Source organism: Leopardus geoffroyi, chromosome C1, assembly GCF_018350155.1.
Source record: "Leopardus geoffroyi isolate Oge1 chromosome C1, O.geoffroyi_Oge1_pat1.0, whole genome shotgun sequence".
Taxonomy (NCBI): Eukaryota; Metazoa; Chordata; class Mammalia; order Carnivora; family Felidae; genus Leopardus; species Leopardus geoffroyi.
The window spans coordinates 25,123,663-25,194,294 of record NC_059328.1 but is presented as its reverse complement, the minus strand read 5'-3'; the positions used below and the strand labels follow the sequence as shown (position 1 = coordinate 25,194,294).

The 70,632-nt window shown below is 50.1% G+C and overlaps 1 protein-coding gene across 3 annotated transcripts; it reads left to right on the top strand.

Annotated features, from left to right (window-relative positions):
• Positions 1 to 36,875: 36,875 nt before the first annotated feature.
• TRIM62 (tripartite motif containing 62) lies at positions 36,876 to 68,413 on the top strand. Of its 3 annotated transcripts, XM_045476580.1 has the most exons (6): positions 36,876 to 36,990; positions 37,526 to 37,959; positions 49,955 to 50,050; positions 54,901 to 55,157; positions 55,985 to 56,100; positions 66,111 to 68,413. In XM_045476580.1, the coding sequence occupies exons 2-6, from the start codon at positions 37,552 to 37,554 to the stop codon at positions 66,659 to 66,661; spliced, it is 1,428 nt and encodes a 475-aa protein (XP_045332536.1). In that variant the 5' UTR covers positions 36,876 to 36,990; positions 37,526 to 37,551; the 3' UTR covers positions 66,662 to 68,413. The 3 variants fall into 3 exon arrangements, with proteins under 3 accessions (XP_045332536.1, XP_045332535.1, XP_045332537.1); XM_045476579.1 differs by having other exon boundaries at positions 36,905 to 37,959; XM_045476581.1 differs by lacking the exons at positions 36,876 to 36,990; positions 37,526 to 37,959 and adding an exon at positions 42,627 to 42,695.
• Positions 68,414 to 70,632: the final 2,219 nt, after the last annotated feature.

Below are 70,632 nucleotides of genomic sequence, written 5' to 3'. Positions count from 1 at the left end.
ACAGCTAGCGTCTGAACCCAGGTGTCTCTGATTCAGGAGCCTCAACAGCATTTCACTTCAGGCCACATCGGTGCCCAAGGGGTTGCGTTCTGGATAAGCTGAGTTCCACCTCTGTACTAGGGTTCTCCAGAAGAACAGAAGCAATGATAGATGGATAGATGGATAGATAGATAGATAAACAGATAGATAGATAATGGGTAGGCAATGTATTATAAGGAATTGGCTCACTATGAAATTCTGGAGACTGAGAAGTCCCATGATTAGCTGGATGTAAGCTGACGGTGTAGTTAAAGTCTAAGCCCAAAGGCCCAAGATCCAGGAGAACTGATGGTATCAGTCCCAGGCTGAGTGCAAGAGACCAAATTTCCAGTTCAAGCATTCAGGCAGACTGTTCATTTTCCCTTCCTCCACCTTCTTGTTCTATTCAGATCCACAGATTCCACCCACACTGGGGAGGGCAAGCCGCTTTCCTCAGTCTACCAATTCACATGCTAACCTCTTCCAGAAACACCCTCACAGACACCCAGGAATAACGTCGAACTAGATATCTGGGCGTCCTGGGGCCCAGTCACATTAATGCAAAATTAACCACCACAACCGTTCCATCCATTTGTTCTACCACCACTGGCTAACCGTCTGGTAGGCGCTAAGTGCTTTGGGTACAGAGATAATGAAACGAGACAGGATCTCTTCACCCTCGCCGTGTGCCAGGCAGCGTTCTACGTATCTTACACGAAAGATCTCATCGAATCCTCGCAACAATCATGCGAACTAGAGCCTAGCGAATATCCGTATCTTACGGGGAGACACATTGAGACACAGATACCTGAAACCATGCACTGTGGTCCCACAGCTAGGAAGTCATGCAGCTGGCAGTCAAGCCCCCGGAGTCCATGCTGCTGACCATTGCACCACACTGCCGTGTTGCACCTCCTGAAACTCAGTCCCCTGGGAAGACAGACGTGACTCCAGGCAATTATAATAAAGTGTGAGAGGGGATGGGTGAGGGAAGTACGGGGCATTGAGGGCGTGCAGAGGAAGGGCACACACCAAAGCCAGCTTCGGTGATCAAGAAAGCCTTCTGAGAGAATGTGACAGTGAACCCAAGGCTTAATGAGTAACTCAGGGGCGGGGCACCTGGGTGGCTCAGTCGGTTAAGCGGCCGACTTCAGCTCAGGTCATGATCTCACAGTTTGTGGGTTTGAGCCTCACATCAGGCTCTGTGCTGACAGCTCAGAATCTGGAGCCTGCTTCAGATTCTGTGTCTCCCTCTCTCTCTCTGCCCCTCCCACACTCCTGCTCTCTCTCTCTCTCTCTCTCTCTCTCAAAATTATGTAAACATTAAAAAAAAAAAAAAAGACTAAGTCAGGGGTGCCTGAGTGGCTCAGTCAGTTGAGCATCCAACTGAAATTTTTTTTTTTAATTTTTTTTTCAACGTTTTTATTTATTTTTGGGACAGAGAGAGACAGAGCATGAACGGGGGAGGGGCAGAGAGAGAGGGAGACACAGAATCGGAAACAGGCTCCAGGCTCTGAGCCATCAGCCCAGAGCCCAATGCGGGGCTCGAACTCGCGGACCGCGAGATCGTGACCTGGCTGAAGTCGGACGCTTAACCGACTGCGCCACCCAGGCGCCCCATCATCCAACTGAATTTTGACTCAGGTCATGATCTCATGGTTCGTGAGTTTAAGCCCCGCTTCAGACTCTGCTGTCAGGACAGAGCCCGCTTCAGATCCTCTGTCTCCCTCTCTCTCTGCCCCTCCCTTGTTCTCTCTCTCCCTCTCCCCCTCTCAAAATAAATAAATAAACATTAAAACAATTTGTTTTTTTAAGAGTGAAAAGTTAGGCCGAAAGGAAATGGGTCCCAGGCAGAGGGAGAAACATGGTGAAGGGCACAGCATGAAAATTGAAGGAAGGGCAATCTGACTAGAGCTTGGAGCCTGGAGGGGAATGTGGAATGGTGAGGTTTGAAGCTGAAAAGGGTAGGAGGGACCAAGGATCCTGAAGGGCACTGAGTGCCATAGTAAGAAGTTTGGGTTTATCCAATAAGCAATGGGGAGCTGAACTGTATGGCCCTGGACAAGTCACTTTACCTGACTGCACTTCCGTTTCCTTATCCATAAATTGGGAGTAAAAAGACTGTACTTTATATGCCCATTGAGTGGAAGAGATGAGACAATGCATTTGTAGTAGGAACCTCCCAAAAGTTAGTTTCCAGGCTCCACCACCCCACAAATTAGGAAACAAAATGTGCAGATACAGCTGAACAAGTAAAATGCCACAGGAGCCGGGGGCTCCCTGTGTGCCAATAAGGAAACTTTGAGCAGCAAGGAACAGAAACTCCAACTAGATACGATTTAATCCATAAGAAGTTCGTTTTCTTACATAACAAAGGAGAGAAGTTCTAGAGTTTGGAAATCCAGTGGCTCAATGATGTCTTCAAAGAGGTGTCAGCCTCCTTCCCATGTTGGCCATGTCTTGCCTCATCATCACAAGATGGCTGCAGCAGTGCCTGCCATCATACATAAACATGACAATGTTTGGTGAAGAAGGCATTTCTTCCTATCATCTTTAAAGGTAGACAACTTTTTTTGAAAGCTTCCCTATCAGACTTCCCTTCAGGTCCCATTGGCCAGGATTGGATAGCATACTTTTCACTAAGCCAATACTGCCAAAGGGAATGTAATCATCATGATTGGCCTAACTAAGCCAGGGCTGAGAAGGGGCTTGTTCCCTGAGTGCTTGTCCTCAATGCGGCAGGACCCAAATAAAACGAGTCTTTCCAGCAAGGAAGAAGGAGGACTTGATTTGGCCAGACGATTAGCATTATTTGGGTCCAATCTCTGGATGATAAGATTAACTCCATTTCCCTACCTGCTTAGATTCAGGTGCCAAGACCAATCTATGACCCCTGAGATCAGGATAGACAGAGCCCAATGCCCTGAGCCTTAGAAACTGCCTCAGTAGGGCTGGGGGAACTGAGCTATGTACCCTGCATCTCTTGGTTGCAGCTCAGTGCCTCTGGCAGAAGCACTTAACAATCCACAAATATTCATTGAGCACCTGTTTTGTAATGGGGACAAACAATGAGCAAAACTCACTGAGGGACCCTGTGAGGGCAAGCTCTTTGAGGGCACGGTCCCTTACAGAGCTTGTCCCCTAGCTGAGGAGACCATGAAAAAAACCACACAGGTGTGTGTGAAGTGATGGCCAGAATCGGTCATGGACTGACAGTCACTAATGCTGTAAGAGGAAACAGCAGGGAGACTTGACCCAGGCAAGGTGGGTTGAGGACTTTGGATTTGGTAGGTGTCGTTTTGGACCCAGGCTGGGCCACTTACTGGCTGTGTGACTCTTCAAAGACAGTTTGCTTGACATCTCTGTGCCTTACTCTCATTGGGAAACAGCAAAAATCATGGTAACCACCCCCGGGGATTGGTAGGATAACTAAATGAAACAACGTGGCCTCTCGGACCATCCATCATACAGTAACTAAGAAACCTCACGCCATCAACAATCCAGTACAGCGGAGGGGCCGAAATTTCCGGCTCAAGCCAGAGTGCCTGTGTTGGGAGCCCGGCTCTGCCCTCTTCTAGCTGCGTGACCTTGAACAATCGCATCATCTCTTTGTGTCTTGGTTTCCCCATCTGCAAAATGGAGCCAGCAACAAACAGAGGTGTTGTAAAAATTACACAGACGACATATAAAGAGCTCTCAGCACAGGCCTGACGTAGGGTAAGCTCGAGAAATGTAAGCGAGGGCTATTACTATTGTTGTGTTGTTGTTTTGAACTTCATCACGAAAGCACATGTGAAAACGTGGTCGGGTTAGCGATCTTCAGTCTAGCAACGGCAAAGTCATTTTTCTTGCTGATATTTTAATAACAAATAACGGCGCTACCCGCACAGCTACGAACGTTAAGCATCCCTGGGCTTGATTACATCTAGATTTTCCTCCGGAGTACCGGCCGTTCCATTTCGAGCAGCAACACACCTTGAGCAGCAACCATTGTTAGGATAAACAAAGCAAGAGCCAGCCAGCTGCCGCAGGCTTCCAGACTGCTTCCAGCTTGCAGTTTGTGTCTAACCAATCGCGAGCTGCCGGATGCAAATTGTGTTTCCTAATTGATCCATCAAGCTCTGCGCAGTTCTGGTTATGAAAACTGGGCGCTGTGGGAGAAATGCCTGCGCGTGCAAACACTTAGCACCGGGCCCAGTGGACGGTGAGTGCTTGGGGAACACCAGCTATTGTTTTTAATATTACGTATCCCCGAGATGGTGCGAGCCTTGGACTCCCGTAAGCTGGAGGGAGCCTTCGCCAGCTCTGCTTTCTCTTCCCTTTGTAAGACCACTGAAGCTTCTGTAGCTTACCGTGGTAAACTATAACCACACCTACGTCAGGGGGAGGCGGTGAGGACTACAGGAGTTAGCGCAGCCTGTGATGCGTCTTGTCTTCTTTGGAACGGCGCCCGGTACAGCGTGAGCACTCAGCACCAGATAGAGGAATAGCCAACACTTACCGAGCATTTAGCAGGTTCACTTCCCAGATTTAATCCTCACACCCTACCAGTGAGGCAGGTAGGCATTAATATCATTCCCATTTTACAGGTGAGGAAACTGAGGCACAGGAAGGTTAAATGGCCTGATGTATGTTACACAGTAAATTGGCACATTAGCTGCTATGTTTGTAGGATTTTTTCTTTTTTTTTTTTTAATTTTTTTTTCAACGTTTATTTATTTTTTGGGGGGGACAGAGAGAGACAGAGCATGAATGGGGGAGGGGCAGAGAGAGAGGGAGACACAGAATCGGAAACAGGCTCCAGGCTCTGAGCCATCAGCCCAGAGCCCGACGCGGGGCTCGAACTCACGGACCGCGAGATCGTGACCTGGCTGAAGTCGGACGCTTCACCGACTGCGCCACCCAAGCGCCCCTTGTAGGATTTTTTCAAAGTAGAGCGCTAATCTGGAGAGTCAGTAGAAGCACAGCTATACGTAAGAAAACATAATAGCTTGTGCACAGGAGAAAAGGCCAGCAGGAAAACACTTCAAAGCGTAAATCGTGTTTGTCTCTAAATGGTAGGAATATACGAGGGGGGTGAGAAGGCGAGGTGTGAACCAGGGCATCGACTTGGAGGGGGGGCAGTTGGTGAAGGAGGCAGGAGGTACAAACAAGCGTAGAAATGACTTTGTGAAGGGTCCCTGGGTGGCTCAGATGGTTAAGCATCCTACTCTTGATTTCAGTTCAGGTCACGATCTCACAGTTCGTGAGTTCGAACGCGTGTCAGTCTCTGCACTGACAGTGTGGAGCCTGCTTGGGAGTCTCTCTCTCCCTCTATCCGCCCCTCCCCACCAGCTCTCTCTCTTTCTCTCTCTCTCCCTAAGTAAATAAATAAACTTAAAAAAAAAAAAAAAGAGCGATGACTTTGTGACTAACTGAACACGTGTGCAGGATCCAATCCTTCATTCCACAGATGACGGGTCCCCGGAGCTGTTCTAGGAACCAGGATAGCACAGGGCAAGTAAATCCCTAAGCTCATAGAGCTTCCTTTCGACTGGAAAGAGACAGATAATAAACAAGTTCGCACATGAGGAGTCAGATGTTAAGCGTCCTAGAGAAAAGCAAAGCCAGATGAGGGGGTAGCGAGTGCCAGAGTGGTGTGGAGGGCACTACAGACAGCCTCCCCCCTCTTTGGAAACATTTGAGCAAAGTTGGAAGGAAATGAGAGAAGAAGCCCTGTGTGTATCTTGAGCAAAACCATTCCTTGCGCAAAGAATAGCCGTCCCAAACGCTTTGTGACAAGAGCATCTCGGGTGTCGTGGTGGCTGGAGAGGGGGAGGGAGGGAAACAGCAGTGGAGGGGATCAGGGAGGCAGGGAGGCAGGGAGGCCAAACAAAGTCGGCCATTGTCAGGACTTGGACTGTTACTCTGAGTGAGACAGGAACCCGGTGGAGGTTTCAAGCAAGTGGCCGGCTTGACGTCCATTTTAAAAGGATCACGGAGGCTGCTGTGTGGGAAATAGACAGGGGCAAAGTTGAAAGCGGGGTACCGGTTGGGAGGCCTTTGCAATAACCCAGGGGATGGATAACAGTGGTTTCGGAGAGGCAGGGTCACACTGAGCACATTCAGTGTTGGGTTCCGAATGTGCTTTGAAGGGAGGCGTCAGCAAAGGAACAGCAAGAAAGGTCGCGAGTGGGTCCAAAATCTGTGGGCTGTGCCAGTAGGAGAAAAGAGTCAACATTTTCTGAGAAGGGGAAGGCCGCCCGAGAGCCAGACGTGTGGAAGGCAACCAGGAGTCCAAGCTGGCTGTGTTAGGTTCGAGATACCTTTCGGATGCCCATGTGGATGTCAAGTAGACAGGTGGGCATGCCAGAAAGACGTTCAGAGAAGAGGTCCGGGCTGAAGACAAAACGTCGAGAGTCATCAGTGGACAGGTGGTATTTAAAGCCCAAGAACTGAATGAGAAGGCCCAGGAGTGAGTATCACAGAGGGGGACATGGTTTGGAAGGCAAAGTAAAGGATTCACTTGTGGACACAAGAGTTTGAGGTGCTGTTGGACGTCGCAGAGTGGCAGGGAGTGGCTTGGGAGGCAGTCGGGTCTAGAGACCGAGAGCCCAGAGAGAGGTGTGGGCAAGGGAGAGACAGAGGTAACTGAGGTCCCAGCAAATTTATGTAAATGAAAAGCAAATCTCTACACACCTAAGCCCTTCTCCCAATTCCCAGAGTCAGGGCAAACAGGTGTCAATGCAGGTGTTCCACGGATTAAAACAGGAATTTGAACCTGCAGGTGAAATTTTCAACCCTGTGTAATGTGAGGGAAACACCCTCAGGGGTGAGGGGAGAAAAGAAAGACTCTGCCCTTCTCAGTTCTAAGGACCATCTGTCTCTCCAGGGCACCTGGATAAAGGACTCCTACGAGACCTGGAGGAACAGACGGAACAGAGATAAGGGTTGTACAGCTGGGAGTAGGAAGGTGGCTCTGATCATCTATTGCTGCATAACAAGTCACTCCAAACTGGTAGCATGAAACAACATTTTTTTATTATGCAAATGCATTCTGGGGGTCAGGAATTCGGACAGGGCACAATGGAAATGGTTCGTTTCTGCTCTATGATGTCTGAGGCCTCAAGCGGGAGACTATGATGGCTGGAGACTGGAATCATCTGGAGGCTCCTTCACTCACATGTCTGGCTCCTGGTCTTGAATAGCTGAAGGCTCGGCTTACCTGGGAATGCCACCCAGAGTGCTTAGACGTGGTCTTTCAGTGTGACTTGGGCTTCTTAGCAGCATTGAACTCCGAGCGAGAGGGTCCCAAGAACCAGTGTCTAGAGAGAGCCAGGCAGAAGCTGCTAAAAAGCCCAGGCTCAGAAGTCACATATTGTCACTTCCATCATATTCCATTGGTCAAAGCAGCCGCAAGCCCATTCAGATTCAAGGGGAGGGGACATAGACCCAGCTTTCCATTAGCAGCACTGTTTATGCCATTTACAGCCATTTTTTTGGTAAGTTTTATGGAGATATAATTTACGTAGCACATGATAACACTCATTTTAAGTATATGATTCAATGGTTTTTAGTATTTTCACCAAGTTGTGCAATCTGTCACCGTAATCAATTTTAGAACATTTTCATTGTCCCCAAAAGATACCCTTTAGTGATCACTGTCCCCAGCCCTCTGTCCAGTCTGAAAAACTCTAATCTACTTTCTGTCTCCATAGATTTGCTTTTTCTGCATGCTTCATATAAATGTAATCATGTATGTAGTCTTTTGTGACTAGTTTCTTTTATTTAGCATAATGTTTTCCAGGTTCATCCATGTTGAAGCACGTATTAGAACTTCACTCCTTGTAAAGACCAAATACTATTTAATTGTATGGATGTGCCACATTTTGTTTATTCATTCACCAGTTGGTGGACATTTAGGTTGTTTCTACCTTTTGACTCTTTGTATACTGCTACTATGAACATTCAGGTACAAGTTTTGCAGCCAGGGATTTTTTTTTTCAAGTTTATTTATTTATTTTGAGAGAGAGAGAGTGCACACGTGTCGGTGGGGGGGGGAGGGACAGAGAGAGAGGGAGAGAGAGAATCCCAAGCAGGCTCCACGCTGTCAGCGCAGAGCCTGACATGGGGGTTGAACTCATGAACCACAAGATCATGACTGGAACTGAAATCAAGAGTCAGACACTTAACTGCCTGAGCCACCCAGGTGCCCCGGCAGCCAGTTTTTTGTTTTTTGTTTTCGTTTTTTTTAAAACCACCACGGATCCATAAGCAGGACATCCAGGGATGGTGGGTCCCAAACAGGATCTAACATGTCTTAGCTCTATGACCTTCAGCAAGTTATCCAACATCGCTGAGTTTCATCTGCAAAATAGGATGATAAAACGCCCCTGGATGGGTAAGGATTAGTGAGCTCAAGGGTGTGAAGTGACTTTCAGAATGTTAACCCAAGAGATGCCGTGTAAAAGAGCCTAAAAGAGCCCACTCAACAGCACTCATTTTCCTAGCAACAGAACCTTGATTTTGGTCACGCATTAAGAAGCCATCTGCCTCCTAGATCTGGACCCTTCCACTGCCACAGACAAATCATGATCAGTCTAAGCCAATCACAATCATCCATTGTCCTCTCCTATAAGTGGTTTTGGAATGGCCCAGTGACGCAGTCCTGGTGAATGAGACAAGAAGAGGTCTACTTGGAGTACTGCAAAAAGTGAGTTTCTTAGCCCTTAAACAAGAGGTGCAAAAAAGAAGCTATCTGCCTTTAGTAAGATATTATCATCATGTCTTCTTATGAAACCACACAGCAATCGGCCTGCGAGTGTGATACAATGTGAAAATTGAAAGCAAATTGATGTCAGCATTGAGCTATCACTGGAGATGCCCTCCCTCTGGATGACTTCTTATGTGAGACAATAAACATCCCTCAGGCCACTCGTGGTTGGGTTTCCTATAACTTGCAACTGAAAACATTCATCCTCAAACATATATCAGATTCTATCTATCTATCTAACTATCTCCCATCTACTTTCAGAGAGGATTAGACTTATTTTACAATAAAAGGAGGGAAAAATCAAAATAAGGGTAAACAAGGGAATTGATGAACCAAGGGGGACTGCTGTCTCTGACATCATGGCATATTAAATACCCTTAATAACTGTCCTGATAAAGACAGCCAGAGTTATTTTAAATACGTATTTTTAATTGAACTGGTCTCTCAAATTCATTGAAGTCAAGGAAGACCAAAATTTTGTAAAGCCCAATCATAAATAAATAAAGCATGTGATATGTCAGAAGGTAGTAACGTCTGGTGAAAAAGAACTCAGGGAAGGGAGATCAGAAGTGGATACAATTTTATTTTCTATTTTTTATTTTTTATTTTTTTTTAAGGTTCGTCTGGGTTTTTTTATTTTTATTTTTTTTTAATTTTTTTTTTCAATGTTTATTTATTTTTGAGACAGAGAGAGACAGAGCATGAACAGAGGAGGGGCAGAGACAGAGGAAGACATGGAATCTGAAACAGTCTGCAGGCTCTGAGCGGTCAGCACAGAGCCCGACGCGGGGCTCGATCTCACGGACCGCGAGATCGTGACCTGAGCCGAAGTTGGACGCTTAACCGACCAAGCCACCCAAGCGCCCCGTGGATACAATTTTAAATAGGACCTCAGTGAAAGGGTGACATTTGAGAAGATACTTGAAAGTGATGAAGGAAATAGCTATGTGAATATCTAAGAGAAAAATGAACCAAGTAGAGGAAACAGCCAGTGCAAAGAGCCAGTGGTGTGCCTACGTCTGGAATGTACAAGGAATGACAGAGAAGCCAGTACTGCTGGAACTAAAGAAGTGAAAGAAAGAGAAGATGAAGTAAAGGACATAGTGATGAATACAAAATTCTGGGATTTGAGATTATCATTCCTTCCATCGTCTGCCAGCTTCTATTACTTCTATGGCTTTTTCGGTGCTTCTATCACTGCTTCTGTGTAGAAGTTGCTGTCAGCCTTATTGTATATTCTGTGAAGATAATTTATCTTTTTTTTTCTCCCTCTGGCTTCTTTTAAAATTTTCTCTTTGTCTTTGGTTTTCAGAAGTTTTGCTATTATGTGTCTGAATTTGGTGTTCTTTGTATTAATTCTGCCTAGGGCTCATAGCGCTTCACACATCCTGTGACTTGATGTCTTTCTTTGATTTGGGAAATTCTCAAATATCATCTCTTTGAATACTGTGTCTGCTCTATTTTCTCTTTCTTTCCCTCTGAGATTCCGATTACACATTATTTGAGCGTCTTCACTGTGTTTCATTTGTCTCTTGTATTCTTTTCTGATTTTTTCATCCTTTAATCTCTCCTTACATTGGTATGGATGGTTTTCTTTTGGATTATTTCCAACCCACCAATTGTCTCCTGCGTTGCATCCAATCTGCTATCAAACCCATCTATTGGGTTCTTAACTTCAATTTTCATATTTTTAAGTTATAGAGTTTCCTTTAAATAATTTTCATAGTTTCTAGTTCTCTGCCAAAATGTTGCATCTTTTCATTTAATTTATTGATCATATTAATCACTTATCGAGAAATCTGCTAATGCCAATAGCAGGGTCTACTGTGGATCTCTTTCTGTCATATATTTGTATACGTTTTCTCTTGACTTTTTTTTTTTTTTTTTTTTTTTTTTTTTTTGGTCAATGCTTGTCTCCGTGAATATTTGGTAATTTTTGATTAAATTTTGACATTGTGGATGAGAAATGTAGAGAAAATTCGAGGCTCTGGCTCATGTTCCCTTCCTCAAGAAAGGATATACCTTTACTTTTGTGTGTGTGTGTATGTGTGTGTGTGTGTGTGTGTGTGTGTAAGAGAGAGCAAGCAGGGGAAGGGAGAGAGAGCAGGGGGGACAGAGGATCCAAAGCAGTCTCCTCGCTGACAGCAGCAAGCCTGATGTGGGCCTCGAACTCATGAACCTCAAGATCATGACCTGAGCCAAAGCTGGACACTCAACCAACTAAGCCACCCAGGTGCCCCTATACTTTTAGTTTGATGGGGAGTAGAGGCAGATCACTTTAATGCAATCAGAGACTGAGCTGGTTTCCAGTATTTAAGATGGCTGGTCTATTTCTGATTGGCTCAAAATTACAAACTGTGAAAAGTGCTGTGAAGGAGGTAACTAGAATGACAGAACAGAGAGTAATTTGGGTTGGGAGTGAGAGATGGATGCGGCTTAGCCTAGAGCGTTCAAGGAAGACCTCTGTGAGAGATAACACTTGAGGCCTGATGTGAATGACGAGAAGCAGACAGCCACGGGAAGATATGGATTCTTCCAGACAGAGTAAGCAGCAAACACAAGTGCCCTAAAGGGGAAGTGAGCTTGGCAGCTTTGTGGAATGGAGAGAAGACAGAATGACATTACAAGGTAGATAAGGGTCAGGTATTAGAAGCCCTGGCAGAGAGTGTAAATTTCATTCCAAGTGCAGCAGGACATTATTGAAGAATTTTATGCAAGAGTGACATGGTCTGGTTCACATTTTTGAAAGATTATTTGGCTGCTATGTGGAGAAATATTTAAGGTGGGGGGGGCAAGAATTGAAGCAGAGAGACCATTGATAAGACTATATGCAGAAACCCTGCTGAGAGGTGATGATGGCCTGGACTAAGGCGGCAGTGCAAAGGGAGAGAAATCGATAGTTTGAGATATATTTGGGAGGTAGGATTGATTGGGCTTTTGCTGGGTTAGATATGGGGTGAGGAGGGCTTGGACAATTGGGTGGATGGTGGAGCCATATAGCAAGATGGAGAAGTATGGAAAGGCATAAGTTTGGGAGATAAAAGTTGAGTTCACTTTGAAGCCTTTTACACGCCACGCAAGTGGCATTGACTCGATGTCTTTTGGTTGCAAGTGTCTAACTGGCTCAAGCTAAAAAGGGAGATTGTTGGCGGACTCTTTGGGGAAATACAGGCTCATGGACGGCTGGGTCCAGGTCCTCTGCCATCAAAACACACACACATGTTTCGATCTCTCTTTCCCTCCTCTTCCGCCTCCCCCTCGCCCCCTCCTCCCCTGCCTCTTCTCCTCCTCCTTTGCTGGGGTGATTTGACCTGGTGTGATTGCATCACCAGAGAAAGTGTCTACAGCAGGAGAAAAGACAGCCATCCTACAGCCAGTGCTCCTGTCACTGCTGTCTCCTGCTTCGTCTCTCATGCTGTGTGAGATTATCTACCTATCTTTCTATCCCCCTGGGAACAGCCTGGACACCCCTTACGGGTCGGATCAGACCTTCTTCCCTCCGAACCCCTAGCTTAGTGAAACGAAAAATGAATTGACTTTGGAGTCAGACACCTGCATCCTGCCAGGCTCCGACATTTAGTAGCTGTGTGGCCTTGGACAAATCACTTAACTTTTCCTCATCTATAAACCAGTGATTAGAAATGTATAACTGGGTAGCATATGAGGATTAAATAGGATCTTGAAGAGAAATGCCTGGTACGGCTCTGATTCTCTACATGTTCATAAATGAGGATATTACAAAGGTTGTTGCACCTTCCTGGGTTAGATCTTGAAGAAATGGGTGGGGAGGTGTGAAGCTGGAGAGCAGCCTGGCAGCAGGGGGGAAGCCAGCATGGGGCAGGGGGCAGGAATGCCTGACACTTGCGTGGTTTCCTCGGCCAGCCCCACCCCAAACCTGGCCTCGGCCCAAGCCTGCCTGGGGAGGACCGTCCCCAGGTTCCCCACCCACAGTCAGGAAGGACGGGCCCTGGCCTGTACCCCACTCCTCTGCCTGCGGCTGGGGTTTACCAAAGCCACACACATTCCTGAGGGATTGATAAGATTCTGGAAGCCATGCCCACCACCCACTGCCTACCTCGGGCTGGATAGGAGGGGAGCACTAGGCCCCCTGCCCTGCACACAGTCGGGGCTGACTGCCAGCAGACCCATCCCCCCCGAATATGCGCGCCCCTGTCCCTTTTGCACAGAACCACATAACGGCACAGCTTTAAGGAACCCCAAAGAGCCCCCAGCACCCTCCTTCAGCTGACCCTGGCTCTGCCAATCTGGTGGGGCCCCCACCACATTCCCCACCAAACATCATCAGGTAGCTTCATTCCTTTCCTCCCCACAAAACTCACAGATTTTACAAACATGCTCAGGGGTGCCTGAGTGGCTCAGTCGGTTAAGTGTCTGACTCTTGGTTTCGGCTCAGGTCGTGATCTCATGGTTTTGTGAGTTCGAGACCCACGTGAGGCTCTGGGCTCCGGTAGCCCTGGGCCTGCTTGGGATTCTGTGTCTCCTCTCTCTCTCTCTCTCTCTGCCCCTCCCCCACTCACACAGTCTCTGTCTCTTTCCAAATAAATAAATAAACTTAAAAAAAAATTTTTTTCAACATGCTCAGAATCCTTTGGCGTTAGGGAGACTGTGCCTATAGTGACCCATTGGTGGATGAATGTACCTGTCACCCACTGGACATCTTCACCTTGATTATGGCTCCAAGGATTCTAGGTATGTCTGGGATGCCAGGAAGGAAACCAAGGGTCTTGCTGGGTGCAGGACCTGGTCCAACCACGACTGGGGGGTGAGAGAGAACAGGGCGGGGAGCTCTTCGCCTCTGGGGGCTCTGCCCTGACTCCCTGACTCCTCAGTGTGACCTGGGGCAAGTGGTTTAACTTCTTTGAGCTTCTATGACCTCATCTGTAAAATGGAGATTGACAATAAGGTAAGTGAGGATTAAATAGGGTAATGCTTGTAAAGAGTTTAACGGGAGGCTGGTGGTAAGCAGTCTATAAAGGGAGCTGTTATTGCCATTGTCAGTAATAGACAAAGGAATACAAGTCTGTAATCCTGCCTTAGCTGTGGGGCCAGGTTGGTTACGGAAGGAAATTCAGACACCCTTCCTCCCCCTGACTCGCTTCCCCCAGGGGAGACCCGGGACCTCACTCCCTCTTAACCTGCCCACCGCACCTCCCCACTAAGCTTACAACCTGGGGACCTGGGCCCAGCCCTCACCTTCTGCTCAATGCCCAGTCTGCCTGCTGACTTGGATGATTCATCCTGCCTCCAGGCCATAGTCATGCCCATCAGAAACCCATTTTTCTGGTTTCCCCGCCTGAGCCAGGGGCCTCTTAGGCGGTGCCTTGCTCCTAGCTTAAGGGAGGGGTAGGAGCCCTGAGTGGAAAATCAATCTTCCCCTTTCCCCCTCTCCAGATCCGGAATCTAGGGGGAACTGAGTGGCAAGAGGGGAGATCAGAGAGGAAACAAGGAAGGAGACAATCTCCTTTCTTTGCCTGATTTAGGTCTAGAGCAGCTCTGGACCCAGGTTGTGCTGAGTGGGGGTGAGGGGGGCAGGGAGGAGGGGAGAGGTCAGCCTACAGCCGTGATTTCCCACTGCTGGGAGGGTCCTGGAAGTCCCCCTAGCACCTCAAACTGAGCCCAGTGTTAGCAGAACTTTCCTCCTGTCCCTGCCCTGGCCGTCCACGAAGTCCCTCAGGTAGAAAACTCAGCCAATGCTTCTCATCCTTCTCCAGGTGCTGGCCGTTTCAGAATGTTTCTCGCTGGTTGCCCCTGCATACAGGTCCTTCCTTACGCCCTGGTGTGTGTCCTCATCAGCAACCTCCCCAAAATGGATCTCCTCTCTTGCAGTCTACCTCGACATAGCCAGCCCAAAGGGGATCTTCCTTAGACACTGAAGGGGTCAAGCATGGGGACAAGCCTGGGAAGGAGCAAACTTGAAGGTAACAACGGGAGACAATGCTTCCCTCTGGTCAGCCAATGAGTGAATGGAGGTAGGAGTTAGGGACACCTCCCTATGCCAGGCTACATAATTCTGTTGGCTTTTCCTTCACCATGTCTTGTGATGGTGGGTATTGGTGGGTCCATTTTACAGATGAGGAAGCTGAGGAAACTGAGGAGGGCCGAACCCAACCTACAGCCAGGAGGTGACAGAGTTGGATATTAAACTCCACTCGGACTTCAAAGCCTGATTCTCTTCACTGTTCAACTGTCTCTAGAGACCAGGGGGGAAATCATTCTGTGTTGGGGAGCCCTTAGAGTCAGTGAACCAAACGGTTTCCCGAGAAGCTGTCTTGAAGGGTCTTTGCAGGATGTGTGCGAATGTTGGTCCAGCTCCTGACAGGCCTGTGTCCTGCCATAAAGTGAATCTTGCCCACTGCTGCCCTCCACTGACCAGAGGCAGAACTGCTCCAGTCTCTTGGGAATCTGATTTCACAGGGGACTACGTTGCCCAATACCCCGGACCCTGAGAAACCAGGTGGTCTGAGGTTAAATCCCTAATATACAAAGAGCTCTTAAAAACCAATAAGAAGGGGCGCCTGGGTGGCTCAATCGGTTAAGCATCCAACTCTTGGTTTTGGCTCAGGTCATGATCTCACACTTCATGAGTTCAAGGCCCCCATTGGGATCCGTGTTGACAATGCAGAGCCTGCTTGGGATTCTCTCTCTCTCCCTCTCTCTCTCTCTCTCTGCCCCTCCCCTGCTTGCTCTCTCTGTCTTTTTCTCAAAAATAAAATACAATTAAATAAATAAATGCAGTAAGAAACAAACGTACCCAAAAGATAAGTAGACACAGGATGCAAAAAGGCCATTTCACAAAAGAAAGCATTCAAATAGCCAATAATCAGATGGTTAACCTCATTAAAAACCAAAGAAATGGAAATGAGAACGAATGAGGTGACATGTCCCTCTTTTAGGTTAGAAATTGTGAATGACCTCTGTTAGCAAGAGTTTGGAGACATGGGCACTCATATTTGGTAGAAGTGAGAAGTGGTGTAAACTTTTTGGAGGATAGTTGGACTATGTATAAAAAACGCTTTTGGGGCGGCTGGGTGGCTCAGTCGGTTAAGTGTCCGACTTCAGCTCAGGTCATGATCTCGCAGTTCGTGAGTTCGAGCCCCGTGTCGGCTCCTTAGGATTCTGTGTCTCCCTCTCTCTCTGCCCCTCCCCCGCTCATGCTCTTTCTCTCTCTCAAAAATAAATAAACATTAAAAAAATTATTAAAAAAAACATTTTCATGTTCACATTTTTGACCCAACAATTTCACATCTGGAAATTTATCCTAAGAATGCAAAAGGATCTAGGTTTAAAGATGCTCGTTTCAGCAGTGTTTATGGTTCATTCTCTTATAGAGGAAAACAGGAAGCCACTAAAAATAAAGAGGTAGGTTTGGTCATGTGCATGCTGACCACATTCACACGCTTTTGTAAACGGTATATTTGCATGTGAGTATGTAATTAATATCAAGATTCTATTTAAAAGGTTTATTTATGTATTTATTTTGAGAGAGAAAGAGAGGGGAGAGAGAGGAAGAGAGGGAGGATGCCAAGCGGGCTCTGGGCTACCAGCCCAGAGCCCAGCTTGGGGACGGAACTCACGAACCGTGAGATCATGACCTGAACCAAAATCAAGAGTTGGGCACTTGACCGACTGAGCCACCCAGGTGCCTCCCCAAATCAAGATTTTTTAAATAACAAAGTAAATATTTTTTACATAGATATTCATGACATATCACTGAGTGAAAAACAGATTGCAGCACAGTTAAAATACTATGATCCCACCTACACAAAGTGTGAGGGTGTCTGAAGTGTGTGTGTGTGTGTGTGTGTGTGTGTGTGTGCACGTGCTCAAGAACATAGGGATTTATCTTGAAGACTACTGCTAAAATCTTAATGGTAGCTACTTTTGCATAATAGCATTAAACTGGAATTTTGCTTTCTCCTAACTTACTGTTACAGTTTAAATGTTAACAATAAGCCCATGTTATTTCTATAACAAGATCAATAAAGCTGTTTTTATTTATTTATTTTTTTAATTTTTTTTTTAACGTTTATTTATTTTTGAGACAGAGAGAGACAGAGCATGAATGGGGGAGGGGCAGAGAGAGAGGGAGACACAGAATCGGAAACAGGCTCCAGGCTCCGAGCCATCAGCCCAGGGCCCGATGCGGGGCTCGAACTCACGGACCGCGAGATCGTGACCTGGCTGAAGTCAGACGCTTAACCGACTGAGCCACCCAGGCGCCCCTATTTATTTTTAAAAAATGTTTAATTTATGTTTATTTATTTTTGAGAGAGAGACAGATAGAGTGCGAGTGGGGGAGGGGCAGAGAGAGAGGGAGACACAGACTCTGAAGCAGTCTCCAGGTTCTCAGCTGTCAGCACAGAGCGGGGCTGGAACCGTGAGATCATGACCTGGGCCAAAGTCGGACGCCCAACCGACTGAGCCACGCAGGCGCCCCTGTTTTTATTTTTTTTAATGTTTATTTATTTTTGAGAGACAGAGAGAGACAGAGACAGACAGAGAGACAGAGAGACAAGCAGGGGAGGGGCAGAGGGAGGGAGACACAGAATCTGAAGCAGGCCCCAGGCTCTGAACTGTCAGCACAGAACCCAACACGGGGCTCAAACACATGAACCATGAGATCATGACCTGAGCCACTTAGGCGCCCCTAAAGCGATTTTCATTTTGAGGGAAGGAAGCAATCAGAGGGTCTTTCTTCCCCAGGTGGTGGAGCCCAGTGCTGGGGAGGCAGGGATGGCACCACTAGGAGGGCATGCTAGGGGGCTGGGACATTGAGGGGGACACAAAGAGCTCAGCCGGATCTGCTGACCCACCGTGCAGTTGTCTGGAGCTAGTCCTGGCCCGTCAGAGGTGGAAGGACCTGATCGGCTAACACCCTCACTTTGTGGCAGGAGGTAGGGAGTAGTAGATGGTAGCTCACAGAGGGCTAGGGACTTGGCCAAGGTTACACAGCAAGCCAATGCTGCATCAGGCACCAGAACCCAGGCCTTCAGACCCGAGGCCAGGGCTCGTTCCTTGCTGCTTTCGCTTCATAAGGTGGATCTGAAGGTCAGAAGTGAGGTCACTTTCAAACAGCATGTTTCCACAGACGCGGTGCCGCCACCGATTTGCTGTGACAACAGTTCTCTCTGACTCAGTTTCCTCATCGCTGAGCCAAGAAGTCGCAGCTTTGTCACAGGGCCTTCACCGATGCTGACCAGGAAGCTGAGTTGCAGGGGAATGGGGAGAGGCCTCTTCTCTGGGGCCCCATGGCCTCCCCTCAACCCTCCCCATGGGTCTCCCTGTCTCCAGTAGTGATTCAGTGACCCATTCTCTACACGGCCCTCAAGGGATGCTTCCAAAACACCACTCCCCGTCCCTCTGGTTGGAAAAGCTTTCTGCGGGTCTCCACTGCTCTCATTCAAGGCCCTCAGTGATGTGGTTCCAACTTCCATCGGCAGCCTCCCATCCCTCCCCTCCAGCCCTCCACTAGGGTCACATCCCATGTGCTGACTTAACATGTCTTTTTATCTCCCTGTACATTTGTTTATGCAACCCCCTATATTTAAAAAAAATTGTTTTGAGGTTTATTTATTTTTGAGAGAGAGAGAGAGAGAGAGAGAGAGACAGAGTGTGAACAGGAGAGGGTCAGAGAAAGAAGGAGATCCAGAATCCGAAGCAGGCTCCAGTCTCCAAGCTGTCAGCGCAGAGCCCGACGTGGGGCTTGAACTCACAGACCTCGAGATCATGACCCAAGCCAAAGTCGGAAGCTTAACTGACTGAGCCACCCAGGCACCCCAACCACCCCCTGTATTTATTATCATATCCCTGCCTTCTCTAGGTGGGTACCTTCTGCTCATTCTCTAAAACCATCTTAAATAAGTGTCCCCTCCTCCAGGAAACCTTCTTTGATTCCCATAAACATTTTTATTTTTTAATTGTTTTAAGTTTATTTATTTATTTTCGAGAGAGACAGAGACGGTGTGAGCAGGGGAGGGGCAGAGAGAGAGGGAGAGAGAGAGGATCCCAAGCAGGGCCCGCATTGTCAGTGCAGAGCCTGATGCAGGGCTCGAACCCAGGAAACTGAGATCATGACCTGGGCTGAAATCAAGAGCCTGACACTTAACCGACTGAGCCAATACCCACCCCCCACAGGCATTTTTAAGAAGCTGCATTAAGCTACTCTTGCCTGCTTTCCCATCACTTTCATTACCACACGTTTTTCCTTTGCTTCACTTTTCTTATTTCACATCTTTGAGTTGATTTTTTTAAATCCCTTTTCTTTGTTCCCTCAGCTAGTGTGGAAGTTAACTGCACAGCACACACTTAAAATCAAGAGTTGAATAAACATGCCTCACCTTCTTTCTTCCAACCAATACAAAATCCAACGTTTTCAACCTATCTTATAATTTTTTATCTTTTTTAATGGTTATTAAGTAATCACTACTTATTTAGACTCACGCACACATTTGCCAATTTCTTTGTTCACTATCACCTCTTCCTTCCCACACTTTCCATCTGGGATTTTTTCCCTAACGTCTCTATTGAGGTGTAATTGGCAGATAATAAACTGCACGCATTTAACGTGAGCAGCTTCGATAAGTTTTGGCATATGTACACACCCATGAAATCATCACCACTATCAAGACAATGAGCATCACCCTCAAAAGTTTCCTGGTGACTCATAATTTCTCCTTCCCTCGGCTCCCTGCCCCACCCTGTGCCGAAGCAACCTCTGATCTGCTCTCTGTCACTCTAGATTGGTTTCATTTTCTAGAGTCTTATATGAATAGACTCACACAGTATGTACTATTTTTTGTCTGTCTTCTTTCACTCAGCATAATTATTTTGAGATTCAACCATGTGGTTGCATATCTAGTTTATTCGTTTTATTGCTGAGGATATATATCCATTTCGTTGTAGGGATACATTTACCTGTCGATTTGGGGCATTTTATTTATCCATTTACCTGTCGATTCGGGACATTTGAGTTATGTCCACCTTGGGCGATTATAAATAAAGCAGGAATGAACATTTGTGTGCAAATTTGTATACAACAAATGTTTTCGTTTCTCTTAAGCATCTGGGAGTGGAAGGAGTGGGTTTAACTTTAGGTTTAACTTTATGAGAAACTGCTAAACTGTTTTTCCAAAATGGTTGTGCACTTGACATTTGCACCAGCAACGTAAGAAAGGTCTTTGGTGGCTTCATGTCTTCACCAACACTTGGCAAGATCTTAGCCATAACCATACGTGCGTAGCAGTATCTTCTTGTGGTTTTCCTTTGTGTTTTAATAAGGACTAATGATGTTGAACATCTTTTTATTTTTTTAATCTGTATTTATTTATTTATTGAGTGAGTGAGTGAGTGAGTGAGTGAGTAAGAGAGAAAGTACAAGCAGGAGACGGGCAGAGAGAGAGGGAGACACAATCTGAAGCAGGCCCCAGGCTCCTATGGGGGCTCGAACTCACGGACCACAAGATCACGACCTGAACCAAAGTCAGTCTTAATCAGTCGCTTAACTGACTGAGACATCCAGGCACCCCAGTCGGACATCTTTTTATCTGCTTATTTGCTAGCCACATATATTCTTTGGTGAAGTGCCTTTGCCCATTTTGGTGGGGAGCTCTGTGTTTTCTTAGTGCTGAGCTTTCAGAGTTCTTCATATTCTGGATATATGTGATTTGCAAATATTTTTTCCCGGTCTGTGGCTTGTCTTTCCATTTTTGTAACCGTGTCTTTCAAAGAATAGGTTTTTCTCAAATTTGATGAAATCCAATTTATCCCTTTTCTCTTGTGTGTTGTATCCAATTTTTATTTTTTCCTGTGTGGTATCCAAGAAATCTTTGCCTAGCACAAAGCCCTCAAAGAATTTCTTCTCTGTTTTCTGCTAAACGTTTTGTTTTTAATGTTTTTATTTTTGAGAGATGGAGCACGAGCGGGGGATGGGCAGAAAGCGAGGGAGACACAGAATCTGAAACAGGCTCCAGGCTCTGAGCTGTCAGCACAGAACCCCGGCGCATGGCTTGAACTCACGAACCATGAGATCATGACCTGAGCCAAAGTCAGATGCTTACCCGACTGAGCCCCCCAGGCGCCCTTCTGCTAAACGGTTTATAGTTTTATGTAGTACGTTGAAGTCTATGATCCATTCCACGTCTTGTTTTTGGTTTTATGTTTTGCCTGTGGATATCTAATTGCTGCAGTATTATCCCTTGAACAGATCATCCTTTCTCAACTGAATTGCCTTCACATCTTTTCAAAAATCAATCAGCTAAGTGTGGATCTATTTCTGGAATCTCTATTCTGTCTCATTGATCGGTCTCTCTTGCAACCAATGCCATACTGTCCTGCTTACTGGACTTTTACCATAAGTCTTGAAGCCCAGTAGGAGAAGTCCTTCAAATTTTGTCCTTTTCTTTTCTCAAAGCTGTTTTTCCCATTTTAGGGCCTCTGTATTTTTATATACATTTTAGAATTAGCTTGTCAGCTTCTACACATCCACACCCACGCCTGCTGGGGGTTTCATCAGGATTCTGTTGCGTCTATGGATGAATTTTGAGAGAATTGACATTGTAACGATATGGAACCTCTAATCTAAGAACATGGTATATCTGCCCATTTATTTGGCATACCTTCTTTAACTCCTCTTAGCAAGGCTTTGTAGTGTTCAGGGCACAGGTCTTGCACATCTTCCCTCTGATTTATCACTACGTATTTCACATGTTTTATGCTATTGTCAATGATGTTTTTAGTTTCTGCTGAGATGCTGTCAGTATATAGAAATATTCTGTTCAGTGCCCCAAGAATTATATTTTCCACGCTAGCTGGTGGGAATGGCATTATTCCTGGGCTACGTGCGAACTCTGAGAATAGTTCCCTCTAATCCTTCTGGGAGGTTCTTTCCCCAGCCCTGGATCGTATCCTCACGTGCAGATTTGATCAGTATTCAGTACCGTGAGGCTCTCTCCTCTGGTATTCTGTCCTGCAAACTTCTGCTTCTTTGGCCGGCTTGAGCTCCCAGCTCCGTCTAGGGACCCAGGGCGTGCCTCAGTCCTGCCTCCTTGCACTGTGGCCTGGAAACTTCGTCTAGGTGGTGAGCTGGGAAAACCGTAGGGCTCCCCTTGTTTGTTGCCCATCTGGAGAGATCCCTGCCCTTTGTCCCTGACCGTCTGATGCCTGGGGAACCACTGTTTCAAATGTTTTGTTCCGCATTTGGATTGTTCCAGGTAGGAGAGTAAATCTGGCTCTTGTTATTACAGCTTGGCTGGGAGAGAAGGCTTTCTCCTTCAGAGTATGATTTTCTTCCTGCTAAAGTTCATCCTTTATAAATTCTTTGAACAAAAGTCTGAGACCAGATTGCCTTTTCTCTCATTCTGTGCGTATGGGGAACTTTCTTTATTTCACATTCACCCTTCAATGCGGGTTAGCTAATGTAGGATTCTAATTGTTTTTCCGATCACTCTGGAGCTATTATTCGACTGGCATCTATTGCTGCTGATGAGAAATTGGCTTCAGGCAGAATGTCATTCATTTGCAGATAATCTGTTTCCTCTCTGGTAGCTTTTCAGATTTTTTTCTTTATTGTGTTTTAATTTCTCTGCAACATGTCTAGGAATGAAAATTTTAAATCCTATTCAGAATTCAATCTTTTTCGGTTTAGGGGCTAATTTTTCTCCATGGATAGAAAATTTTTCACCATTATTTCTTCAAATGCTGTTTGCTTCTTTCCTATTTTCTCCTTCTGGAACCACTAGTGGATAAATGTTGGAGCCTCTCATTTTCTCCACCATGACTTTAAATTTATCTCTCCTATTTTTCATTCCCCTATAATATGAGCTGATTTGGGGGCACCTGGGTGGCTCACTCGGTTAAGTGTCTTCAGCTCAGGTCATGATCTCACGGCTTGTGAGTTGGGAGCCCCGCATGGGTCTCTGTGCTGACAGCTCAGAGCCCGGAGCCTGCTTCGGATTTTTGAGTCTCCTTCTCTCTCTGCCCCTCCCCTGCTTGCTCTCCCTCTCTCTCTCTCTCTCTTTCAAAAATAAACATTAAACATTTTTTAAAAATTAGCTGATATTTACTGAGCACTTACTGTGCACTCCAAGTACTGTAACCCATTGAGGGGTGCCTGGGTGGCTCAGTCAGTTAAGCATCGGATTCTTGATTTTAGCTCAGGTCATGACCCCAGGATCGTGGGATCAAGCCCTGCATTGGGCTCTGCACTGAGTGTGGAGCCTACTTAAGATCCTCTCTCTCCCTCTGCCTTTACCCCGCACATGTGCACACTTACTCTCTCAAGAAAAACCCAGAAAGGGGTGCCTGGGTGGCTCAGTTGGTTGAGCGTCCGACTTTGGCTCAGGTCATGATCTCACAGTCTGTGGGTTCGAGCCCCGCGTTCAGCTCTGTGCTGACCGCTCAGAGCCTGGAGCCTGCTTCCGATTCTGTGTCTCCCTCTCTCTCTGCCCCTCCCCCACTCTCGCTTTGTCTCACTCTGTCTCTCAAAAATAAATAAATATTTAAAAAAATAAAATAAAACAAAGAAAAACCCAGAAAACCAAAACCGAAACAAAACCATAACTCATTGATAAGAATTGTACTAATTTAATCCTAATAGGAGCAGCATAAGGCAGGGACTAGTACGCCTCCATTTTATAGATAGGAAAACTGAAACACAAAGAGCTTTAAAAACATGATTGAGGGGCGTCTGGGTGGCGCAGTCGGTTAAGCGTCCGACTTCAGCCAGGTCACGATCTCGCGGTCCGTGAGTTCGAGCCCCACGTCAGGCTCTGGGCTGATGGCTCAGAGCCTGGAGCCTGTTTCCGATTCTGTGTCTCCCTCTCTCTCTGCCCCTCCCCCGTTCATACTCTGTCTCTCTCTGTCCCAAAAATAAATAAACGTTGAAAAAAAAACAAAACAAAAAAACCATGATTGAGACCTTACAACTAGTAAGTGGCAGAGCTAAAATTTAATCCCAGGCAGGTGACCTCAGAGCCTGTGCTCTCCATGCATGTTCTCTATGATCCATCGTCATTTAATTTCATCCTTTTGTGTCACTTCCGCGCTGCATTCTGGGCCGTTCCTTCAGATCAATTTGAGTTTGCTGATTCCCTCTCCAGACTGTGTCTAGTCTGCTTTTCAAAACTTAGGTTGGGAGGGGCACCTGTGTGGCTCAGTCAGTTGAGCTTCTGACTTCGGCTAGAGTCATGGTCTCAGACTCTAGCCGGGATGTGGGGTTCGAGCCCCACATCCGGCTCTGTGTTGATAGCTCAGACAGAGCCTGGAGACTGCTTCAGATTCTGTGTCTCTCTCTCTCTGTCCCTCCCCCCGCTCACACTCTGTTCCCCTCTCTCAAGAATAAGTAAACATTAAAAAAAAATAGGTTGCGTTTTTAAATTTTTTTTTAATGTTTATTTATTTTTGAGAGAGAGAGAGAGCATGAGCAGGGGAGGGCAGAGAGAGAGGGAGACACAGAATACAAAACAGTCTCCAGGCTCTGAGCTGTCAGCACAGAGACCAATGTGGGGCTTAAACTCATGGACCCCGAGATCATGACCTGTGCAGAAGTTGGACACTCAACCGACTGAGCGACCCAGGAGCCCCCATACTTTGGGTTTTTGATAGTTCATGTCTACCCTTTTCTGTTTGGTTCTTTTGTCACAAGCTCTCTTCTTACCCTATACCTTCTAGCCTTCGTTGTGTCTTTTTGAAACATCCTCCCCAATTGTTCTATGGCCAGAATTTTTGGCACGTGCACCACTCAACGTCTCCCTTCACTACAGACTTGTCCTCAGCGACCAGGAGTGCAGTTAGCTGACAACCTCGGGCTTTGTGCCTTCAGGGTGTGCCTCAGCTTTTGAGCTGAGGCCATGCTCTTCCTTAGGCAGTTCCCAAGCAATGACGGATTATGAACAGGATGCTAGAGTCATGCCATTTTTACTCACCCTGGGACTCCGCTAAGGGGCACATTTTGCTCTGTAATTGGCCCTCGGGTCAGCCAAGACTTTGCCAGATCTGCCTCTCAGCTGAGGATCTCTCTGCCCACCCCCTTTGGCCTTGGGAGGCATCATCCGTCAACACTCCCAGCTCCATCCCCGCTCGGACATCCCTGGATCGCTAACACTGCATGCGATTTACCCGAGTTGTTTCATCTGCTGGCTTTGTCTCCCGGAAGTCTCTCTCCTCTCATACTTTGTAACGTTTTGCTCGTGGGAGGTGTTTTCTATGGAAGTCCCCTGTGCCCCAGATTGCAGAGAAGTGCCATGGGTAGCTTCACAAGAAGCTCCATTTAGTTTAAGGAGTTCCACAACAAATGTTATTTCCATTTCTTGGCAAGGTTTCCCCCAGCTACCGCCACCACCACTGTATCGTTAATGCAAACTTCGTCCTCACACCCACACTAGGGCGGGCTGATTGCAGGTACCCCCGCTCGATCGTTGCCACCTACAGATCTTGCGCACAGGTAGATATTTAAGTGTATACTTGTTATAGTTTATCCACCATTTCCATTTAGAGTAGGAGGTGAAAGGGGCTGTGTCCTCACTGTAGTAGGCTGTGCTTACGGGAAGAGGCCCAAGAATCCACACTAAGTACGTATATTCTGTTAGCTGCGTTTCCATATGATTGGTTTTCTTGGTCATCCTATTTTTTACTTATTTATTTTAATGTTTATTTTTTGAAAAAGAGACAGACAGAGAGGCAGAGCGTGAGAGGGGGAGGGGCAGAGAGAGAGGGAGACACAGAATCCGAATCCGGCTCCAGGCTCTGCTGACAGCAGAGAGCCCAACGCAGGGCTCGAACTCCCGGACCGCGAGATCGTGACCTGAGCCGAAGTCAGACGCTTCACCGGCTGAGCCACCGAGACGCCCATCCTATCTATTTTTTAAACTTTTTATTTTGAAATAATTATAGGTCCTTGGGAAGCTGCAGAGAAGCCGCCCGTACCCTTCCCACTTTCCCCCAACCAGGAGCCTGTATTTTCAGCACGTAGCCAGAAGTGGATGCAGGCTGTTGCAGGTGCTGTCAGCTCCCCACCCTATCCCCACGCCTCTCCTGCCAACAGCCAACTGCTGGCATCTGCCCCTAAGCAGTGACTCGCACCCCAGCTCCCTACCCCTCACATGGGTGATTTCTGAGGCCTGTGTGTTGTACCACTGCCTAGAATTCCCCTGCTGGCATAAGCAAACTTTGAGAACCAGCTGTGATAGCTGGCTTAATAGCGTGTTCTTCTTGCATGCTTTCCTTTCTCTCTCCACTTCCTACTTCTCTCCCAGGGTGGTGGATGCTTCCCCAAATAAGCTAATTCAACTCGAGTCCTTGTCACAAGGTCTCCTGAGCTAGGACAGCTTGTGCCAGCAATGGTGCTCGGAAGCAGGTCCTTAGGACAGGATTCTAAAACTGGGTCACTGGCCGGTCGGTGGGAACAACACCGCATTGTTGGTAGACCTTGACATGTAGAGAAGCCCCATTATAAGAACTCTCAAGGTGCCTGGGTGGCTCAGTCAGTCGAGTGTCTGACTCTTGATTTCAGCTCAGGTCATGATCTCTCAGTTTGTGGGACTGAGCCCCACAATGGGTTCTATGCTGACAGAGAGGAACCCGCTTGGGATTGTCTCTCTCCCTCTCTCCCTCTGCCTCTCCCCTGCTCACGCTCTTCGTCCCTCTCTCTAAATAAATAAATAAATAAACAAACAAACAAACATACATTAAAAAAAAAACCTTATAAAATAAGAACTCTCGCTTGTGGTAAACTTGAGCTAGGCTACACATGTCAGGAGATATAATGGTTTATACATTGTCTGCAGCATTCGAGAGGTGTGGGGCAGTGGGAATTAAGAGAACTGGTGGAGTTTGTTGGTTGAGAAGTCCCATTGACCGGAGGAAAGAAGAAAATGATGAGCTCTGACTAGCCAGCTACCAGTCTAGGGTATGGCATGAAAGCCAGAAAACCTCTGTGACAGAGCATCGCCTAAGGCAGACACCTTGCAAGAGGATACTTGCCCTTTTCAAGACCTACTCCCATGTTCTCTTGTGACTTCTAGGCCAATCAATACCAGGACCAGGTCTCAGCATGGCACCACTGAGGAAGTACTAGCTCTTCCCGGAGAAATGAGATTTTTACAGAAAGAACCACAGGACCTGGCTAACAGGTGCCAAGAGAAATCTGGAGAACAGGCCTGGGAATGGATCTGGACGGTATTAATTTGGGAGGGGAAAGGGAACAGAGGACTGGATTGGGGAAGGGTTTGAAAACATGAAGTCACTCTCCTGACTTCTGGGTCTATCATCCTGGCAGGGCACCTGGCGCTGGGACAGCTCCCGGGAACTTGAGGGGGGATAAAAAAAAAAAAAAAACAGGATCCAGGGTTCAATCAGGAGACAGAAACCACAGCACTAATTTAAACAGAGCGAATTGAACGGATAGTATCGTTAAGTAGGTATGATGCTATTAACTAGGTTAGTGAAAAGGTAAGAAGAGAGAACAAGAACTAAGTTATCACAAAACTACCAATTACAGCAGAAGATGCCCTGCCCAAGGCTGGTGAAATAAGGTAAGAGGGTGAAGTTACCAAAATTGAAAAGTTTCAAGGAGAGATTCCAAGAAACTGAAACTCAGGCTTCTGGAGAGGGGCACTGAAGTGTGGGAACCCGCAGGCTGCCTTGAGCTGCTGCTCAGGGAAGGGACTGCTGATACAGGGCAAGAACCTTTGCTAGGGGGACGCTCACAGAAACAGGAAGCCAGGGGCCCCCGGGGTGGCTCAGTCAGTTAAGTGTTCGACTTCGGCTCAGGTCATGATCTCACAGCTCATGAGTTCAAGCCCCATGTTGGGCTCTGTGCTGACAGCTCAGAGCCTGGAGCCCACTTCAGATTCTGTGTCTCCCTCTCTCTCTGCCCCTCCCCCGCTCACACTCTGTCTCTGTCTCTCAAAAATAAACGTTTAAAAAATTTTTTTAAAAAGAAAAAAGAAACAGGAAGCCAATAGGAAGAGCAAATCCCTCCTCCCTGCTTCAGCCCGGTCAACTCCCTCTTGCACTCCTAGGGGCAGGGCACAGTGGGGAGCAACGGGTGAATGCTGAATGCAATTTTCAATGTTCGGAGTCTGCTCCAACACTACACAACACATCATACAAGGGTGGGTTTGGTGCTAAGAGGCTACAGCTTAACAAGTGACAGAGAGAACAGCTACAACATGGGATGTAGAAATCCATGAACTGCTACAACTTGGAAAGGTTCCAAGAGGTGGGGCCCGCTAGAAGAAACATATTATTGAAAACCAGAGGACCCTCCAGCTGAGTATGTTCCCAGTATGCCCCTTTCACTGGAGTGGTAAGAAATGAGCTGGGATGTGAAGGGGGTGTTGGCATCATGGAGCAGCTCAGTGGTGGTTGTTCTTTCTAAGCTAAGTGAACAGTTGGGGAAGCTGCTATGGGACTGGTCTCCTTAGTGTGTGTTCATGGTGACAATGGGATTCCAGAACAGCAGAGGCCAGGTGGCAGCACTCGACCATCAGAGGCAAGGTGGATGGAAAGACTACCAAGGGGCCCTTACCCACAGGGATCTGAGGGATAGCTAATAGACCCTAGAGTTCCAAAGGGTGAGATCAATGGGTAACCAACAATGGTATTATTGACCCATATAATTAAAACCTATTAAGAGCATGTGCTTTGAAGGCTGATGTGAGCCATCGTAGTGGAAAATTGCTCTCTCTCACCCATTTTCCATGCTTCAGTTAGTCCTTAGACCAAGGGCCTATTGTTTGAGGGAAAGACTGGGTTCCTTTGGGAAAGGACCATGCAATGCCAAGTAAGTATATGCAGAACTGATTTCTCCACTCTTTCCCCAAAAGGACCTATGGCCATTTATCCACACTAACTGTACACTGGGGAGTGAAGAATACCCAGATGTTTCTATGGTTTTTGGTAGTATATATGCTTCTAGGAATTTGTCCATTTCTTCCAGATTGCCCATTTTATTGGCGTATAGTTGCTTGTAATATTCTCTTATTATTGTTTTTATTTCTGCTCTGTTGGTTGTGATCTCTCCTGTTTTATTCTTGATTTTATTTATTTGGGTGTTTTCCTTTTTCTTTTTGATCCAACTGGCTAGTGGTTTATCAATTTTGTTAATTCTTTCAAAGAACCAGCTTCTGGTTTCATTCATCTGTTCTACTGTTTTTTGGGTTTCGATAGCATTAATTTCTGCTCTAATCTTTATTATTTCCTGTCTTCTGCTGGTTTGGGGTTTTATTTGCTGTTCTTTTTCCAGATCTTTAAGGTGTAAGGTTAGGTTGTGTATTTGTGACCTTTCTTCCTTCTTTAGGAAGGCCTGGATTGCTATATACTTTCCTCTTATGACCGCCTTTGCTGCGTCCCAGAGTCTATGGTTTTTGAATATAGGATCTGGGCTGACACTAATACCAGGGTATCCAGGACATGGCTGTCCTGTTAAAATGGGGACATTTGGAAGCAAGATGACAAATGGAGTCTTCGCCAAAGCCCATCCCACAGTGGGTCGTTGGGTCTGCAGACTCTCCTGTGATCGTTTGCCCATCCCCCAAAACTGGGATGAATAAACTTAGCTGAAAGAAACCTCACATTGGTTTCTTGATCTGTACAGAAAGATCCATAATAGTAGGAAGGTGGAGTGGAAGCATCTGAAATTGCACCCATACCCCCAGACAAGATGGTTAATGAGAAATAATTCTGCGCTCTATGGTGAATGGCAGAGATTAGCGCTTCCCTCAAAGATTTGAATACTGTAGAAGCAGTAGTCCCCATGGTATTCCTGTTTAAATCAGATGGGCCACTTCAAAAATAAAAATGAAAACCACACAAACAGATTATGGTGGGTGATGGTACACTGCATAGACTTAACTGAAAAGTAGCCTCAATTGCCATTTTTGTGCGAGATGTGCTCTCTTAAGCAAAACAGACCAAGATAACCTCTGGCCCTTGGTTTGTAGCAACTGTCCTGGCAAACGCATTTTCCTCCCTCCTCCCCCCGCCCCCCCTGCTCATTTTCAGGAAGGAAGATCAGAAATAATTAGCACTCACTTGGGATGACGGCAGTATACATTCATGCTTGTGCCTCAGGGCGATGCTAACTTTCCCAGTCTGTCACAGTATGGTACCTCCCGTTCCTCAGAACCTCATACTGCTTCTGAGAAATATTATGTCGATGAGAGCATATGAATCAGACTTGGGGAAGAGGAAGTAGCAAGTCCTCTGGATGCCCTCTAAGACATATGCACAAGTGGGTAGGAGACAAAAAGATTCAGGGATCTGAAACAACAGTAAACGTTCTAGGGGTTCAGTGATCTAGGACATGCAGAGACGTCCCCTTCAAAGTAATAGACAAGTAATTGTACTTTGTGTCTCTTATCACCAAGGCAGAGGCACTCAGTGGACCTCTGGATTTTGGAGACAACATATATCTCATGTGGGAATACTACTCCGAACCATTTATCAGATGCCATGGTGATCGAAGTAGGTAAAGACACATATGGAACCTTTGACCAGCCCAGTGGGAGGCTTCAGTGCAGACCCCTAGGTATCTGAAGCAAGAATATGCTTTCTGGAGCAGGAAACCATTCAGTATTTGAAAACCAACTCCTGGTGTGCTGCGAGATTCTGATAGAGACTGAGCAATTGACCATGGGAGACCAACTGACCATGTGGCCAGAGTTTCCCAGGGTAAGTTAAGTACTGTCAGATTCACCAAGTCATAAAGGCAGACAGTTGCAACAGCAAGGCATCGTGGGATGGAAATGAGACGTTCAAGACCAGGCCTGAGCAGGCCCAGAGGTCACAGAGGAATTACACGAGCAGGCCAGACCCCACGTGGTGACCCTATTTTCACTGAAGCCTCTCCCTCAGCTCACAGCTATAACTCATGGGGGATTCCTTATGACCAGCTGCAGAGGAGGAGAACGCTTGGGCCCGGTTTATGGACAGGTTAGCCCCATAGGCTAGTAAAAGACACAGAACAAAACACAACTTTTGCTGATCTGCAGCCCCACGCAGGGGTGTCCTGCAGGAGAGTGGAAAGGGGACATTCTCCTAGGAGGCAGAACTTCAAAGAGTGTCTCAACTTCATGGAAGCCATACGTGGCCCAACGGCACGGGCTCCCTCTCACCAAAAGCAATCTAGGTGTTACTGCTACTAAATGTCCAGCCTGTTAGAGCAAAGATTGACACCATGCTCTTGATATGCTATCACCCCTTGAGGAGAGCACCCAGCCACGTGGTGTCAGGTGAATTACAATGAGCCCAACCGTCACGGAGGGGCCATGATTCTTCCATGACTTCATGAGATTTGTACAGGTTTGTCTTCTCAGTCCACAGCGTCTTGGCTAGCATTACTCTCTGAGGCTCCCAGAGTATCTAATTTATCATCACGACATTCCCCCCCCCCCCCCCCGCCGCCGCCCTTGACCATGGAGGACGTGGTCACATGACCGTATTATCCACTGGTCCTGCTATACACCATATCAACCAGAACCAACCATACTAAGAAGATGTTGGAATAATCACTTGAAGGTATAACCAAGGCATCAACTTACAGACAGGGTTGACATGTTGCCTGAAGACATATTTCTATACTTTGAGCCAATAGCCATTATATATATGCTATTTCCCTGATCAGTAGAATATACAGGTCTGGAAACAAAGGAAGTGGCCTCTTTCACCTTTGTTCTCACTGTCCTGCTTGATAAATTTATGCTTTCTACCCCAAACCCTTAAGCCTAGAGATCTTAGTTCTCAAAGGGCAGGGGGAGAATGCTTCTACCAGAGGATACAATAATGGTTTTTCTAAAACTAAAATCTGCAGTTACCCGCTGTGCTAGCTGACTTAACAGTGCTGCATTACAGCGCGCCCTCCCCTTCCCTGGATCACTTTCTCAGTGTTGCTTACACTTCCCAAATAAACTATTTTCACTCCACTCCTTATCTCAAGGTCAGCTCTTGGAATAACCAATGCTAAGATGCATTTGGTTCAAGGACCAGGCTTTGAAAAGCAATGATTTAGAGAGTGAACTCATTTGAATTTTTAAAAAAAAATCTCTCTCCCTTTCCCTCTCTCTCTCTCTCCTGCCACCTCCTCCTCCCTTGTGTGCGCGCACACACACACGTAAAACAGGTGAAAAGGTCTATAAGGATATAAACAAGTATTGATAATAGCTCTTTCTAGGTGGTGTAATCATGAATATTTCAACTTTCCTTTTAATTTTTCTCTGTGTTTTGTTCTTCTGCAGTAGCAACTGTGTATTAGCAGCTCTCTTTAATTGGCAATTAGGAGATTATTACTGACCTCAGTGAGTGGCAGGGAGCAGAGCCAAGCTGTCATGGCTGATGAACGGCAGGGAAGTGTGTGGGGGGCAGGGGATGGGCACCTGGGTGGCTCAGCTGGTTAAGCGGACTTGGGCTCAGGTCATGATCTTGAGGTTCTTGGGTCCGAGCCCTGCGTTGGGCTCCGTGCTGACAGCTTGGAGCCTGGAGCCTGCTTCGGATTCTGTGTCTCCCTGTCTCTCTGCCCCTCCCCCACTTGCTCTCTCTCTCTCTCTCTCTCTCTCTCTCTCTTTCAAAAATAAATAAACATTTAAAAAATGTTTTTAAAAATTTTTTAAGGCTGGGAAATGAGGTGGGAGCTATATAGGTGTGGGGACCGTGGACGGTGCTGTTTGAAGAGTAACTTGAGTGTGCTCACTGGCTGAGGGAAAGAGGCCAATGCTGACAGCGGAGACACAAAGACAGTGGAGAGGGGGATAATTGAAGGAGTTGGGTCCCAGAGGAGGTCTGAGGGGATTGGACCTGGACCCAGGTGGAGGAATTCATTTTGAACAGAAGGCACACTTCACCCTCAGGCGAGGGGGAAGGAAGTGAGGACGAATAAAGTTATAAATGCATTGACTTCATCCATTTGTTTATATTACACTCTGCCTCATTTCACAGAGGACTTGAGGTATTTCTATAGCTGAGTTGACAGGCTGAAGGAGACTGGAAGTTGAGAAGTCCCCAGAGAGGGGCTCTATTTTCTTCTTGGAGTGGAAGGCAAGGTCCCCCACAGAGAAGGGAGCAGGGGCGAATCTGCAGGGCTTGAGGAGACAGGCAAGGGTTTGGAATGGGGAGGGGCTCCACTGGATGGAGCTGAGGGCCCAGATCTGGCCCAGTTCCAGACTGCACACCATGAAATCTTCTCCAGCGGCTCTGGGTGGAGAAGCCTGTGCCTCCTACTTGGCCTGGCTCTGAGCGAGTAACTCACCCCTCTGAGCCACAGTGTCCTTATCTGCAAAGGGGGAGAAAAACAGCCAGCCTGGATGGCAGTGGTGAGGATTAAATGAAACCACGCCATGAAACACCAGGCACAGCGCCTGGCACACAGGAGAGGCTCAGTTAATGCTCATTATCTTGCCCCTCCTGCTCTGAGTAAACCTGAACCCGAGGTAGGTATCTGCATGGAAAGGGACATGGCTGTTGGTCCTTGTCCTGGTGGATGCCGTTAAACACAACAATTAAAAAAATGTTTTTTAATGTTTATTTATTTTTGAGAGAGACAGAGTACAAGCGGAGGAGGGGCAGAGAGAGAGTGGGGGAGACATAGAATCTGAAGCAGGCTCCAGGCTCTGAGCTGTCAGCACAGAGCCAGACGCAGGGCTCCAACTCACGAACCGTAAGATCATGACCTGAGCGGAAGTCAGACGCTTAACCGACTGAGCCACCCAGGCGCCCCTAAACACAACAATTTTAAATACAGTCCACTCGTTATTCATGGTAGCTGGGTTCTCTAAAGTTGCCATAAAGATTGAAATAGGGAAGAATCATTGCCCCTTGAGGAAATACAGTGTTAGGTTCCTGTGAGCCTCCGGCCACATTTTCATCAGCCAATCAATGCATAACCTTGTTTTATGTATGTTTCTGTTTAAAGACACCATATCTAATATGCACTGTTGATTCATTAATATTGAACTCGTGGCCAACAGCACCGAAACTGAGGCCGGAAGGAAGCTCATCTACCACATGCACGAGTTTTCTCCCTAAGGCTCAACACGGCCCGCCTGGGCTTAGGAACTGGCCAGCATTTCAGTGCGACCCTCAGGGGCCAGTTTAAACAGCAACATCACCAACAAAGCGCACAAAAATGATGAAAACATGGCACTGAATACACCATGACAAAGACACTTGTTTACGGTAGGAGGGCTGAAACAAGAAGGCAGAATATCCCCTGGTCACCTTGTTGGACCTCAGCTGAGAACACGAGTGTCAGACAACTCGAAAGGGTCAGTACTCTGCATGTGCATAGATCCTTAAATGACTGCAGAAGTTCCTCAAGTATTGATTTGGGGTTACAGATCAATTTACAAGTAGGTACATTTGCAAATAAGGAAATCATGAAGAATGACATTGACATCTGACTGTGTACTTATTTTTTCTGATCACAAAATTAAATAGTAAATAGAGCTACGCATACTATGTAAAAGTTCAAGTCCCCTCCATTATCCTGGCCCATAGATAAACACCACTGGAACTCCTGCAGAGTTTTACAGATTTCTCCTAGGCAGATAATGCCTGTGTGCATGCGTGTGACTGTGTGTCTGTGTCTGAGTGTGTGTGTGTGTGTGTGTGTGTGTGTGTGTTTTCCGCTCAACAAGATCTCTTGGATAGTTTTCAAAACAACTTTTTTTCCTGAAATTATTTCCAGAGAAGACCATATTCCCCATACTTGGGAAGGGGTTGCAGCTACAGAGCAAGAGGAACTTAGCTACTTGAAAAGATTCAGGCAGTAGCTAACATAGTATCAGAGCTTCTGAAAACAGCTACGGGATAGCATGGGCTAGGCCAAGCTGCTGCAAGAAATAGACCCGAAATACAACGGCTTATCCAAAGTGGACGTTTATTTGTCTTTCTCTAGTCCACGTTGGTGAGTGGTTCCACTCCGTGTCGTCATTCAGAACCCAGCCTCCTTCCTTATTTTTGCTTTGTCAACCCCTTTGAAGCATTATGGAAGCTGGGTCCCTGGCCCATCTGTGTTCCACCTTGAGGGAAGAGGAAATGGAGCATGGCAGAGCAAAAGCCCCAGTGCCTTAAGCACTGTTTCTATTTACGTTCTATTAGAAAGGACTTAGTCACAAAGCCACGCTCGGCAGCGACAGCAACTAGGAAGTGCGGTCTCCAGCAGACCAGCTATGTGGCCAGCTACTATATTGCTACAGAAGAGGGGGATAGATTACATGTGGAATAACTGAAGCCCATCCACCTGTCATCAAGGCTTTTTTTCATTTCGCTTCAAATGCTTCAATAATCTATCCCTCACCCTCCTTACAAAAAAATATTGGGGGTGCATATCAGTATATTATTTGGGATTCTTTTGTTTGCCAAGTGACAGCACACAATTATTAAACTTGCTTAAGCAATAAGGTGGGCCACCTCATATAACCAAAGGTCTAGGCTCTACTTCAGAGCACCAGCCCTTCTTCCCTTGGACTCCCCCCACCTCAGTCATGCATTGGCTGCATCCTCAGAGTGGGAGCAAGTAAACTGTGGCAACTCCGAGCATCACCACCAAACACATCCACAATCAGCAAAGGGGGCAGAGTGCTTTTGAAAGGGAAGAGACCCTCAGCAGAAGTCACCTCCCCACCATAGGCTTGCCCTCTGGTTTTTCAGGCCAGATCTACATGTCCGAGCCCAAAGTATCACTGGCAAGAGGAATACAACACCACAATGGAGTTGGACCAAAAGGGACTTAACTGCCAGACTGGGCTGGGGTCATCCTTCCCTTGGTCACTTGGGGAAGAGACCCACCTGAGCAAAATCAGACTCCGACTGCAAGAAAAAGTCTTCGCATTAAGGTACCAACTTGTTTCTGGCAATGATGGAGACACCGGACCGGGTAGGTGGTCGTGTGAGGGAGGGAACGTAATGTAAACAGCAGAGAAGTAAATTCAAACTGTTTCTTAAATTGTACCTCAACGAAGTTTAACTCCAGTGAAGACTTTTCTGGAGAAGGCAGAAAGTAGGGAGCCATGCTCCATTACTAAATTCCATACTGTCTATACTTTCAATACCCTATAGTCTTCTCTCCTGCCCCAATGTCATGGCCCCAGTTCAGGTCTCCTGCAGGCACTATGACAACAGTGACCTAACTGGGGCCAGTCTCTCTTCCTGCAGTCGACAATCTTACTGCCGTCATTCAGCTACACACCTTTACCGTGTGCCAAGCACTGCGCATGTGCAGACAGATCAGAAAGCGTCCCTGCCTTCTTCGCCTTGCTGCGGGCATCTCCTTGACTCCTTGACACCTACTTCAGACCAAGTCATGCCCCTACTTGAAAGCTCAATGCCTTCAGGAAGCCCTTTACCATGACCCTCAACACCCTCCACTCGTTGCCTTCCCCTCCCCAACCCCAACACTGCAGAACTACTTGCACTTGCCTCAAAGTGCCTCTCTTTTCACGCCTCTGTGCTTTTGCATAGGCTGTCTCCTCTATCTAGAAATCCCTTATCCCCTCTCCATCTGGCATACAAGATAAGGTCTCCTATTACTCTCTCCTTCTCTCCAGCTCCACCCTCTCCCCCACCCGCGGCGCGCGCGCGCGCGCGCGCGCGCACACACACACACACACACACACACAAATATAGCACTCCGGAAATGTTTGCTGAATGGAGGCAACTCATTGGGTCAGACAGTAGCCAGCTCCTCCAAGCACTCCTTAAGAAAGTGAAGAGGAAATGTTGAACTTGCTCTAAGCAAGCCGGGCATTTCTCTCGAGTGTATCTTTACGTTTTATGCAAAAGTTGTGTTCTATAGAGATTACACGACATATCCTTGTTTGTTTTAATAAAACATATTATTTTTCCCAAATCTTCAAGTCGATGATCCAGAAAGATGCTCCTTGTTTACTCGTTATCCTCTTAAATCAGCTGTCCTTACCCGCCGCAGGGACCCTAAGCGAGATGTGCCTCTTGTTCCGTGAGCGGATCCTGAAGGAACAGCTGGGTTTCAGTCCCCGGGGGAGTAGGGGAACAGTGGGGGCGGGGAGGGGGTCCGCAGGCTGGAGGCCTGGCCCCGCCTCTCCTCTCCCCCGCCCGCCGCAGGGGCGGAGTCGCCCGGGCCCGGCCCGCGGGGGCGGGGAGGGAGTCACTGCCGCCGGCAGCTCGCGCACGGCTGGTTCCGGGTTGAGAGGCTGCGCTCGGACCGGAGCAGTGGCCGCTGAGCCGGCAGGGTAAGGGGCAACGCCGGGCAGGGTCTTGGGGCCGGGATCGGGCAGCTGAGCGTGCTCGCACCCCTCCTCTCCTCTGCCACGCACAGCCGCGGTGCAGCTGGCTTCCCCCTTCCCCAGAATTCCCCATCCCAGCTTCTCCCCCTCCCCCCACTGCACCCATCCCGGGATTTCAGCCCCCCTAAGGCCTCCGCCCCCTCCTGGATCCTCTTCTCCCAGTGCCCACCCTTTCAGACTGCCCTTTCCTCTAGAACCTCCTTGACAGAGCCCCTTCCCTCATACACCTACGACCCCCACCCTCCAGCACCCATCGCTCCGAGTCACCCACTACCTCGAGACCACCTTTCTGGACTCGCACGCCGGCTAGTGTCTACCCTGCACCTCTTCTTCGCGTGCCCCCCTCCCTCCCGGACAGGCCCCCTTCCTTCTCTTGTGGCTGTTACTCCTGCCTCTCGCCACCTGCTCCCCGCACCCATCTCTCGGTGCTGCCCCCGACAGCGCCGCGCTCTCTCAGCAGCCCCCCCCCCCTGCATCTCAGGGCCCCTCTCCGCCGCCCCCAGCGCCATGGCGTGCAGCCTCAAGGACGAGCTGCTCTGCTCCATCTGTCTGAGCATCTACCAGGACCCGGTGAGCCTGGGCTGCGAGCACTACTTCTGCCGCCGCTGCATCACCGAGCACTGGGTGAGGCAGGAGGCGCAGGGCGCCCGCGACTGCCCCGAGTGCCGGCGCACGTTCGCCGAGCCCGCGCTCGCGCCCAGCCTCAAGCTGGCCAACATCGTGGAGCGCTACAGCGCCTTCCCGTTGGACGCCATCCTCAACGCGCGCCGCGCCGCGCGACCCTGCCAGGCGCACGACAAGGTCAAGCTCTTCTGCCTCACGGACCGCGCGCTGCTCTGCTTCTTCTGCGACGAGCCCGCGCTGCACGAGCAGCACCAGGTCACCGGCATCGATGATGCCTTCGAGGAGTTGCAGGTGAGCAGCCCGGCCGGCCGGGGGCGGGGGCGGGGGCGGGGCCGGGGGCGGGGCCAGGGCCGGGCCGGGGGCGGGGTTAGGGCTGGGCCAAGTCGGAATTGTCACGGGGCGGGGACGCCGGCAGGGTCAGGGCCCTATCAGAATTAGGACGGGACGGGAACGGGGCGGGGCCGCGGCGAGAGGGCGGACTGCTGGAGGCGGGGCCTAGGGCCCTCTGCACCCGGAGGGGTCTGAGACAGACTCTAAGTGGGGGTGGGTCCGTGGTTGGGGAGAGGTCACCCACAGAGTGTTACGGCTGGGACAAATGAGATCAGAGCTGGCCCAGGTACCGGCTCAGGGCAAGGTTGGGGACGGGGAAGGATCAGAGCTGGGCAAGAGCAGGGCCACTGTCAGGGCCCATGCGGCCTGGACCTGGAAGCAGGGACCACAAATGAATGCTTCGGGACAAACAGATGGGAATGGGCTAGACAGGGGGCGGGACTGCCATCCGGGAATGGGTCAGGACTATTTGGAGTAGCTGAGGGACCGACTTGGGGCACAATGGGGCAAGACTCAATCAGGTGTGCACCAAGACCTTAGGGGACAGTACCAGGACTAAATTGTGCTGGGCAATCAGAGTTAAATCTGAGAGAGAGCCTAAGTTATGGTCATCCCCAAACTTCTGAGAGGATGAGTTTGTCTAGGCCAAGGTGTCTGAGGGGTTAAAGATGGGATCAAGTCCAGATACTGTAAGAACTATTTTGGGTTTAAACCAGGGGCCAGGTTGACAGTGGGAACAGGACTTAAGACTCAAGATTTGGAAAATAAGACCCTAAGGTGAGGTGATTCAAGAAAAGGGAGGGGGATGGACCTCTAGGAGTCTCCACGAGCTTTTGATGACCTCCTTGGCCTCATCAAGACCTTTGAAGACTAAATGAAACAGTATATGCAGGGGTAACCTGAGTTCAGTCAGCCTAAGACTATAACTGATCTCCCTCAAACCTTCCCATCGAAACAGACCAACTCCTATTCAACTCTCAAAGCCCTGCTCAAATGTCCTTTCTGTATAAGCCTTCCCAAGCTCCCCCAGCCAAAAGAGGGAAAAAAAATTGCGTTAGAGCTACATTTCCGTAAATATCTTCTGTTAATAAGTATGATGTTTTAAAAAGTAGTGTTCCAAAATCAGGTATATTGGGAAAATATAGTATATTATCTCTACCTCCCTTGGAGGATTCTTCATGTACCTTTTGCATATTAAAGGTTTTGGAGAAATCTTGTAGCAAACATACCCATTTTACTGTGTTTAATAAAATGGCACCCAAGCTTATTTCAGCCTAGAAGCCTAGAATCTTCTCAACCTAAACTGTTTCAATCCTGCAGTCCCGTTTCTTTGGCCTTGACCAGTCGAGCACACAATTCCCAAAGAGCAGGGGAAGTCTCTTATTCATCATATCTATGGCCCCAAAGCCTGGCACATCAGTACATATCAGTAAAGTTTGAATAATAAATGACTAATTCTGGCCTGAGCTGGCCCAGACTGTGGAGCCTTTAGAAGCAGAAGATTTTTCACTCAAACATTTTTTGAATATGCAGTGGGCTAACCTGGCGGAGACTGAGCTCCCTGACCCTTGAGATGCTTAAGCAGGAATTAAATAACTACTTTCCCCTATGTTGTAGGAAGCCCCCTCCCCCTATGCTTGTACATAAGTCTCTGTAAGTCAACCTGCGTTTAGTAGATACCCATGGATGACCCTTGGCCTAGAAGAAATGGTCCCATGTTTACCGCCCTCCCCGCCCTGTTCCTTTCATCCCCAAACCATTACTGACTCCCTCCCAGTCTGGCTCTGTGAGGATGGAGAGCAAGAGTTGGGGGCTCTGGGAGCTTGCACAGGCTGGCATGGGCACTCCACCTCCAGAGTCTTTTGTGCCAGGCCCTTGTAGCCCCACCTCTCCATCTGCGAGGTCCCATAAACGGAGGAGAGAACCTTTGACATGGCTTGGTGCAGGTTGTGGGGTTTGAAGGGAGTCTGTTTGAAACTATCTGTCCAACCTCATCCTTATAATAGATATGGAGACTGAGGTCCGGAGAGGTTAATGTAACTTCCCCAAAGCCACACTATCAGACAATGAGAGCCAGACTAGAAAGCTCAGCCTGCCCCAGGCCAGATCCCTCCTCCATCACTCAGCCTCTCCTCTCTCTGTCTGACTTTCTCGCTGGAGAGCCCTCTGCCTTCTGAGCCTGGGTTCCTCTGTTTGCAAACCAAGAAGTCAGAACTATTGTGTTTTGGTTTTTTGCAGTCCATTCCATGTCCTGGGGAATGCAGGAGAAATTAAATATATCTTTTCTCCAAATGTTAGTGAAACACTTTTACTCCTGGGTGAAAAGAACAGGAGGGCCACTCACCTACCTTCTAGTATGCACTGTCCTGCGGTCAGATAGTCTTGGGTTCCAAACCTTCCTTCAGCACTGCCAGTGTGTGACTCGACAAGTCCCTTCATGTAAGCCTTGATGCTCTGGCCGGTACAATGGGGTCACAGTGATTCTTTCCTACCAGGATTTTAGGAGGCTGACCTGAGGTGGGCCTGCTGTTTGCAATGCTTGGCACAGGGCGGGGGCTGGGTCAGCATGCATTCCCATCCCTTCTCCTTCTACCTGAGAGAACTCATGTACCCAGCTGGGCAAGTGTCCAGACCTGCCTTCCTTGCGAGAGAAGGAGGCCTTGCTTTGGTGCCTCCTTTGGGCTTGGCAAGAAGGTGGCAGAGAAACATGCCTGCCCACTGGAGAGGTAAGCTCCTGGGGGAGGTTTGGGCCACTCCCACCCCACCTGCCTCTCTCTCCTTGTGGGGAAGTGGGGCTCATTAGTTATTTGTCTGCTGGGAATGAAGCTGAGCCTACCCAGCATACCCTCTCCTCTCCCAGCTGCTGGTGGTTCTGTCCCACGGTTCCTAGAACCAGGGCTTGGGCCCCTCTCCTGGAAACTAACTGACTCAGAGCTGCCAGGGCCTTGGAGATCTTTTGGTGCAGCCCTCACTTGACAGATGGAGAAACGGCTGGCCGAGGAGGGAGGGGACTTTGCCCAAGGCCAGAGGCCAGAGGAGGCTGTGCCTGGGCTCAGCTGGACTCTCCTCACATCCCACCTAGCGGTTGGCCTGGAGCTTTTACATTTATTATAAATCCTGGAGGTAGCAGAGCAAAAAGGTTAAGAACTCTGGCTTTGTACTTGGGCAGCTTCAATCCTGGTGCTACCATTTTCTGGCAGTGGAAACTCAGAAAAGTTATTTACCATCCCTCATTGACAGCAGTGGGGATGGATTAAATAAGATGACATTTGCAAGAACTTAGTACTGCATTCAGCACGTAGTAAGCACTCAATAAATGACAGCTCTAGCATGTTAGGTCATACTCTGCACTATTGACATTTGGGGCCAGATAAGTCTTTGTGTGCAAGGCAATCTTGTGCACTGCAGGATGTGTAGGAGTATCCCTGGCCTCTAACCACTGGATGCCAGTAGCACTCCCCACCCCCCATCCTCCCACCCCCTACCATGCTGTGACAACCAAAGATGTCTCCAGACTTTATCAAATGTCCCCTGGGGTCAAAATCATCCCTGGTTGAGAACCCTGACCTAGAGAAGCCCTAATCGGCTTTCGAGGCTCAGCTCAGAGATCACGTCCTCTGTGAAGCTTTCCCTGACCTGCCAAGAAGAATTGCTTTGAACTTGATTCCAATACTGGGGTCAGATCCTGGCATCATCATTGATGAGCTATGTGTCCTTGGTCAGGTCACTTCACTTCTCTAAGCCTCCCCCTGCTCATCTATAACATGGGGATAATATGGCCTTCCTGGGAAGGGTGTTCTAAGGGTGAGGGATCAAAAGTGCCTGATACTGTGCCTGGCACAGAGTAGTACACAACCATTTTTAGATATCTTTATTGTATCTGATTGTAAAATTAACACAATAAACAGAGTTATATAATGTAAAAGTTAAAGTCCCCCCATAGTCTCATCCTATGGAAAAGCATGATTAGGATTGCTTTGTAATTCTTCAGAATTTTTATTGTGTGAATAGCACGTGAGTGTGTGTATACATGTGTACATGCGTTCCCCCCTTTTTTTCTTTTCACTGCTAAGCACTAGACCGCAGAGCAAAAGGGAGGGAGGGATCCCCATCTCAGAAGGGTCTGGGGCTTCTCAGCCAATACTCATTGGGCCCTAGCCCACTGCCTGGGACTATACTAAGCGCTTTTGTTATATTACCTCATTTAATCTTCAAAACACCCTGTCAGGTGGGTGCTGTAATTTGCTGCTTTTACAGATAAAGAAACAGGTTCAGAGGAATTCAGGGCCTCATTCAGTCACCCAGCTGGGAAATGGCAGAGGCAGGATTAGAAGCCAGTCTGACTGGGCCACTCATGGCCTCCAAGCTGCCTCTGAGGGCCAGGTAGTTGTCCCCGCCTCCCGCCCCCCCGCCGACACTGCCTGTCTTTGTATTTCAAGTAGTCAACACAGGGTCAGGCTAAGGACACTGTGCCAGCTGATGCACCGAGGGCAGGTGGCTGGATGTCATCTTGGTCAGACGTGCATCCGGCTCTCTGGCCTGAGACCTCAGCTCCCATGCCTCCAGAGAAGGGATTGCATTCAGTCCCAGCCACCCCCTCCAGGCCTCATGTGACCACTGGAGCCTTTCCCAAGGCCTCTGTCATGCCAAAGGAGACGGTGCTGGATCAGCCTTGGATGGGAGCCCTGATAAGCTGGGCGTGGTGACCCAGAGATGCAGCCACAGGGGGACAAAGAGCAGGGTCAGGGGACTGGGTTCAAATCCTGGCTCCAGCTTCTTCCAGCTGAACAGAAGGTACTGCCTTCTCTCATCCTTTCCCATTGTGGGAGAGTAAGACCCAGACCGTCCACTTGACGTGCAAACAGGGAGAGAGAGTTGCTGTCTACCCAAGCAGGTAACAGATGCCAAGTCACTTTATTTTGTGCCGTGGACAGGGTGTTTGTGTCCTGGGGAAGCAGCCTCTGCCATTACTTTTCCCAGGAGAGGACAGGATTTATGTACAGACAACAGCCTCCACCGGGGCGAGGCTGGCAGCGAGTCAAACCCAAGGCTTGCTGTTGGCATCTCTGCTTCCCTCCTCACAGGTGTCTGTGGGCCTCCAGGAATGCTGTGTTCATCCAGGACACCTTGGCTAGGCACAGGCCACACAGTGTAGAAACTTGAATTGGTGGCGGGGGTGGGGGAGGGCAGCACATTTATTTTACAGAAAGCAAAGGATCTGGTAGGGAGTGACAACAATGGAAATAAGAACAACTCTAAAAAACCACTAGCCAAAGTTCGTCAGGCACTTGTTGTGTGCCAGGTGCTATTATGGACATCAACTCCTTTTTCCTTTCCCTACTCCTTGTGTGGGACTGGGGCCAAGCACCGTTTCACAGATGAAGACATGGAAGCTGAGAGGGGCAGTGACTTGCCCAAGATGGAGTGGGTGTGGGAGGACGCAAGACGGACGCAAGTGGGAGCCACGAGCCGGGACTCAGGCTCCGGTCTGTCTGGCTCAGAGCTCACCCTCCTCACCAACATCCTAACTGCCTCAGGGAGCACCCGAGTGGGGAAGGGCCTCAGAAACCACCCAGCTCCATCCTCTCCCTGCCTTACAGAAGGGGACACTGACTGCTCCCCAGACTCAGTCCAGTATTTACACGGCATCATTTACCCTCTGGACTTGGAGCTCCGCTTGGACACTTGGGATGGGTGTGGAGGGTTTGGAGAGGGGTTCCATCTTGAATTCAGGGATGCACTCAATAATTCCTCCCGTCATCCCTCCTGCTGGGGGCAACTGAGGGCCAGGCCCCATGCCGGGCCCAGGAGAGAGCTGTCCCCTCTGTGGTTCTGGGAGACAGGCCTATAAGCTTCGAGGTCACGTCCCAGGCTCCTCTGGCTGTCACGGAGAGTTGTCCAGGCCTCTCTGAAGCTGACAGTTGAGCGGAGTCCTGAGATCAGAGAAGACATTACAGACAGAAGGAATAAACACACCGACGGCCACCATCGCCTGGGTGCAGAGTGCCAGGGGCAGGTTCAGTGCTTTGGCTGGCACGGTCACTTAATCAGAGCAACCCTGTGAGGTGGGTCTTAGTGTCCTGTTAACAAGTGAGGAAACCAAGGCTCAGAAACTGGGTCTGCTGCCACATATATGCCAATAAGTGTGGCTGCAACTGGAACTCGGACTCAGGGTCTCAGACCAGGGACAGGCACGGAGGCGAGCAGGTGGTTAGCTGTGGTTGGAGGGAAGGGTGTATGGGGCGAGGCCAGAATGGGAAAGTGAGGTTTGCCCGGCTCAGAAAGGAGCGGGCCACCATCCCCCACTCCAAGGAGCTTGGATTTGTTCTCAAGATGCTAGGGAACCAGGAACAGGTTTGAGCTGGCCGCTGGGGCCTGGTCAGGTCTGCATTATGGGCAGTGTGCAGTTGGAGGACTAGGAGAGCCTGGGGGCAGGAGGAGCAGGCCAGGAGGCCTTGAGAGAGACTGCGGTCGGTTGGGTTGGTTGGTTGGACCGGGAGGGCCGGAGCTCAAAGAGAGAGGACATACAAGAGTTCAGAGCTGTCAGGAGAACGAGAGCATCAGGGGTTCTAGGCATAGGGGAGGGATGGGGGAGAGGAAAAAGGAGAGGCAAGTTCAGTTTGCCATGTTAAGATTTCTGGTGTCCTTGGGTCACAGCAGGAGAGGCAGCAATACCGGAGCTCAGAGGAGGGGAGGGGCCTGGGCACCTGCTTGTGCTGACACCACCCTGGCCGGGTGGCTCTGATCCCCATTTTACATATTAGGCTCTGAGAAGTGGGCCCTGAGAGTGGAGAGGTGATCTGCCTGAGGTCACACAGCCGGGATTCAAACTTCAGGTTTTTCTGATGCCAGAGCTCATGTTGTCTCCACTGGGCAGCTCGGCTGTGTGACAGGGGTGAGAAAGGTCCCTGAAGCCGACAGGAGACGGCTTCTGGCAGCAGCTTTGTTTTCTAGGCTGGAGTGACCCCACGGGAGGGGAGGTCTGGCCTTGGGAGCATATGAGCCCTGGCTCTCTATCCTCCCCACAGTTGCTGCCCCAGTCCTGGCCTCTCCAAACCTATGGGAGCCCAGAGCCTCTCAGCTGACATTTGCATAATTGTCCACCAGCCCTGACTCTGCTCCCTGTCCAGTGGAAGGGGTACAGAGATGTGGCTCTGCCCTCTGACGTTTGTCCCTCCTGACTCCCCCCTGCTCTGATGGGGCCTTCAGAGTCCACCTCCCCCAAGCTGACCCTCAAGGGCTCCTTCACCTCCTACTCGGGCCCCAGCGAGCCCCGCTGGCCTTTCTAGCTCGTGACTCCACCCACCTGTCCATACCTAGCTCCCATCATCCCCAACTGCCCCCCCCCGACTTCCTGCACACCACCAGGGGTGCCCCTACCCGACTAGTCTCTCCACCTGGGATGCTCAGGCCCCACCCAGGAGATCTGAAGGAACCCTGCCCATCCGTCCATCTTCCCTGGGCTTTCCATCAGAAATAAACCCTCTGCTGGCCGCTCTGCCGGTTCTGACTCCCTATTTCACATGTAATTGGGATGATTATGATGAGAGTGACAACAATGAAGAGTGACTGAGTACATCCTGTGCGTCCTGTCAGGTTATGAATTAAGTGACCTAATCCTCCCGACCACGGAGCCGGCACTGGTATGAAGTTGCACTTTACAGATTTGGAAATGGGGCCATGTGACCTTAGGCAGGCTGTCTGACCTCTGTGCGCCTCTATTTCCCCCTCCGTGAGACAGAGATGATAAAGGCACGAACCTCATGAGGTTGTTGTGAGAATTAGGTGACCTGTGCCCCGTGAGCCCAAACCTCGCCTCTGCCCTTCTCCAGAGCTATAGTCCTACCACTCGAGTTTATCAACAGCTTCCTGTTTTCTGTCTCACTTCTGCTGGCAGTCAGTTTTCTGGTTGGTTCTCCTCTGTCAAGCTGTGTGGCCGTGGGTCAGTCAGTCCTTTTCCTCGGACCTCAGTTTCCTGTTAAAGAAATCCAGAGGGTTTGGCCAGATGGTTCCTGGTGCTCCGCATCTGTGCTGAGACAGTAGCCACTGGTGACATGTGGCTATTGAGCACTTGAAAATGGGCAACCCAATACCTCCGTGCAACTGAGGAACTGAGTTTCAGGTTTATGTAATTTCAAATCATTTTCATTTTAATAGCTACACGTGGCAAGTGGCTGCTGTATTGGACAGTGCAGGAGAAGACTGAGAGATAAGGCTGGAGAAGAAGTTGGAGCCAGTGGTGAAGGCCTTGAGTGCCATGCTCGGGCTTTGTGCCCGTCTTCCCAGACAACATGGAAATCCTGCAGTGGGGTATGGGGGAGAAGCATGGACAGATCTGTCCCTTATAGCAGTCACTCCAGGGGCACTTGGAGAATGCAGGGGCAGAGAAGAGCCTAGGGTCACAGTCTAGAAAAGCAGGGGTGAAAACCAAAGCAGACACAGTGGGTGTAGAGAGGAGAGAACAGATTGCAAGCCAAACCTGATGACTGATCGCATCGGTTGGTGGACAGTGGCAAGGATGACACCTTCATTTCTCGCTTGGATGGCAGTGGGGGTGGGGGCGGCCTTCACTGAGATGGGCCCATGAGAAGAGCAGCAAGTTTGGTCTCTCCTAACTATTCCAGCATTCTCTGTCATGGTAATGTGTGTGTCCCTGTCTTCCCCCAACTCATGTGCACCCTCCTGAGGCATCATGGGTTGGGACTTGTCCCTCATCCCTCTGCCTGTTGCTGACACAGCACCATGTGGGCCCAAGGAGGCCTCCGCATGGGTTTGGAATGGGCAAAGGAGCGTTCCGTTGTCCTGGGGTCCAGGAGGAAGGGGCAGGCCTGTTCCCCTTGTTCCTCAGCCCTGGAAGCAGGGAGTGATTTGTCCAAGTTCCTGGGGTGCCCTCAGCAATGTGAGCAACTCTGCCTCCAGAGCAGTTTTCTGAGACTCTGAGAAGCCACTTGGGGAGCTGAGTCTCATGTGGACCCGAGTCTTAAGTGAACCCATGAGGACACCAAGGCAGGGGATCGGCGTACCCGGCTCATCCCTCCGATTATCTGCGTGTTAGCCACATCCCAAGCCGGCCAGATCCGGGGCTGTCAGGAAGGGCCCAAGGAGCGATCATTCTTCGCACTTAGGTGAATGAGATTTGTCTGCTCCAATGACTCAGATGCGCATGGACCTGTTAGGAATGACTCTTGGCCATTCGTAACAGACACCTGACTCAGCAGCTGCAATTAGATGGTACGCTGCTTCTCTCTTGTGCTTCTCTCTCCCATAAAATGTGCCTGGAGGAAAGGCCCCCGGGGCAGCGGTGTGCTGGAGCCAGCTTGCTCTAGTGCCTGTGAGCTGACTGTGCCTGGTGACCTCACATTGATCCCTTGAAATCGGCTTTGGTGGGAGTATTTACACCACAGAAATTGGCCAACACTGTAAATCAGGGGCTTTTTTTTTGGGGGGGGGCAGCTTCCTAGCTCATCGCTGAGCAGTGCACCCCACAGTCATCAGGGACCCAGACTCCTTCCTCCTCCTACCCCTCTGGTTTCAGCTTGCGACTTCCGTCTTTACCCGAGTGCCAGCCATTATGTTCTGTGTGAGCTTTCTGCCATCACAGCCCAGGCCGCTCCTGGCTTCCTGTCCAACTCCTGTTTCCGAGGCTGGCTCTTCCTCACCCTGTGACTGTGTGTCATCTCAGGTGGCAGCTCAGAGGAGAAAAGCCTTCCCTGACCACCCTACCCCAACTCCCCCCTGCCCCCCACCGCCCCGCCGTCCCACGCTGCTTTATTTTCTCTAGAGCACAGACCATAATCCTTAATTACCTGGTTGTTTTGTTATTTCCCTTGCTAATTATCTCTCTCCCCCGCTACACCGGAGGAGCCCTGTGGGCATGGACTGTCTGTCTTGTTCTTTGCTGTATCCCCCGTGCCTCAACAGTGCCTGGATATAGCAGTTGCTCAAATATTTGTCACGTGAATAAGGGATAGGAAGCAAAGGTAATTTTGTTTTCTGCATTCTTCCTTTATTTATTTATTTATTTATTTATTTATTTATTTATTTTCAACGTTTATTTTATTTTTGGGACAGAGAGAGACAGAGCATGAACGGGGGAGGGGCAGAGAGAGAGGGAGACACAGAATCGGAAGCAGGCTCCAGGCTCTGAGCCATCAGCCCAGAGCCCGACGCGGGGCTCGAACTCACGGACCGTGAGATCGTGACCTGGCTGAAGTCGGACGCTTAACCGACTGCGCCACCCAGGCGCCCCAAGAGAGGCATCATGATCATCATCTTCCCATGTTGCTACCTAGTCTGTAAAATTATTCGGACTAGATGTTTTCTGAGGGCAATGAGCTGAGTGAGTGGGAGGGAGGTGAGGGTGAACAGGTAAGTCAGCTCCCTGGCATCGCTCGCAGTGCAAGGTGACTGGGAAAACTGGGCCCTGCTCAGAGGCTTTCTTCCACAAAGCAAACTTCCTTGAGCCCCGTCTTAGTGTCCGGCTGTTGATGCACGCAGAGGGTAATAGAGCGGGGAATGGTAAGGCCCCCCCCCCCCCGTTGGACTTGGGCTAATATGGGGATGCACTAGGGACAGACAGGAGGACTAGTTACGATACAATGGGCTAAATGCCCAATAAATGCAGACAGCTGGACCTGTACTGGGGATGCGCACCTCAAACCACATTCATTTATTTGACAAATATGTATTGAGGCCCTACTGTGTGCTGAAAACTCTTCCAAACACCGGGGATACAACAAGCTGGACAAGACTCCTGCCCTCATGACAGTCACATTCTGTGGAGGAGACGAGCAGTAACACACTGTCGAATAAGTGAGCAAAAGCATCTTGGGCAGCAGAAAGTGCTAGGAAGACCACATAACAGGATGTGGGTGTAGGGGATGATGCTGTACGTGGGGTGGCCAGGCAAGACCTCTCTGAGGAGGCGGCCTCTGAGCTGTTATGTTAATGACACAAAGGGATGGGCACCAGAAAATCTGAGTAGAGTGCACTGGCCAGAGGAGGTAGCAAGGGCCGAGTCAGGAGGCTGAGACCAGCCTACCATGGAGCAGCAGGAAGAAGGCCGCTTTGGCCGGATGGGAGTGAGGGGAGAAGGGCGGTGGAGACAGCCGTGGGACTAGCGTGAGGCGCGACATTGAAGCCGTCACCCCCAAACTCAGTGATCGAGATGGAGAAGACTTAATGCAATTTTTAAAAAATCAACATGAAAGCAAAAAGCCCCATGTTGAACAAAATATCAACATTTTAAACAAAAAACCAGATCACTAGCAGTGTCGTGCTGAGCTATCCTGGAACCTGAGGCAAAGGAAAAGTCAGTACTGCTGATCCTGTCCTTATCTGAAGTTTCGAGATGTTGTGTTTTATGGATTTTTTGTCGCTGTTTGTCACGGGCGTCATCACTATGGAAGACGTGTCACCTCATCTCGAGATGATGGTCTCCAGAACCAGACTGCTTGAGTTCCAATTATGGCTTTACCCTTACCTGCTTAGCTGCATGCTTTCAGGCCAGTTTCTTGACCTCTCTGTACCAATTTTAACGTCAAAAAAATGGGGCTAATAGTGCCTACCTCTGTGTCATTCCGAGGATTAAATGACCCAATGCAAGCAAAGGACTGAGGACAGGGCCTAGCCCACACTGGACGCGTTAGCCGTAACAGCGGGCCTTGGTACCCACGGAAGGATTCTAAGCAGGAAGTGTCTGCCGGCAAATCAGGCTGGGGCAGAATGTATGTGGAGGCGGGTTGGAGACAGGAAGACCACAAGCTCCTAGGATGGCTAGGGAGGCGGCTGTTGCAAAACTCCAGATGAGAGATGGGAAGATGAAAGCAGCCTGGATATTGGGAGACTTGGGGGTTACTGAGCTGTGCGGGGAGGAGGATGTTGGGCCAGGTCTGGGGAGCGCGACGGCGGTCGGCCCCGGCTCTGGGTCACCCATCCCCGCCTCGTGTTGTTCCAGAGGGAGCTGAAGGAGCAGCTTCAGGCCCTTCAGGACAGCGAGCGGGAGCACACGGAGGCGCTGCAGCTGCTCAAGCGACAGTTGGCAGAAACCAAGGTGAGCCAGGCCTGGGCGCAGGGGCGGGTCCTGCGGGGTGGGCGGGGCGTGGGGCGGGGCCGTCTAGGAAGAGGGGGCGGGGCGTAAAGGTTCCGAACGTATTCTGAGAGGGGCTGGGGTGGGGGGTGTGGAACGGAGGCTGGGGCTCACCTGAATGTAAACGGGACAGGACCCATTCCCAGGACTGAGGGCAATGATTTGGGCTGGTGCCTGGCTTTAAGGGTGGGGCTCTTTCTCCCTTCCTGCCCTGGGTGGAAGGTGAGGTGGGACCAGGGACCCTCAGGAGAACTCCCAGTCCTGCAGGGCTGGGAGAATGTACCTGGTCTCTTTTTCCTCTCGCCTTATTAAACACGCCCACCCAGGGGCACCTGGGTGGCTCAGTTGGTTAAGCCTCCCACTTGGGTTGAGGTCGTGATCTCATGGTGAGTGGGCTTGAGCCCCAAATGGGGCTTCGGATTCTGTGTCTCCGTCTCTCTCTACCCCTCCCCCGCTTGTGATCAGTCTCTCTCTCTCAAGTAAATAAATATTAAAAAAACAAAACCACGCTGGCCCATTGCCAGAGGAGCCAACCCTGAGTATGTGCCCTCGAAGCCCTCCTGATGATTTGTGACCCAGCCTTTGTATCATCCCCCCTCTTAAACTCGCACAGTGGGCCAAACCCTCTAGTCTCTGGCTGCGGTGGTTTGAAAAGAAAGGCTTCTTCTTGACCTGAGAAGGAGGCCCTGGATTCTGATCCAGCCACTAACTCACTGTGTGACTTTGGCTAAACTGCATACTCTTCTGGGCCCCCAGTCTTCCCATCTGTACAATGGAGACTCTGCCAAGGTCTTCGCAGCCCTGAAGTTCTAGATCCCGTGGGCTCCCTCTGAGTTCCCCCCACAGATGTCTCGCCAACGGGACAAGGCTTGCTTTGATTTCTGCCCTTTCTGGGACCAAAAACTGAGGGCCCAGGCCCGGCTGCTAACCTCTACAGTGATTTCAGCCTGGCCCCACTCACTAGTAGGGATGCAGCTGCCGGCAGCAGCTGGAGCAGAGCCTTAGGAATTTTCTGGGCCTCTGAGGGGTCAGCCTGGGGCCCGGAGAGGCCATTGGAGATCCAGATCTGTGCCTCGGCTTGGCCACCAACCCGTGTGGGGTCTTGGGAAGGTCATGACAAACATTTCTTCAGAGAACATTCTGGACTGCCTGCCGGCAGGACCCTCAGCAGGCAACAGATGAGAACAGTTAGAGGACTCTAGCCTATTTGCCTCCCACAGCCTCAGTTTCCCCATCTGTCCGGTGGTTCAGCACCTCTCAGGTGAAGAGAAGCTAATGGAAGCCTCTGTGTGAATGAGAGCGAAATATTATGGTCTGGTTTTCCCCCCAGCAATCTCTTCTCTCCACTCCCCATTGTTTTTCTCCACTGACCTTTTCCTCCCCTGCTTTCCTGTCCATCTGTCTACCTCTGGGGGGTCCTGTGGGGCCAGCTCCCCCTCCAGTTCCCCCAGCCCTGCTTCCTGTCTGGACTGGGGTGTTTATACAAGAAATGCCTATGGATGCTTTGGAGGTCATATTTCACCTGGTGCCTGACTCGGCTTTCCTGCAGAGCTTGCCCCTCCAGTGGCCCAGCCTGAGGGCCTGTCTGATCTCCCTCCCCAGGCCCAGTGTTTTCTTTGGTCGGTCCTGACCAAGTGACGCATTCTTGGCAGGGTATCTTTCTGAAGCAGCCCCAATTCCTCCAAGCCCCAGTGGATTCCCAGGGATGTGGTGGGCTGGGGTAGGGGCTACTTTCCCAGCCACAGCACCAAAGGGACTGGGGGTGGGGTGGGGGTGGCTCTGCCCTAGAAAGAAACTAGAATAAACGGGGCACACCGGTTGAGTGGAACCTTTCTCTGTGCGGGTAATTGTGTTTCCCATTCATTGTTTCACTGAACCCCACGGAATGTCATCTCTATGACAGCAGGACTCCCCAGAACCTAGCACAGTGCCTCCCACACACAATAAGTAGTTGTAGGACAAGTGAGTGTGTGCGGGGGGTTGGGGGGGAGGCAACTTTTGATGGAGGAATGTTATCTCCATTTTATTGGCAAGAAACTGAGGCACAGAGAGGTTGAGGAACAAGCCTAAGGCATCACAGCTAGTAAGCGGCTAGTTGGCAGCTTACTGTCCAGTTTTGTCAGAACCTAGTTCTGGCATATTCCAGGCGTGTGCTAGGATGTCCTCAGCAAGATCTATGGCTTTGTGGTCAATAGGACAGGTAGGCTGGGAGGGGGGAGGACCTTTCAGGGACAGCCTTGAATCACGTGTGGTGGCTGGCTGTCACTCCGATGTTCTTCTTTTGAGCTGACCTCTCCCTGCCTGTCTCCCTTTTCCTACCCATCTTCTTTCGTCCTGGAGACACTGGCCCGTACCCTAAAAAGAAGAGTCTGCACTCACCTCTGCAGAGCAACTTTTGGCAAGACTCTTCCCCCTTCACCTCTCAAGCAGGTTCTGACTGCCAGCCTGTGCCAGGCCCTGGGATGGGCACAGGAAGCGCAAGGCTGAAAAAGACGTCATTCCTACCCCCGGGGGGTTCATCCACTAGCTGGAGCCACATAAAATGTGAGACTGTGTATTAGGAATATTTACAAAATGCTCTGGAGACATTTAACTATTTAACTGCCTGAAAAAGTTAGGGAGGATGTCACCGAGGAGGTAGCTTTCAAGCTGGGTCTTGCAGGATGAGTAGGAGTTTGCCTGTTGAATAAAGAGTTTGTTGGGGGTGGGGCCCATTCTAGGCAGGTGTAATTACAATGCAGTGGCACTAGAGAGGTGAGCTGGGGTCAGATTGAGGACTCTGAATGCCAGGCTAAGGAATCGAGTGTTTTACTAGTTATCAAGGAGCCAAGAAATGTTCCTAAACACAACATTGGCTTTGACCCACTTTGCACATCAGAAGGATCACTCTGGCAGTGAATTTGTTGCCAAAGACCCAGAGTTGACTTGCGGACCGATAGAGTTGGATGGGCTGTGGGATCCCAGGAGTATGTGTAGTTGAGGCAGGTGGAAGGATGAATGTGGTGCTCAGGAGACACTCAAGACCATGGATAAGGACACGGGAGCCATCCTCAAAGCCATGGGGTCAAACAGGAAGGAGGCCATGTAGGTGAGAATGGAAGGAGCTGGCCCAGAGAGAGCAGCCATAGAGGTGGAGGCAAACCAGAACCTGCCGCCGGTAGAGGGGGGCCAGTGCACCAAACACTGTCATAGAGGGGTTGAGAAGGAGCCGGAAAGGGTGGCTGTGGGATTTGGGGGTCCTTGGAGGGCAGCAGCAGATGATGCAGGAAGGGCAGGCCCCGTCACCCCCGCCGTGACCCGCAGAGAAGCCTCAGGGTGCAGGAAGGGGCTCAGGGAGGCCACAAGCAGCCTGGCTGTTCATCCCCAGCTTCTCCCCCGCCCCCTTTGTCTGCCTGGCGCTCTGGGTGGGCATGCGCGGGGAGGCTGGCCCACTGCCAGCACTTCTTCCTGCTGCCGCGACAGGAGGGAACTGGCCCTAATTGAGCCTTTGTTGAACCTCCCACAGAGCCCTGGGCACTGAACACAGCGGGGTCTCTGACTCTGTGAACTCCCAGCCAGAATCCCACAAAGTAAAATTGCAGAGGCAGGTCCCACACGCTGCTGCTGCCCGGCCACACTTCTGTACCCCGTGTTGTCCTGACTCCGGCTGCTCCCCGCACCCCCGGTTGACATCCTGCCCCTCCTTCGGGCCCCAGCTCAGAAGCCATCTCTCAGGGAAGACTTTTAGGGTGTGCCTGTTAGAATGGATCCCCTTTAATAGCCAGGCTCTTTTCTGCACTTCAGACAATGGCGTGCATTTTGTGAACGTGCCCTCGCTTAGTCTTCACCAGAACCCTGCGACGTGGTTGCGTTACCCCTTTCACAGAGAAGAAAACAGGCTCAGAGACATTAGGCAACCGATGTTTCCACAGCCAGAGACCCAGAGCTGGGATTCTCACCCAGGCTGGCGGCTACCAAAGCCCGCGCCCTGCACCGCTCAGGCCCCTCCTGGGCCTGCCAATGCCCGCGGGAACAGAGAAATGTGCAAGTCCAGTCTTGCCTCCTGTGATCATGGCTTTCGCCTCCAGCTCTTGTTTTTCAGCCAGGGGGTCTCAAGGATGAGCGACCGCCAAGGTTTGCCCGGCACATTGCCGTTTATAAAGCTCTCTGCCATCCGTGATCTCCTTGTCGTCTTTGCTTGAACCCCATGCGTGATTTTTTTTAATTTTAATTTTATTGTTTGTTTGTTTGTTTTTAAGACTCCATGCCCAACATGGGGCTTGAACTCACGACCCTGAGATCAAGAGTCTTATGCTGTACTGACTAAGCCAACCAGGCACCCCTGAGTGATTTTTTTTTTTTTTTTTTTTTTTTTTTTTTTAAAGAAAGACCTCACTGTATCCTGGACTGAACTCAGCGTCTTTTCCTGCCACCCTGTTCTCCCCAGCTTCTCTGTCCCTCCCACCCCCAAGCCAGAAATCTGGGCATCATCCTCACGCCTTTCTTTCCTGTACCCCTACAGCCATCCTGTCAGTCACCAGGGCTAAAGAGACTGCCCCCAAATGTCTTTCAAGCCCGCAGCCCCTCTAGTGCAAGCCTCAGTGTCTCACCCAGAGCACTTCATGAGTGTCCTGATGGGCACGTGGAAGTGTGTGCCATCCCCGGCCATGCCAGCCTGACATGCCATTGCACTTTAACAGGTGCTGTTCCCACCACGGAGTGTGCCCTTCCCCGCCCTTTCCTCTCGCCGTGCCAAGGCTCTCGGTTTCCTCCTCTCTCCCAGGGGTCACCCCATCTGCTCCCCCTGGCATAACCCCTGATGACTGTCCCCACAGTCTTCCACCAAAAGCTTGCGGACCACCATCGGTGAGGCCTTCGAGCGGCTGCACCGGCTACTGCGCGAGCGGCAGAAGGCCATGCTGGAGGAGCTGGAGGCCGACACGGCCCGCACGCTAACCGACATTGAGCAGAAAGTTCAGCGTTACAGCCAGCAGCTGCGCAAGGTGCAGGAGGGGGCCCAGATCCTGCAGGAGCGGCTGGCCGAAACCGACCGACACACCTTCCTGGCTGGGGTGGCCTCCCTGTCCGAGCGGTACGTGCCCGCCACCGGCTGCCTTCCCCAGACGGGCATCCCGTCCCCAGCCTGTGTGGGGAGATGGCCCTGGAGGCAGATGGGGTGGTTGGCAGAGAATTCATTCACTCACATCTTCATCAGACAGTTACGGGGCATTGGCTGTGTGCCAGAGCCTGGTCTAAGGCTTTATGTGTTTCTATTGTTCTATATGTGATGAGTAGAATCATAGAATATTACTTACAGTACAATGTTATTTATGTTATAGTACAAGTATATATTATAGTCTCTATAATAACATTGATATTATTGATAATAAAGAATATTTATATTATTATAATCCTATTAGCTCCCTTGCTGTCATCTCCATTTCACACATGTAGAAGAAACAGGCACAGAGAAGCTACGTCAATTGGCCGAGGCCCCTCATCTAGTATATGACAGGGCCAGGATTCAACTCCAGGTCTCTCTTGTCCCATCACCACCATTAGAAATAATAACACTTAATTATTGGTCTGTTGATGATCAATACTGACAGGCAACGTCACGTATTTGGTGTTGACCGTGAGCCAAGCACGGTGATAAGCATTGTACATACATGACGCCATGTAATCCTCACCACAAGCCTAGGAGGCAGGTGCTATCATAGCACCCATTTGAAAGATAAGGAAACTGAGGCTAGGAGAGGTAGGAAGTGGCGCAAGCAGGCACTTGAACCTGGGGCTGGCAGACTTTAAATACATGGCCTTGCTCCCTGTCAGCTGCCCTGAAGGTGGCTGTGGGGCCCCCCATGTGTTGGGACAGAAATCCGGCCCCCAATGCAGCCTGCTCTCCTGCTTTCCTTCCAGGCTTAAAGGGAAAATCCATGAGACCAATCTGACTTACGAAGACTTCCCGACCTCCAAGTACACAGGCCCCCTGCAGTACACCATCTGGAAGTCCCTGTTCCAGGACATCCACCCAGGTAAGGCCCTTCCTGCCAGTTACCAACAGGGCCAACGAAGAGACAAGGGTTATCCTGGGCAGGAGCTAAGGGGGGTTACATCCCAGCCCAGCTGCCTGCTCTAATCACAGCCTGGGGGCAGGGCAGAGGGATGAGAAGAGTTTCTTGCTGAGCACCTACTCTGTTCCAGGGCTCGTGCTGGGCACCTGCGTAATCACTCAGCTCACTGAGTCCTCATACAACCATGAGGTCGGTTCCATTAGTGTATCCATTCTCCAGATGAAGAGACTGAGGCGTTGGACAGTTCATTCATCCATCCTATACATTCAGCACATATCAAACCCCCTACTTCACACCAGGTGCTAGTCTAAGTGTTGGAGATGTAGCCGTGAGCAACATAGGCAAAAGGTCCCTGCCTTTGTGGATCTTACATCATAAGGAGAGAGAAAATAAAAGTAAATAAGTAAAATCCATAGTTCATTAGATAAGGATAAAAGATAAGGAAGGGAGCGAGGGGATGTTGAGGTAGGATAGAGATTTTAGGTGGAGGACCAAGGAAGCGTAGAAGTAAAGGCCTGGGGGCAGCTGGGAGGCTCACTCAGTTGGGCGTCTGACTCTTGATTTCAGCTCAGGTCGGGATCTCAGTTTGTGGAGCTGAGTCCCACATTGAGCTCTGCACTGACAGTGCGGAGCCTGCTTGGGATTCTCTCTCTCTCCCTCTCTCTCTCTGCCCATTCTTTCTCTCTCTCACTTCCCTGACTTTCTCTCAAAAATAAATAAATACTGAAAAAAAAAAAAAAAAAAGAAGTAAAGGCCTGAAGGAAGAAGGAGAGTGATCCATGCAGGTTTCTGAGGGAAGAGGGTTCCTGGCGGTGGGGATGGCAAGTACAAAGGCCCTGAGGCGGAGCAAGCCTGACATGTACAAGGAACAGTGAGGAGACTCATGTGGCTAGAGTAGAAGAGAGTAGAGGTGAGGAGGTCAGGGAGGCAGCAGTGGCCAGCCCGTGAGGGCCTACAGGCCAGCGTGAGAACTTCAGATTTCACGCTGAGTGAGATGGGGGCCGTTGGGGGGTTTGGGGACAGGCAGTGACGTGAGCTTAACTTCCTAGCGGCTCCCTCTTGCTGCTGGGTTGGGACTGGACTGAAGGGGATGGAGGGTGGAGGCTGGGAAACTGGATAGGAGGCTACCACAATACTGCGAGGTGATGGTGGCTTGGAGCAGGGTGATGGCAGTGGAGGTAGAAAGGAGTGATCAGATTTAAGATATATTCTGAAGGGAGAGCCGACAGGATTTGCTAATGAATGGGAGAGAAAGAAGACAAGGAAACTACAGCGATTTGGGCTGAGGTGCCTGAAAGGACAGAGCTGTAAGCGTGTGAGGTCTGCAGTACCGATGAGATGTCTAAGTGCAGGTGTAGAGAAGGCAGTTGGGATGACATGTGCAGTACAGGACAAGGGTCAGGGCAGTGTCGGCATCGCGTGGACAGTATTTGATGAGCCTAGGTGAGATCACCTAGAAAGTGAGAGTGGAGAGAAGAGAGATGAAGTCACTCTAAACTTTGGAGCCCTGGGGCACTCCTAGAGGTTAGGGACAGGAGGGAGACCCAGCCAAGAGGACCAGGAAGGAGCAGCCAGAGAAGTGGGAGGGGAACCTGGGTGAGTCCTGGAAGCCAAGTAGAGAGTGGCTAATGGCAACAAAGGCCGCTAAGCCAAGTGAGAGAACCCGGAACTGACTGTTCTCTGGCAACATGGAGGTCTTCAGTGACAAGAGCTTTGGGGGAGCCACAGGGGCATAAGCCGGATAGGAAGCTGTCCGAGAGAGAGAAAGGGACATGAGGCATCTGGGTGGCTCAGTCAGTTGATTTGATTTGGCTGAGCATCCAGCTTGATTTCAGCTCAGGTCATGATCCCAGGGTCGTGGGATCGAGCCCTGCATTGGGCTCCAGGCTGAGCGTGGAGCCTGCTTGGAATTCTCCCTCTCTCTCTCTCTCTCCACCTCCCCCCCACCCCCCCGCCGCCTTCACTCATGCTTGCTTGCACATGCACTCCTCTCTAAAAATTAAAAAAAGAGAGAATGGGAGGGGAGCGAGTGGAGACAGTGCTTTCAAGGAGTTTTATTTAAGGGAAGGAGCGAGAAGGCGGCAGAGGCTGTTGAAGGTGGGAGAAGTAACAGCCTATCTGTGGGTGATGAGAAAGACCCAGTGGCAAAACCGAGGATGCAGGGCAGAGAGAGGTGCTGCAGGGACAGCCAGGAGTGGGGTCTGCTGCTGCCTCTTCTGACAGCTCATCTTCAGGAGCCCAGAGGAGGGAGAATAAATGGGCAGTGGTGGGAGCTTGAGGGAACTCTCTGCCCATAGCCTCCCCTTTCCCAGCGAGGTAGGAAGCAAGGTCATCCGCTGAGATGATGATGGGCAAGAGGAGGTAATGGGAGGTTTGCTGGGAGAGAAGGTCTGAACAGGTTTCTAGTAGAGTGAGTAGACCCTGGGACCCGAAATCATACAACCTACAAAGGCACCACGTCCTTTAGAGGTAAGACAAGGATGTAAAGGAGAATCCTCCCTCAGAGGTCGGCACTATTATTATCCTCATTTTTTCAGATGAGAAAGCAGGCACAGAGCTGTTAGGAACAGATGTCTGAACCGGGTGCTGAAGGCTGATGGCTTTGCCACTCGGGGAAGGCTGGGGCCTGGTGGTGCCTCCAGACTGTCCCCAGTGTGGGGAGCTGCATGGGCAAAGGCAGTGGGGGAGGAGCATGAATGAACCCAGGACGCTCATGATCGGGCCTTCCAGGTAGGGATGGAGAGAGGCTGAAGGTACCACTGAGCGTGTGAATGCTGGACAGAGATGGGGGTCCCCTGTAGGTGGCTGAGGACCACACTTGATGTATCAATACTGATTTCCCAGGAGTGAAGGGACAGCTCCTGGTACTTTTTTTTTTTATTAATTTTTTAAAAAAATATTTATTTTTTTTTTTTTTTATTTTTTTTTTCAATGTTTATTTATTTTTGGGACAGAGAGAGACAGAGCATGAACGGGGGAGGGGCAGAGAGAGAGGGAGACACAGAATCGGAAACAGGCTCCAGGCTCTGAGCCATCAGCCCAGAGCCCGACGCGGGGCTCGAACTCACGGACCGCGAGATCGTGACCTGGCTGAAGTCGGACGCTTAACCGACTGCGCCACCCAGGCGCCCCAAAAAAATATTTATTTAAAAAAAAATTTTTTAATGTTTATTTGTTTTTTGAGAGAGAGAGGGGCAGACTGCAAGCAGGGGAGGTGCAAAGAGAGAGACAGAGAGAGAGAGACAGAGACAGAATCAGAAGCAGGCGCCAGGCTCTGAGTCGTCAGCGCAGAGCCCAACGTGGGGCTCAAACTCACAAACCGTGAAATCATGACCTGAGCCGAAGTCAGATGCTTAACTGACTGAGCCACCCAGGCGCACCCCCCAACACACACACACAAATTATTTGTGAGAGAGAGAGTGTGTGAGGAGGGGAGGGGCAGAGAGACAGGGAGACACAGAATCTGAAGCAGGCTCCAGGCCCCAAGCTGTCAGCACACAGCCTGACGTGGGGCTCAAACTCACAAACTGTGAGATCATGACCTGAGCCGAAGTCAGACACTTAACCAACTGAGCCACGCAGGCACCCCATTCCTGGTACTCTTAAATCTGGATCTGTGCCTAGTCTGGGGAAGGGCGCATTTTCCAGCAGACTGGGGGGACTCTGGGTTATCCTCTTGGGGTCCTTCTAGCCTCTATGTGCTCCTAGACGTGGAGGGACCTCCACACTGAGACCCAGCAGGATGAGGGCCACACATGGGTGAAACAGCGTAACTCAAGGAGGCAAGAAGCACGTCCCCCACCATTGACCCAGGGCAGCCCCTCGGGCGGCTGGTCTCAGGAGCTCTGTTGGTGTCAGCTATCACCTGCTGCATCCCTGTGACAGCTTAGAGAGGCAATCCAGGCACCTCAGCCTGACAATCCAGGCCCTATAAGACCTGGGCCCTGCCATTCTGTCATTCTCCCCTCCACATCATACCCAGCCACACCGAACCATCTTCAGGTCTTCAATGAGCCATATTCTCCCTCCTCCACTTTCACACATGCTGCTCCCTTGTGCCCTCTACACAAACCCCAGGCTTTGGTGACTAACTCCTACTCCCCTTCATGTCTTAGTTTATGAACACCTCCTCTGGGAAGCCTTCCTGGCTCTCTTCAGGTGGCCCTGCACTTTTCTGATCTCACTCTTTTGTCAATGTGCGTGTAGCTGTCTGTGTCGCTAGACTTTTAGCTCGGGGTCAGGCCTGGGTCTAATTCATCACTGTAGATCCCTAGAGCAGCCAGCACGGTAAATGTTTGTGGAAAAGTAAATAAAGAAATGGATGAATCCGAGTCTCAGTTCTGCTACTAGAATAAAGTAGGTACTCAGTAAGTATTTTTGAATGGAACTTGCCACACATCCTGAACAAGTCACTTCTCCTCTGAGCCTCAGTTTCCTCCTCTGTAAAATAGGGATGTTAGCCCCTTCCCAACTCCCTCACAAGTGAGTAAATGGATGTGGGAACTTGCTGGTTGCCCCAGAGCAGGGTTTCTCAACATCAGCACTGTTGACATTTGGAGCTGGATAATTCCTTACTTAGGGGGCTGTCCTGTGCATGATAGGATGTTCAGCAGCATTCCTGGTATCTACCCAACTAGATGCTCCCCTCCCCAGTTTTGACAACCAAACATGTCTCCAGACATTATCCAATGACCCCTGCGAGGTAAATCGCCCCAGTTGAGAACCACTGACCCAGAGAAAACTGCGTGGAAGAGGGGCTGAAGGAGCGGTAGCCTGTGCCCTGAACATCCTGCCAAGGATAGCGGTCCCTGGGGAGTTCAGAGACCAGTGACCTGGTTAGCCAGGCCCCTTCCTTTGTCTGTAGGGCCTGTGAAGTCACTATGGCTCCTCTGCCAGCACCAAGGCCCTTTGTGTCCAGATGGGAGGGGCAGGCGCCCCCAGGGAACTAGCCCATGGATTCTAGCAGCTTCCTGCCTGCCCTGCTTCCAGTTCGGGCTTCCTATTGGGTCATCTGAGAACTCCATTTAGCACCTGTCACTCCCCTTGCTTTGGAACCTCCACTCTCTACCCACCCCCCACCCCCTGTCCCACCCTTCAGCCGACATTGGAAACCCTCCTCCAACTGCCTGGCCTGATTGTTGCTGCCCCCAAGCACAAACTTTCTCCCCAGCCAGACCAGGTGGCCTCTGCTCCCAGGACACCAGACACTGCCCGCCTTCTTTGCTTTTACCATCTGCCTCTTCTGGGCGGCTCGCCCCTCCCCCTGCTCACCTGAATCCAGTCATTTGTGGGTTCCAGCGTGCTCACCACCTAGCTGTGTAGCCCAAGGCAAATCACTGCCCTCTCTGGGCCAGTTTTCTCCTCTGTAAAACAGGGATGGAGAAGATGTGATTTATCTCCCAGCCTAGGGATAAGAATTAAATAAAATTATCTATTTGTGATAATAATCCTGGAACTTAGTAAGAACTTGATACTTGTTTATCATTATTATAATGACAAATCAGTTGGTTCCTCAGTCTTGCTGAGCAGGCTTTCTGGAGCCACACAGAGGAAAGAACACGGTGTGACAAGGCTTTAACTCAAGTTCCAACTCTCCTTCCACCCCAAGTGGCAACCTGAGCAGGCCACTTAACTCAGAGAAGTCTCCTTGGAGCCTCAGTTTCCTCTTCTGGAAAATGGGATGGTAATTTGCACTCCTGGGGATGCTGTGGTATTCCCATGAACCAGTGGGTGTGAACGTGTTTCTCGAATGCCAGTATGGCACAGAGGGGGCCGAAGAGGTGGGAGAACTGGGGCAGCAGATTATGTAAGGGCCTGGCCAGAGGAAAGAGCTGGCAGCGTCTCCTGTCCTATCAGGCTTCTGAAGGGTCAAGCCACTGTCCTTGAGAACAAAGAGGAACCAGCCATCTGCTGCCAAGTGATAGTACTTGACTAGGGGGTTTCTCTGCTGCTTGGGCCTGTGATGTGTGGTTGAAGATGGCCAGAAGACATTTTCCTGGGGCCTCCACAGTCCATGCCTGCCCTAAATGCCTTTGACCTCGAGGTCTCAGGCTTAAATGGGCTGCTTCCATACCTGCTTTTTGTTTTTATAAAACAGTGTGTCAGGACCTAGAAAAGAGCTCTGATCTGTACTATAGTGAACCCCAGGGGACTGGTTTGTTTTGCTGAGGTCTGGCACTTCTCCCAAGGATAAAGGATGGGTGGAGGGATTGCCAGTCTCCACCCCGGACTGACGTCTCAGAGGGGGGAAAAGGTGTTGCTAGGCCCCCTTCCAGGTCGGTCTGTGGTCTGAAGGCTGTTACTCCTGCCAGCCGTCGCCTCAGGGAGGGTGGGAAGGAGGCCTGGAAGACAGAACCTCTGTTTATGAGGAGATGGGAGACCCTGGAGGTGGACCCCAGCCTGTCCTTTGGAGTGTAAAAAGCTTCTGAGTATCAGGCCACGCCCTGTGCCAATAAGAATACCAGGCCCCGCCCCTAGCCCTGCCCCTGAGATGTGGAACCCGCACCCAGTTATCAGGCCCCACCCCCACCTAGTCCCGCCTCTACTGCCAGCACTGCCCAATGAACAGCAGGCCCCGCCCCTAGGCCCACCCAATGAGTGGCGGGCCCTGCCCTCACCCAGTCCCCTGGGCTTCCAAGCTGAGGCTCCACGCCCAAGGAGCTGGCACTCTACGCAGTCAGGATTTCCTCTGCACTGCAGGCTCATCTTTGTGGGCCCAATCTCAGAGCCACTGAGAGCCCACTTGGCTGCCTCCTGGAGCGCCCTCCCCACTCATCGGTGGCACTGGAAGTGGCCCACGTTGCCCCACATTAGGCTTTAGAGTCTGGGGCTGAGCCCTCCATCTGATGTGCTAGTGTCTCCGCCCCTCCCCCGCCCCGTCGCACGGTCCTTCTGCCCTGAGCTGCACTTCCTGCCTGTTGCTGACCTAGATCATCCTGAGCACCACAGGCTCCCGCGTAGCACTCAGAACTGCCGCTGCCCACACCTTGGCTTTGTGCGTGCTCTAACCCTTCCTCTGTACACGCCTGAGTGTGACCCGCATTCCACAGCCGGGAGGAGTGGCCCATCTGTGTCTAATTAGATTTTTCTTTCCCTTGCCTCCCTTCACACATAACTTCCTACACCTCCCTCCACCTCTCACCTCCTGACCCCACTGTGGGAATTCCTACATTCCATGTGGCAGGAGCCTCTGGTTCTGACAGGCTGCCCTGTGACCGCTCGGACCACGGGGTAAAACATATGTCCACTGATCCAGTGTCTTCCTTCCCCTGACTCCCCCTCTTCCATGTCCCTGGATAGAGAATTGTGATTCCATTGACTGACCCCTCTATTCACAGGGCTAATTGTTTCCATGCATCCCTCTGAGTTCAAAGAACAGGAAAGGAGAATGTAAAATGCAAAACTAAATTTACTCCTAACAGAGCTCGTGGAAAGAGCTTGATGTAAGTCAACGGTCAGCTTTGTTAGTGGCCTTGTGAACGGGAGCACCAGTTCAGAAACTGGCTGTTGCTCCCTGTTGGTGACAGTTGCCACCACTGAGGCGTTTTATTTCTGTGCATGCGTGCAGCCAACAGAGGTGATAGAAGGAGGGGGTAAGGCTCCAGCCAAGTGTAGTCATGCTCCTGCCTCACCAGATAACGAAACCGCCAGAGAGCAGGATGAAGAAATTGTTCGCTCCTGGGTACTGGCGGCAGGATTCCTTTTCCTCACCCTTCCTTGCCTCTGTCTTGCTCTGGCCTGGAAATGGTCATCCAGGCTCAAGAAGGCCACTTCCAGGTTCTCCATCTTCTGGTTGGGCATCAGCTCCGTCACGGAGGAGAGAGTAAATAGAACCCTTGACATGAGAGTTCATGAGACTCTGAGAGCCAGACCTGCTAAGCCAGTGTGGCCAGCCCAGAACAGGATGACCCAGCCTGTGCCGCCTGTCCAAGAGAACACAAGCAAGGGCCAGTTTAATTTGGTGAGCCTTTCTGGAAACGCTCACCATGCCTGTCTCTGTGCTGGGCACCGGGCACACAAGGGACAGCCTATCTGCGTGGTACACAGCCCTTACCCTCCTGGTGCAAATGGTGCAGAAAGATGTGGGCACAGAAGACAATACCCCTTATATAACCAGAACACAAAATTAAGGAATTTCAGAAGAAAGAGCAACCAGGGAGCAACCACCTTCCTGTGGGCAACCAGGAAGGCTTCTCACAAGATGGGCCCTGGAGTTGAGCCTCATGCAGAGGTGATTACAACAAGCAGGGAGGAGGCAGTGGAGGGGCAGTCCGGGTGAAGGTGTTGGGGCTGCGTGTGGTGGAAGTGACGTGTGACAGGTAGAGCTGGGGCTGGATTGCACATGACCTTGCTTAGTCCTCGCCCTGCCTTGGAGTGCTGGGTGACCTGAGATTAGTCACCTTTCCTCCCTGGGTCTCATTTTCCCCATCTGTCAAGTGGAAGAGTCGGCCTAGAATCCATGGTTTTCCGCTTTTTCAGACCTGTCACCTACATTTCATAACAAATAGTTTGCAATGTCTCAAAGGTAATAATAACCGTTCCACAACTGCACTATGTATATAAACTTGAAAAACTGTATATATACAGGTATGTATATACATACTGTGATGACAATGTAAAGGAAAATAGAAGGAAATGATTTATAATAAAATATTGTGTATGCCAATCTGTACATGCTCACGCACAGCCACAGTGGAAAACATAATGAAGCAGTCAGGTGCTCACACCGTAGATGAAACACGACTGTGCCTCACATATGGTCCACAACAGGTAGGTTATATGAGTCAGTGGCATTTTTCTCAGACATATACTTTCCCGAAAAGTGAACAATTCTCAGCAAACTTCCAAACAAACCAAGTTCAGTCTCCCCTCAGTTTACATGGTAGTAATAATAGTCTGTTAAAACTGTACAAAATGATTTCCTTCCCGGGGCACTTGGGTGGCTCAGTCGGCTAAGCATCCAACTTCAGTTCGGGTCATGATCTCCTGGCTTGTGGGTTCAAGTCCCCCGGTAGGGCTCTGTGCCGACAGCTCAGAGCCTGTAGCCTGCTTCGGATTCTGGGTCTCTGTCTCTCTCTGCCCCTCCCCTGCTCACGTTCTCTCTCTCTCTTTCCCTCTCTCTTTCTCTATCAAAAATAAACATAAAAACTTTAAAAAAAGATTTCCTGTTTATACGTAAAAGGGAGTTAAGTTGTAATTTTAGGTCATTATAAAAATGATTTTTCATCCACATGATTGCTTGAGCATTTGAAAATTTATGGGTGGCAAAGGGGTCGTGGGACTTCCCTGTGCATTTCATTCAGGGCATTTAAAAAATTTTTTTTAAATTTTTTTAATGTTTATTTTTGAGAGAGAGACAGAATGCAAGCTGGAGAGGGGCAGAGAGAGAGGGAGACAGAATCCAAAGCAGGCTCCAGGCTCTAAGCTGTCAGCACAGAGCCCGACCCGGGGCTCAAACTCACGAGCTGTGAGATCCTGACCTGAGCTGGAGTCGGATGCTTAACAGGCGCCCCTCATTCAGGGCATTTAGATGCATGGATCCCACCTACTGAGAAAACCCACACCCCACCCCACAGATTTCCTTATCCCCCAGTCCCAGGGTGATTACCAGCACCTGGGATAATCTTTAAGCTCTCTCAGTTCTGAAGTTCCCTAATTCTGAATTTCATTATGGTTTACTCAACAAACTTTTGTGGGGTGCCCACTATGTCCTTGCCCCAGGCATTGGCAACGAACAAGCAGCCACAGCTTCTGCTCCCCTGCAGCCAGGCTTAAATCTGGAAGGACTTCAGCTATCGCCCTTCCATTTTACAGAGGAGGAAGCTGAGGACCAGAGTGGGCAGGCATCACATGTGTTCAGCATCACACAGCCTCCTGGGCACCAACCAGAACCTGGCCCTCGGGGAGACACCACAGAGTGGATCCCCAACCTTCTCTCCACTTACCTTTCCTCCCTCCTCCGCCCCCTGCAGTGCCCGCCGCCCTGACCCTGGACCCGGGCACTGCCCACCAGCGCCTGATCCTGTCCGACGACTGCACTATCGTGGCCTATGGCAACCTGCACCCACAGCCGCTGCAGGACTCGCCAAAGCGCTTCGACGTGGAGGTGTCGGTGCTGGGCTCCGAGGCCTTCAGCAGCGGCGTCCACTACTGGGAGGTGGTGGTGGCGGAGAAGACCCAGTGGGTGATCGGGCTGGCCCACGAGGCGGCCAGCCGCAAGGGCAGCATCCAGATCCAGCCCAGCCGCGGTTTCTACTGCATCGTCATGCATGATGGCAACCAGTACAGCGCCTGCACCGAGCCCTGGACGCGGCTCAACGTCCGCGACAAGCTCGACAAGGTGGGCGTGTTCCTGGACTACGACCAAGGCCTGCTCATCTTCTACAACGCCGACGACATGTCCTGGCTCTACACGTTCCGTGAGAAGTTCCCGGGCAAGCTCTGCTCCTACTTCAGCCCGGGGCAGAGCCACGCCAACGGCAAGAACGTGCAGCCATTGAGGATCAACACGGTCCGCATCTAGGACGGCGCAGGGAGCCCACAGGGGCCACCTGGGCCACGGCCACCAGCAAGAGCTCTGCCCAGGGGACAGAGGCCAGGACTCCGGTCCAGTGTAGCCCCCACACCCCGTGAGGCCTCGGGCTGGGTGTTTACCCTTCAGCCTCCATTTCCCTTCTATATTGGTGGTCATACTCCATGATTCTTAAATGCCATCAGCATTGATGTCCTGTAGTTCTGACCTTGATGGGGAGGCAGCTTTGGTCCCAGGATGTGACCTGGCTTCTCCTCAGGGCGGCCCCTGCCCAGCCCTCATCCCCACCCTCTGGGCGGCGGGGAGAGGGAGCTTCTCCCTGTCTCCCTCCTGCCCACATGCCCTGACCTCAGGATGTGTGAAGAGTGTTGCCGGCAGTTGGCAGCCTGAAAGATACATGAAACCCACTTATGCTTCCAGGTCTAAGACTTGCCCGGCACCCCACCGTGGGCCATTTGACCCTTGATCCCAGCGCACAGTGGACACAGGCTGTAGCTGGTCCTAGGGTTCCCGAGAACCACCTCTCCTTCTACCTCTGGACCAAGAGCTTTATGGTTCCTGTTTCTCCCACTGACCTGCAGGTAGAGATGATGCTATGGCCTGTGGGAGGCACCCGGTCACTGAACCCACGTGTTACGGTCACTGTGCCACCAACTTCCAGCTCGCGGGTCTAAAATCAGGATGATGGCACTCAAGGCTGATACAGAGCCCGGTAGCCTAAAAGCAGCTGCAGGACACGCATCACTGGGTGATGGAGGTCCCCAGAGGCTTAAATAAGGGTCCAAACCGGCCTCTGTGACCAGGCTTAGGGTGTGGGGAGGCTGAGGGGAACAGTTGTCTCAGGCGAGCACTGGGACAGGCTGTTGGCTGGGACTTCCCATCAGGCTTGGCGTCTGTCTCAGTTAGGATCCTGTTGCAGAAAACAAGAGCTGCTTTAGCCAGTTTAATTTGACAGCATTTATTATCACATCCCTGATTTGCAAAATCATTGGAAGGGCTGGAGGAGCAGACTCCTTGCTGAATTTCCAGGAACAACTTGCGGCTCCCACCTGCAGGAAGCCACTGCATCAGGAAGCTGCTGACCGCAGAACTGTGTTCCCTCCACTACTGGCCGGGCCGGCAAATTGGTGTCCTGAGGCCTGCCTCTGTCCCACTCAGTTTAGTTCTCAAATCCAAATCTCTGTGAGGGATACTGTTGGGGAAACATAAATCAGATCCAGAACTTTGGCGGCAAGGGTGCCTGGGAAACGTAGTTTTCTTTCTTCTCACTGCAGCCATGCAAAAAGGCCCGGAAGGATGTTTAGGTGTTGAGCAAGCCCATCCACAGTTTTTGTCACTGGAGTTCACCTCCAGGCCTTGGCTTTGAAGCAGCGGAGCCTCCACGTGTCCTGCTCTGTGGCCCTGTCCCTGCCCGAGGGCACGAGCCCAAGAGGTGGATCTATCCGCAGCACTGGCCGAATGTCTCAAGCCTTCACGTCGCTCTCTAGTCCTGGAGCCTAGATTCTGAGCTTGTGGGGTCCCTGACCACCCTCATCCCAAAGGAGCCAGACTAGCTGAACTTGGGGGGCTCCCACCTCACAACTGCTGCCCATTGGGGTCCCCCATGGGCAGGAGGAATCCTCTCTCACCTCACCCCTTCATCTACCAGAAGCTGGGCCACCCCCCAGCAGTATTTTTATTTTAAATGTTTCCCATTTTGTGAGTTATGATGAATTTGTATTAAATTAAAGTTACAGAATGTCAGTGGTCAGTTCTATTCATTTTGACAAAGGCCTGCCTTTTCTGACCCAGGTGGTATTCATGTATTAACATGGCTAATCCACAAAGCAAACCTACTGGGTATGTAATATTATGCCCACTTTACAGAGGTGGAAAATGAGGTTCAGAGAGAAGACATGACTTGCCCACAGTCCCAAGTCCGTGCTGGGAAGCAGTGGAACTTGGATTAGAACGGAGTTCTAGGGGTGCCTGGATGGCTCAGTCGGTTAAGCATCCAACTTCGGCTCAGGTCACGATCTCACTGTCCGTGAGTTCGAGCCCCGCGTCGGGCTCTGTGCTGACAGCTCGGAGCCTGGAGCCTGCTTTACAGTCTGTGTCTCCCTCTCTCTCTGACCCTCCCCCGTTCATGCTCTGTCTCTCTCTGTCTCAAAAATAAATAAAAACGTTAAAAAAATTAAAAAAAAAAAAAAAAAAAAAAGAACGGAGTTCTAAAGCCAGCACTCACATCACAACTTACTTGTCAGGGAAGACTGGCAGTCTGCCTGGAGGAGGGGGTCATGGCAGCCTTGAGAGCAGAGGGGAGCTCATGAGACAGTGCCATGGTCTCTTGAATTCTATAAGGGTGCCTGGCCTTGAATCCGAGCTCCATTGTTGTGTGACTTTAGAGAAATGGCTCAGCCTCTCTAGGCCTCAGTTTTTCCACAGAGAAAATGAGGGTAATAACACCCATCTCATATGATTTATTGGTAAGCTGCTAAATGCAGTGCACTTAGGGAGGTCCTGCCTCCCACTCTACCTGTCTCCAGGAGTCAGTGCCCTAAGACACCTGACCTTAAGGAGTCTATCTTCCTCCTTATGCCTTGTGTGGAGTGTGGGACTACCTAAGCCAGAAGTGTCCCCAGGTCTGCTGTGTACAGGGAGGTCCATCCTACCTCTGACTCATGGGGAAGGAGTCTGACCAGGAGTCAGGCAGGGCCCTGCATATGGACAGATGAGCTGTGTACACTCTAAGTGGCAAAGCCCTGGGCCCCCCACAGCTGAGGAACAGGAGTCCGAGCCTAGTCTTAGTTCTGTGCTGACTCATTTTGTACCCTGAAGGCCCTTTCCTCAGTCTCCTCCCCTGCAGATGAAGGGGGTTACGCTGGATGCTCCCTGAGGCTCCAGATGGATCTTCGCCTATACCTGGAGGTGGAGAGAGAGGAGAAGGAACCACCCCAGTTGTTGAATTGCTTGGAGTTCTAGAAAAAGGGGCATGAACAAGGATTGGGGGGATTGGCAGGAGCAGAAGGAAAGGTCTCTGATCGGCTGATGGAGAGCACCCAGTTTGGGGGGAGGTGATTTTGAGACTAAAGTATCCCCAGCCCGCCTGCCCCACTGGCTGCCCCAAAGCCATGTCCCTCCATCTTTGCTCAGTGCATCTGTCTTCTGGGGAGGCAGTACCCCCTCCACAGTCCTTCTTACCCTTCCCCTACTCAGCCTTGGCACAAGGTCCAAGAAGTGGTGGCCACTTCCCGGTATTTACTCTCCATTTCCTAGTGTCTGGGAGTAACTGTAGGGAGCTAATTTGCACACCTAACTTGGGACATTTGTGCATTTGTGCATTTGTGCAATTGTGCATCAATTGTGCATTTGTGCAATTGTGAGTCAAACCTCAACTGCAAGACAAGGCTCATGTGTCTCTCAGGGTCCAAAGAATTCATGAATGAAGGAATCTGGAGTTGTCAGGCTGAATGATACCAGGAATCCCCCATTTAACACAGGCAAGCAAAGAGGGGAGGCAAAGGCATCTCAGCATTGGGGAGGAAGGAGGGATCAACAAAGGTCTTACCCAGAGCAGGAGAGAACTGATAGGAGGACAGTATCCCTATCTGGATCCCAGGCAAAGTGCTGGTACTTATCTAATATCAAGACAAGCCCATGAGGTTGGTATCATTATCTGAGTGTTTGGTGGAGAAACATTACCTCCCAGGGGATCCACAGCCAGTACTCAACAGAGCTGGAAACAGATCCAGGCCCATCCAAAGCTAAAGCCAAACTCTTCTCTGGACCTCCTGGGAAATGCTTCTCAACTTTGAGGACCACTTCAGTGACAGGCAGGGGACACCAAAACTGTGATCTCCCTTGGGGTTCAAAGCGGGACTTTAACCCTGGCTCCATTCCATTGTGCATTTGTGCAATTGTGAGTCAAGCTTCAACTTCAAACCAAGCCTCATGTGTCTCTCAGGGTCAGGGGTAGACTCAAG

What these genes read in the sequence shown, in the direction of transcription:
- TRIM62 (XM_045476580.1), top strand. Translation starts at nt 37,552, where the DNA reads ATGGCGTGCAGCCTCAAGGACGAGCTGCTCTGCTCCATCTGTCTGAGC. An exon ending in ATGCCTTCGAGGAGTTGCAG is followed by an intron (nt 37,960 to 49,954) that starts GTGAGCAGCCCG and finishes GTGTTGTTCCAG; the next exon opens with AGGGAGCTGAAGGAGCAGCT. An exon ending in GTGGCCTCCCTGTCCGAGCG is followed by an intron (nt 55,158 to 55,984) that starts GTACGTGCCCGC and finishes CTTTCCTTCCAG; the next exon opens with GCTTAAAGGGAAAATCCATG.